At 32.0% G+C, this 52256-nt stretch overlaps 3 protein-coding genes across 3 annotated transcripts; 1 reads left to right on the top strand and 2 right to left on the bottom strand.

Annotated features, from left to right (window-relative positions):
• Nucleotides 1–4361: 4361 nt before the first annotated feature.
• On the top strand, nucleotides 4362–6615 carry LOC103569536 (protein TAPT1 homolog). Its single transcript, XM_008546873.3, has 4 exons — nucleotides 4362–4898; nucleotides 5105–5261; nucleotides 6182–6256; nucleotides 6322–6615. Exons 1-4 carry the CDS (start codon nucleotides 4666–4668, stop codon nucleotides 6529–6531), a joined length of 675 nt encoding a protein of 224 aa, XP_008545095.3. The 5' UTR covers nucleotides 4362–4665; the 3' UTR covers nucleotides 6532–6615.
• An 8344-nt stretch (nucleotides 6616–14959) lies between these two features.
• LOC103569535 (uncharacterized) lies at nucleotides 14960–19352 on the bottom strand. Its single transcript, XM_008546872.2, has 5 exons — nucleotides 19235–19352; nucleotides 18804–18972; nucleotides 18207–18334; nucleotides 17573–17964; nucleotides 14960–15188 (listed from the first exon to the last, which is right to left on the bottom strand). Exons 1-5 carry the CDS (start codon nucleotides 19326–19328, stop codon nucleotides 15024–15026), a joined length of 948 nt encoding a protein of 315 aa, XP_008545094.1. The 5' UTR covers nucleotides 19329–19352; the 3' UTR covers nucleotides 14960–15023.
• Nucleotides 19353–20919: 1567 nt separating this feature from the next.
• On the bottom strand, nucleotides 20920–25795 carry LOC103569533 (uncharacterized). Its single transcript, XM_008546871.2, has 5 exons — nucleotides 25598–25795; nucleotides 24259–24406; nucleotides 24011–24141; nucleotides 21857–22248; nucleotides 20920–21771 (listed from the first exon to the last, which is right to left on the bottom strand). The coding sequence occupies exons 1-5, from the start codon at nucleotides 25686–25688 to the stop codon at nucleotides 21604–21606; spliced, it is 930 nt and encodes a 309-aa protein (XP_008545093.1). The 5' UTR covers nucleotides 25689–25795; the 3' UTR covers nucleotides 20920–21603.
• Nucleotides 25796–52256: the final 26461 nt, after the last annotated feature.

Genomic DNA, 52256 nt, shown 5'->3' with positions numbered 1-52256 from the left:
GTATATTACACATCAAGGGTGAAAAGTATACTGATAGAAGTATTTATTTGATATTAATAAATGAATTTATTTGAAACAGTTTTTCAGCCTTATTTGGCTGAAAGAAGCATTTTTTTTTGCCTCAAATATAGATTTATCAATAGTTCATAAATCTCATATTTGAGTTAACATCGCCGCGATTTTTGACTACAGCCACTTTCTATTTACAATACCTTTCAGTATACTGACTAGTGTAACAAATTCAAAATATAATCAACTAAATATTGTTTTATAAATGAAAAAAAAATGCTGAATATTTTTTAAATTAATTATTGTGCGCAGTATTTTCTTTAAAAAATAAACTTAAATGGTACTTCAAATTATTTGTCATAACCCTACTTAATTAGCATCATGTGTCACTTCCTTATATTCAAATAAGCCATTTATTAACTATTAAGAAATATATTTTTTTTTTTTTGATCGACGGCTTGTATTTTTTGTGGCAAAATATACTCAGAATCTTTAGAGCCATGGATTCAATGTGGCCAATGTAAAAATTGGACCCATGATTCATGTGCCGGTGTTCACAATAAAGTTGTGCGAAGCTACACGTGTGATATTTTCAAATAACTATAAAACAATTGTATTTTATTAATATAAAAAAAATTTTTGATAGTCTGCTGTGACATAACTTTAAAACGTAATTTTATTATCTTTAGCTTTTTTAATAAATTATATTTAATGAACAGTTTTGGTGGTCTATTTTAGCTCTCATTACATTGCTCCAAAATTTTTTGAAGTTTGGAAAATTTTAAGGAGCCCACTTTGCCCCTCCCCCCTCCCTACAATAAAATATTATTTCTATTTAGTTTATTACCGGAAAATTCATAAAATAATTGTCTGGAGTATCCAATTTACTGTAATTTCCGGTAAATTACGGTAACTCCATCACCGTAAATCCTGGCGGATGTACCTATTATATAGTGGTTTTTTCGTAATTTAGTACTTCACAAAAAAACACTGTAAACTGGGTTCGTTAAGGGCAGATTTAATTATTATGTCAATATAAGTATATTGTCAGAAACAATGATTTAAATGTTATCATATAATATTATATTATTACTTATATGGGCGGACTGGATTTGGATATGAATAAATTAAAATTTTAATTATTTTCAGTGGTAAAACTAAAAATTATAATACTGCGTAATTAACATACGTCATATTTTTATGAGTTCGATGTATGATAGCCCATGTAATTAAACTTATTAAAAATAACTCATGGTTTTCTGATCATTAACGTATTTGAAAATATATTTCAAAGTAATCATAATAATCATCGATCCAAAAAAATTTATGATCTACTTAATTAAATCATGAAATACACAGTGATTCACTTGTTAACAAAATATATAAAAATGATGTTAGTACCCAGTATTCACTAGCTCAATAACTCTTTCTCTGTTGTTTAACTTACAGATATGATAAGAAGTGATATAAATAGTAGACGTTTGTACGTTATATTGACGTTGTTTTTATTTTCGTTTCATATTGTCGAGTGTCGTTACAAATCTCACAAGCTTGATCCAGTTTCATATTTTTCATACTATAAATGCAAAGGAAGTTATGATTCCTTCAAAATAAAGAGTCTGTCTTTTAGATGCCTTCAATGTTATGATGGAATTTATGGTGCATATAGATATCGAAGTTATTGTAGGTTCGTATATTTAAATAAATTACTGTTGGATTATGGAGTATAGTATGTTTCAAGAGATAAAATGAGACGAATTAGGTGAGAGTGAGGTTTATTGACATCATACTGATTTTGAAATCATCTTATTTATTACAAAAGTGCTAAAAGTTTGAATTCCTGTCATATGTAGAGCGAAGAAATGATCATTTTTCTAATATGGGAAAAAGGATTAAATTAAAATGACCATGCGCTAACCCGAGTCAAAATATTAAACGTAAATTGAACGTTTTTAACGTAATGAACGTAAATTGAACGTTGTGGACGATGATCGGCCTATGAAGAAAGAAAGATATCGGGAAAAGAACGCACCAAGCTTTATCGCAAAGTTCTCCAGACTAATTCACAAAAAGATACGTATCCTTAAGGTCTTCCTCGAGAACACAATCTATGGTGCTGTCACCTAAACGAAGAACATTAAATTTAAGACTGACACTGCCATGAGGTTCCCCGATCAAAAATTATTTTATCTATAGATAATTAAAGAATCTATCTTAAATACTACGTATCTTTCTGCAAATCAGTCTGGAGAACTTAGCGATGAAGTTTGGTGCGTTCTTTTCCCGATTTCTTTCCTTCCTCAAAGGCCGGGCATCGTCCAGAATGTTCAATTTACGTTCATTACGTTAAAAACGTTCAATTCACGTTTAAAACGTTGAAAACGTTTAATTTACATTTAATATTTTGACTCGGGAATCTTCTCTTAAATCAATGGCGGGAATTCAAATTTTCCATTGCAGATGTAGTGACGAATAGAATACAATCTTTCATTGTAAAAAATTTTTGGTGTGAAAATGGCCCCCGAGAACTTTACACGGTGTTCTGAGTGTTGTTTTTTCAGTGTGAAACATCATACTTTTAAAATGCTCTGAGTGTTATCTTTCTCACTGTTCGGTAGCATATGGTCTGTAGTTAAAAAAGACCTAAAACTGTTTTTAATATTAAAATTAATTAACAATTAAAACTTAAAATAGAAATTTCTATGAAAGCATTTTTTTTTATTCGTTATAATTCACATGGTCAAAAATTTGACACCGTGCGTCATGTAACTTAATTTCACACCGACGGTTTTGAAAATTTTCACACCAAATCATTGTTATCACACCGCGGACTCAGAGTTTTTTTAATGGTGTAAAGAAGATTCTAGGCTATCTCAATCGGTGTGTTTGCCACTCTCACCTACTATTAACATCTGGGTATTCGCTATGAGTGTGACTGCAGCGCCAGCCAAAATATGAACTACGGGAGGCTGTCAGAGTATGTTTTTATACGTATGTCAATAGCAAGAAACATAAAAATAAATAAATATTATAAATAATAGTAAAAAAAAAAGTTGTAAAAAATATGTGACAGTTTTATAGTAATTGCAGTTTTGTTTTTTAGCTAAACGAATCAACAATAAGTAAGTATGATGATAAAAAATAAAAAAGAATGCAGTAAGCATTTAGGTTAAGTTGTTTGAAATTCATATCAAAGTCAAAATATGATATTGAGGAAAAAATCAAAATGAAAAATAAATAATTAAATGATAACAAAATAAATACTTTCACGTGTGCTTGCTTACAATTTCAGTAATCATAGCCTCCCGTAACTCCGAAAGTAACCACTGCAAACGTTTCAGTCAATTTGATTTCCCCTACCACGGCTTCACTCAGAGCGAATACTACTTTTGTCCGTAGATATGCAATATACTATTTCTTTGATAAATTTGAATATTTATAATCATTATTAGAGCTAAAATTACAGTAATATGATTTTTCTTTTTCAGTCGAGATTGCTTTAAAACCTACACTTATGAGGAATGCCTACAAAAATTAAAATTATCTAAAGCATCTATGGAAAATATAAGAAAAGACATTGAATTTATAACAACTAAAATAAATTCTACACACAACTGCACATTCTCTACTTAACATTCTCACTTTTACAGCGGAATTATCCGAACGACAACCCGAATAAGAACGAACAATGAAATTTTTCATCCATTGATACTTTCGCCATGAGAAAAAATCTCGGTCTTTTGAAAAAAATTTTTTTTTTATTTATAATGAAAATAAGTAATTTTTTAATAAACAGTTGCAAAGAACATAAAATTGTTTGAAAGGTAAAAAAAATTTCAAGTGGTCTTTCCATTTGAATTTAAAAAAATAATTAACATGGAAACCTACCGTGAGTAAAATTCTCATAACGTGGGTACTGAAGGATTTGAATTATGATGTAGGTTATATTCTTTACTATTCAACATCGTAAATTTTAGTGGAATTTTCTTTCCGTGTAGCAGCACACTTTATAAAAATTAATTAATTAATAAATAATAATAAATTAAAGAAATTAAACGGTTATGGTTACTGAAATTCGAATATTATGGGTATTCTGACACAGTGTAACCATTTTAAAATTTTGTTAATTAATTGAAAAATAATTACAACGCCCACTTTTGTAGATCCTTAGTGAGTCTCATTTGAACTAATCCAGTAGGTGCGATGGTAATTCATTGCCGTCATGCAGTGCTGCCAGACGTGCAATATTTTTACCCCCTCTTGAGGTGAAATAGCATTGACTGTAATGGCAGGAGGGGGTAAAAATATCGCACGTTCTGGCAGCACTGCCGTCATGACTATGGCATTCTTACAATTATTAGGTAATCGCTTATATACGTCACGTGTGTAAAGATATGAAAAATGACGACATTCAAATGTCATTGTTCTTTTGGGATCACTGTGTTAAAAATAAGTATCGTTTTTTCTATTACTTACGTGTTCGAATGTACGTATTAACTTATTATTAATCATCAAGCCATTAAGATTAGAAATAGTTATTAAAAAAACAAAATGTACAGTGATTATTTAAAAAAAAAATTTATTGAACTAACGTCAGTGCTTGAGTGTTCAGTACAAGCTCAGTAACTCTAACAACGTGTTCGTTAATTTGCAGAAATGATAAAAAGTGCTATAAACAGTACGTTTTTATGTCTTACAATAACATTTTTTTTTTCGTTTCATGCTGTTGAGTGTCGTAAAAAATTTCATAAGTTTGATCCAGTTTCATATTTTTCGTTCTATAAATGTGGAGGAAATTTTGATTCCGTCAAAATAAAGACTCTAGCTTTTCGATGTCTTCAATGTTATGATGGAAATTACGGTCCATATAAATATCGATCTTATTGCAGGTTTGTATATTCAAATAAATTAATTATTGAGTCTCTTATAATATAAAGTACATACTTTCTTGAAAAAAATTATATGTTAAAAGATATTCAACATAAGTACATATCATAATTTTAGTATAGATAAGCAATGTGCTTTTTTATGATAAATCTGAATAATTTAAGTTATTTGTACAGAAAATATCATTAATAATTAATTTATTCTTCAGTCGTGATTGCTTTCGGTCTTTCACATACGAAGAATGTCTGCAAAAATTGCAGTTACCTGAAGCAGATATGGAAGTTATCAGAAAAGATATTGAGTTTATAACAACTAAAACGAATTTCGCAAGCAATGACAATTCACTTAAAAATAAAAAAAATCAGGTATAGTAACTTAGCCAATATTTACTGCATATCGTCGTTCTCAGCAGAAAGCAGCTTTACTCGGCTATTTAAAAAATAGTATATTGTGTGACAAGCAACGAAACAATATGATTTTACACCAGGGTATTGGCTGACATCACCTGCAGTCTGAAATTGTCTTTTATCATGAGTTACAGAGTTATAAGAAAACTGATACAAAATTTACTATGGGACACTTGTAAATTTTGAATCAGTTTTCTTATAGTTCAGTGTTACGATGCGCTCATAGTAAAATTTGTTGGGAATTTTTCATAGTGTAGTATTTATTACTGACGCTAATTTTTATAAAACAGTTAATCACAAATTCAGAAAATGTTTCTTAATGAAATTCCTTCAAGTCAGCAGTATCCTATTTAACTATTTTAGTGTTCAATAAACAATGTGGAACAAATTTAACATTAGCCCATACTGTAAGTTGTACTGGTGCAAGAAATGCGTCAGACAATTTTTCATTGCACCGTGTTCAAGATATCTTTAATATTCTTGCGTATGATGCCATGAGCAAGACATACACAAATCTTGACATAGATTTCTTGATACACGATCTTGCGAAAGACACATTCGTAGAAAAAGACAACAGCAGTTAGGGGTCTTGCTCAAGATACTTACTACAGAATCTTACCGAAACACGTGTTACTAGGGATCAAATACCTAACTGACACAGCATCGGCGTTCTTGGCGTGCAAAATGATTTTGTTGAATTTTCTAGATGCTCCAACATATCTTGGATACTTTGCTTTATCTCGAAAAATATAAGTAATTGACAAAAACGAAAGAACTTTAGATAAAATATTTTTTTTTTTAATTTAATTAATTTTTGAGGTGCCCCCGTTTATTTCTCTAACAAAATCGAAAAAAAAATATTTTTTTATGATTACCAGGTTAAGGTGCCTAACAATTCCACTAATAGAACAGGGAAGAACGATAAACTCTCACTTGTGGATGAAGACAAAAAGGTTGGTTGTTATTGAATTCAAATAGCTCACCTTATTACAAATATTAATATGTTTTTTTGTGCCAGAAAAACAATCGTGCTATTAAGTTGCCGCAATCAACAACAAAAAAACCAACAACAACAACAACATCAGCAACAACAACAACAACAACATCAGCAACAACAACAACAACAACATCAGCAGCAACAACAACAACAACAACAACAACAACAGGATCTACTCGTAAGAAGATTAAGCCTGTTTCACCTGCATTTATATCACTAATTGTAGGATAACAGTATATCCTTCTTACATTGGAATAAGATAGCATTGAATTTTGTCTTGTAAAAACAAACATCATTAAAAGTATTTCAATATTAGATATAATTATATTCAATCATATTTATTTTTTAAAGAACAACTAGAAATCTTGTACAATTACATATAGAGTAATATTATGTTGTTTTAAAGGTACGGCTATTATTCTTCTACTATAATTTACATTTCTTTCCGCTTATAAGTATTTAGTTGTGCTATTTCTTGGACTTTAATGCTAGACATCTTCCTCTTCGGTGAGATTATTTATTTCTTTTCTTTAATTTTCAATTTTCTTCGCGGAAGAAAGCTAAAAGGAAATTAAAAATAAGGTAAAACAAGCATTACCATCAGAAGTCATAAAAAATTCTACCCTGATAGCCGGTGTTGCTCAGCAAAAATATCCTTAAATTTGATGACAAATTGCTACCAACTTAAAACTGAATTACAAGTTGGCGTCAGTCTATTGTCGCAATCGGAAGGCAAGTTGACACCCTGATAGCCAAAATTTCTTGTCAAAAAAATGGTGTCAATTAGGCTACGAACAATTTGACGACAACTTGATGACACTTTCATATTTAGTTAGTTGGTTATGATTTTTCACAGAAAGTCATAGTTAATCAATTACTGCAACTTGAGCACAATTTGACACAGCAACTTACTGCATTCAACTCGGTAACAAATTACAGCAGTACATTGATGCCAAGTTATCGTCAGCTTGGCTACTAAGGCAAATCAGCCATCAAGTTGTTTGCAAGAAAATTTGAGAGCAAGTTGATGCCATTTAATTTGCATGTTAAAGTTTTGAAGTCAGATTTTGGTAGCAGACATACGTCAACTCACTGTTAACAACGGTTATCTGAAAGAAAAATCTAAATTATCATACCTACATAACCATTCTTGAATAAATCGACATAAAAAGCATTAACCCTGATAGCCAAGTTGGCGAGAAACCGACGAGAAACTTGCAGCCGCAACTGGACACCAAGTTGGCCGCCAACAGTTGGTACCTCTAATAGTTGATAGACATTTTCTGAGAAAGTTGGCGGTAACTTGTAGCCAAAAGTTGTAAAAGCTGAAGTTGTCGATAACTTGTCGTCAAGTTGGTCAGAAACTAATGAATGACCAACTTTTTCACGATCAACTCGTGTTATCAGGGAAGTTACCCTAGATAGCTAGACTTTCTGGTCAGAAAGTTGGTGTCAATTAGATGCGAGCAAGTAACGACAACTTTCAGCTTTTGTAACTGTTGACTACAAGTTATTATCAATTTCCCCAGAAAGTTGAGGGCAATCTACTGCTGCAAACTGTTGTCAACTTTCTGAGAAAAGTGATAGCAACTTTCCAGCCCCTCAATTTTTCCCAAGTCTGTCTAAACTTGGAAATCAGCAGATTTTCGTGAATTCCTGCCGTTAATAGGTATTGAAAATTAATTTATTCATTGAGTTATACACAAAATGAGTTTTTTATTTTTAATTGACAATAATTAATTAAATTTTAATTTTATGACTGGAGCAATTGTGGATTCTGAAAGAGCATTTTGAGAGCAATTTTTTAGTATATTGTTAATTAAAATCTATTAAATTTCCGCGCCAACCTCATAGTGGTCTATCAGAGGGTCTTTGCCTTTAGTATTGAGTTGTAAGTTATCGACCCAACTCTAGCGTTAAGAGTTTGAATATCTTGTTATTCTTTCCGCCACTAGATGTCTCGTAAGTAGTCAAAATAGCCATAGTGGTTTACCTTCTTCCAAAAATTGAATAAATACTCACAATTCATTAATATAAAGACTATTAACTCAGTTGTAAGTAGTAATAACAACATTTTTATACCATCTCATTTACTTTATTAAATTATCCTAAAGAAAATATGATCATCATACAGATCGGGAAATGATCTAAATAATTATAATTTACATATATTTTTCTATGCATATTAAGGTGGTCATTAAAAATTGAATTTTCTCAGGCGCCCCATAAAAAGCTTCTTTTTAGTGAAAAAATACCTGGGGAATTTGGTTTTTGCTTTATAAGTAAACAGAATACGTGTCAGGACAATCAAAGTTCATTTTTCGATACAATCGTGTTTTTTTTAAATATCTTCTAAAATATGCAGATTAGAGGAAAAAACCATAGGAGTAATTTTGTGGGAAATGAAATTCTTGACAAAAAAGGTTGTAATCATTTTTTTCATAAAATGTGTATTTACGAAGATATTTAAGAAAAACTATTTTAGATCTTATCAATTTAGCACTTAAAGAATTACGAATGTTAAAAGTAACGTTTTTTATTAACTATAGACTACTTCGTAACTCGTAACATCAATCATTAATACTTTTTGTAGTTTCTATTTACTTAGAAAAATGTTATTTTCAAAATTTGTAATCCTTAAAACGCTCAATTCATAAGATTTAAAATAGTTTTTTTAAAATATCTCCATAAATACACATTTTATAAAAAAAATGAATATGACCTTTTTTGTCAAGAATTTAATTTCCTACAAAATTGTTCCTATGATTTTTTCCTCTAATCTGCATATTTCGGAAGATATTTAAAGAAAACACGATTGTATCGAAAAATGTACTTTGATTGTCCTGACACGTGTTCTTTTTACTTACAAAGAAAAAACCAAATTCCCCATGTATTTTTTCACTTAAAAAAGTTTTTTATGGGGCGCCTGAGAAAATTTAATTTTTAACGACCATCCTAATATACATTCATATATAATATTGATCACATTGTATAGTAAAATTAGTGGATGTAGTTAATATAAGTTGAGCAGTGTATTTATATAAATCTTGAGTAAATATATTATTTATACGTATTAGGTATAATTTTGAAAATTAATATCGTTGCATTGAAGAAAAGTAGTTGATGTAAATGGGGAATAATGAAGGAGGACAGGTGGTAAGCGGTAATCGAAGGTTGTTAGACCGGGGTATCGTAAACAGGGAACAGTTGGACAGGTGAATGTGTGTAGTTTGTAGGGTGGAGTTGAGTTGAGTAAAACGAGAGATAATCGCGGGAATATATACATACAGTTTACTATTGAGTATATAGTTGAAGCGGTGACGGGGCAAGCGAATATCAGGAAGAGTGACGTTGGACGTGAGACCGATGGATATACAGAGAGTAGAACTGAGCGTATATAGAATCTCTTGACGCGTGCATCGATGTCCTCTACTCTCAAGGGAAATCCACTTCATGATGGGAATCCCATTATTTCTCTAACGATATATAAAAGTAGGTATAGTGTATAGGTCCAGTCGTCCTCGTACTGTCCAGTTGAGGCTATTTCACCGGCCATCCTGACTCTGGTCCAGAGTATATCCATATACATACATATATATACATAAAGTAGGATCAGTAATATCTTCTCTTTCTCTATACCACTACCATTATCCGGTTCTCTTCATTCTGTATCTCCACAACCCTCGAGAGCTCATCCCGCCCGCACCACTTATCCCTCTTTACCCCTCAGCTAGCTGCTAGCAGTTTCTCTAGCTCGGTGTGTGTCTCCATGCTATTGTCTCGACTCGTTTAGCCCCGGGCGTCGGGATGGTTCATCCGTCTATTGCCGTCCATTCGCTTCAATGCTCTCCGACATTCGGACACGCTTCAGTTTGACCATTTTTATTTCTCTTCTATACAGTATCACCTGAAGGCTACTCTATCGGCGTCTCATATATATTTTATTCCATACAATCTACATTTCACTGTTTTATACAACTACGATGCTTGCGCACTTTTTCCAAAAGAAGAGAACATGGAAACTCTATAGCCATGTTCATTTCTGTCAAGAGGGACCTAGTTGCTCTACACTGCATTATCTGGAGACTTATCATCTGAAACATATCTAGTCTTATATTTTTTAGAATTAGAAAAAATTTAAATTGCTATGGATTTGTTTGTTGTTTATTATGAATGGTTTTATTTGATGCAACAAGTAAATACATATATATATGTATATGAATGTGAATGTGAATTTATATCAAAGGCAAACGTATGCACAAAGATGTAAAAGAATAGCCGATGAGAGTGACAATAGCGTAAAGAGCCTTTGTTGGAATCGTTGTAGACACAAAGTGAAACGCGGACTTTGGGCTGCAAGGTGGGTAGTTTGCGGTAGTTGTACGGTGTGGTGAAAGCGTTACGCGTGAGAGGAACCAACCACTATACATAGAGATAGGCAACAATGATGAGATAAAGATAGAGATGGAGGAGGTGTTGGCATGGTAGTAGAGGAACCCAAATGGGGTTAGTTTAGTCGTTACGACACCGATGAGCTTCAGAGCATAGTACCGAATTGCGGTCTTAGAATAGCACACTAGTGCCAAAAAACCACCAGCAGCAGTAGCAGATATATCGATTGTCCTGTGAATGTTATGATGCTACTCTGACAATTCATGAGTACATGCGTACCGTGGAAATTCGACTGTTGTTGTATGTAAGCTGATACTGTGGTTATCTGCAGTACCAATAAGTTACGGGAAGTGATGGTGGATGATGATGATTATGAGGATGAAGGTGTCTAAGAAAAATGATCCGAAAGTATTAGCGTCGGCGCTAGTTTTCTTGCTCTCCTTTTCCCCGTGTATTGATCCTCATAATTTGGGGAGAGGGAAAATACTCTCACGGCCCCACCTCTGTCTCGCTCGGGACCTGAATGTATATAGAGAGAAGCAGAAGCGTATGCGTCGAGGAGGCACCGAGAGAACGGCCGCTGAGGGCCGTTGAGAAACGAGTAGAGTTACGATAAGGAGAAGAGGCAGAGCAGGAGAAGTTGGGTAGGGTGGAAACCGACCAATAATAACGCGAGCGCGATATGATAATATTATATAATATAGAAAGGTTATATCTTGAGGCTTTATGATTGGCGGATTATATCCTCCAATAGGACATACGATTCCGGGACTACGCGGTCGCGGTAATATTCATATATAATATATATATGCATCTGCGTGATGTACTTGGGTTTATAGCTATTTGCACTTATGCAATGTAGATATGAAATTCAGGCACGCCTACGTATTATAAATAATCGAGATTGCAGTCACGATGATAATTACGGTGATGGTCATCATTGCGAGTTATTTGCATAAAGAGGATATTACATGCTGGCTATTTATTCCGACTTTAACGGAAGCAGTATAAATTTAATGTGATAATGATTTCTAGGGACAAGATTTTTGCCGTATTTTGAAACGAATGCTTCAAATGATAATATTACGGCGAAAATATTGGTCCTATAGAAAAAGTTTTCGAACAAAAGTTGGAGGAAATTTAATTTTTTAGAAAAAATGTCTCTTATGATATTTTTATACGACCAATATTTTCACCGTAATTCCAAAATTAAGATTCATAATGAATGATTCAAATTTTTGGTAATTATGAAAATCTTAATTTTGAAATTACGGTGAAAATATTGGTTGTATAGAAAAATCATAAGAGACATTTTCTCTGGAAAATTAAATTTCCTACAATTTTTGTTTCAAAAATTTTTTTATACGATCAATAATTTTACCGTAATTTTGAAATTAACATTCATAATGAATGATTCAAATTTTTGGTAATTATGGAAATCTTAATTTTGAAATTACGGTGAAAGTATTGGTTGTATAGAAAAATCATAAGAAACATTTTCTCTGGAAAATTAAATTTCCTACAATTTTTGTTTCAAAAATTTTTTTATACGATCAATAATTTTACCGTAATTTTGAAATTAACATTCATAATGAATGATTCAAATTTTTGGTAATTATGAAAATCTTAATTTTGAAGTTACGTAGAAAATATTGGTCGTATAAAAAAATCATAAGAGACATTTTCCCTGGAAAATTAAATTTCCTACAACTTTTGTTTGAAAAATTTTTTTATACGATTATTATTTCCGCCGTATTATAAAAAATTTGACACCTTTATTTTATTAATTGTTATTTTTAAATCAAAGCTAAAATCCTGATCCTATTGATAACTAAGCTGACTTAGATCAGCAAAATACGAAGTAAGTGATGTTATTGGACAACTTTAAAGATGCTCTCGGTCTGTAAGACTTTGTTCGCTTCAGCACTAAAACTCGAGTTACTGTCGGCAATCGTCACGCATTCTCAAGTCTCTTGTTACAAAGTTATCGAAACATTATTTACCAGACATTCAGAATTCGAACGATCTGGGACTACTCGCTTATGTTGAATTATTTCTGAATATACTATTCTGTCGATACAGTAGTAGCGGCTCTTTGTTGTAGTACAGCTATAACTAGACTGCCCATACCAAAGTGAAGTACGAGTTCACGCGTACTTTTAAAACTTGCATTGTGTATTGTCGATACATACCAGGTTTGCTACACACCAATACCAAAAACCAACTACAATCGGAGATAGAAAACTACTCGATACTTTTTTATTTATTTATTTATATACTTTTTTTTTATCTTTTTTCACTTCTGCTACCCGATTCTCCTCCGTTGCTTTTTACATCGATATTTCTCTGCTCGCGATAAAATTCAACCTTTCAACCGGCCAGTGTTTTACGGCCAATAGAAAACCAAGAGGGGGGAAAAAGAATCGCCGTATATAGTACAATACACATAGGTATGGCATTTTATTGGCGGTGGGAATGGGTGTTGAGGGATGGGAAGGAGGGGAAGGAGAAATATATATAGCATTTCCACTGGGGAAGTATGGTATTGGAGGATATTGATCCTCGCGTCCGTCAAGTACCCGATGGTCCCTTCTCTTCATCTAATGCTTTTTTCTTCTCTTTCCTTCTTCTTCTTGTTTTTTTTTCCTTAATCTATAAACCATTGTTTTGTTTTATCTTCACCGAAAACAAAATAATTCTTACGTTTCTTTTTCCGTTATTTATGGGTCTTAAGGCAAAACTTAAGTTAATTAATATTGAATAGAACAACATCAAATCTATGACGCAACTTAAGAGATTAAAATGACCAAAACACTCGAGACAGACAGACAGACAGTTATGTGTTTAAGTAAAAACAGCCAAAGTGTATATTGTTGCGCGCGCACACTTGCTAACGTGGCATCGCGTCACTTCTACTATACTAGTACTTCGGTTTCACTAGTAGTGATACTTTGGTCTTGACTTCTTCAACTAGATACCTACGCAACTCAAGTTTTTTGGCTTTTTATACTTGGCGGTTGTACTTAACTGCTCTTTCATTGTCATAACACAACAAGAACTACTGCTATCACTACCCTACGATTATAAACCAGTCACAGCTTTGGGTTAGAGCATTTGTTGTTTGCTTTAAAAAGAAACGGTGATAATTAAATATTAATATGATAGGCGGAGATAAGAAAAGTCCGCAATGCAGGGCCGAAATGGTTCAAGCATTGGCGGTATCCTTGGAACCAGTGATAGAATGAGATAGAACAAGTTATCTGATGTGTACCAACCCCTTTTGTCCATTACCTTGACGTTGTCATTGCGCTTTAACGGCGTCCGTTTTTATTCCAGGAGAGGTAGTTTCACCTACATACAGATAGTAATATAAGAGGGTGCAAGTTCGGACCAATGAGTGAGTTTCGCAGGGGTTGCTCGAGATGGATATGATGGATTTATGGATCTAATAATGTCTCGGCGTGGGATTGGCCCTCACGGAATATGACGGGCGGGGCCGTTAGTAGGGGGTGCTGCTACGAAAACCCCGTTCGGCTCTTCGCCACAACGATCGTCCACCCTCTGGTACCACCAACGACGCCACCGTCGTTGTCAACGTTTTCGTCGTCGTCGTCAACGTTGTCGGGCCTCCTCCCCACAGTACGCGAGGAGAAACGTCGCGCGCTTTATTCTAAAGTAGGGATGCAATCCTTCCGCATTTTACCTTCTCCATCCGTTCTTGTCATTCCCATGATTTTATACTCACCTTTATACTTACCTTTATACTCTGTCACATTTATTTTGTCAATTTTGTTTTATCTTTAGACAATTCGTTGCCTTGATCACCATTTTATGGAATTTTTCTTCTTGAGTGTTAATAAATAAATTTGAGATGAAAGAAATTATAAAATAAATTCAACTACGGAAACTTTTTTCTTTTGATGTCTTTCTGCAGTGGACAGCCTTTTTTTATGATTTCGTCTGCTTGATTTTATTTTCATCCCTCGTCTGTACTTTTCTCTTTGACCGCGCTGGAGGCGTAAGAATGGAGAGGAAGAGCATGAAGGGAAAAGGAAGAGGTTCTAAGTGGGGAAGTAGGGGAATTAGAAGTCTGAGGCGAGACAAACTTTTTTTCTTTATCCTTTTCTTTGAATTTGATTGTTGCCGCGAGCTGATAACTACTCAAGATTCTTTCTTCTGACTTTTTATTCTTTGGAAATTAAACTTATTTTTAATTAGAAAACAAACAATTATTATTTTTAGTTTTATTTTACCCATTGGCGTACAGATATTTTTAATTTAAACTAATTCTTCTTGAGCCAAGTTCATTTTTTTTCTACATACCGATTAATTTATAGAGTTTTCAAAACTTGATTGAGGTTCTCTATGATCCATGAATTATTATTTATTGTGGAATATTGGAATAATCCATTAATTGTATCCGTTAGAATTCCCGCCAGAGAATAGCTATAAGTTTTATTGATGGATTGACATAAGATTGGAGATCCTACTAAAGGCTGAGTAAAAAATTGAAAAAATTTTTTCAACTGTATTATTTAATTATGAATAGATTAACGGAGAAGTACTGCAATTGTAAGAGAAGGCAGTTATACCACCGAGTTTAAAAATTTTTCGATACATTCCTGTTAATTTTTTAAAAAATGTTTTTATCAGAATCTATTTGATTTCAGGCCTTTTGAGCCGTTACTAGAAATTAGGTTTCAAGTCAATAACAAATTATTTTTAAATTAGTTAATGATTTTTTTAATGATCCAATTAGACGTCCCGTCTTAATGTACATGAAAAAGCAATAATTTGAAGAATATGTTTGTAATACCAACTGCAGGGGAAGGGTACGAAATTATATATTTTTAATTGTCCGCTAGACAAGATAAAGACCTATGAACAAAAACTTTTAAATACAACATCTGTATTTAAATGTATTTTAAATGACTTTCAACATACTACAAATTTCATAGTTTACTGTACGTTAATAAAATATCCGTATTAATGCAACTACCCATATAACAATCTTTTTCAATTCTTGAGCAAGTCTGCACTCAAGATCAATAAGTGCTAGTGTCTTTTCCTACGTATGTATCTTGCTGCAGATACTCGTGACCAGATTTAAATTGCAAGTTTATAGTGCAAGCCTTACACAAGAAATTCGTGCCAGATTATAACTCAATTCTGGAGGAAGACTATAGTTGAAAATAGTTGCGCATGGCTTACTCAAGATCTGCACAAGGCTAAAAATTCACCTTGATTCTTGAGCAAGCCATGTGTAAATACCTACTGTAAGTTATACTGGTGCAAGAAATGCGTCAGACAATTTTTCATTGCACCGTGTTCAAGATATCTTTAATATTCTTGCGTACGATACCATGAACAAGACATACACAAATCTTGACATAGTTTTCTTCATACACGATCTTGCGAAAGACACATTCGTAGAAAAAGACAATAGCAGCTAGGGTTCTTGCTTAAGTAGGGTCTGTAGCAATTTTTGTCCAAGCTTTTCTCTCAAACAAAACTTCTAAACGCAAAAAAAAGAATGAGGCTCGATGCATTGTTCTATAATCTAGCAACATACGTTTTCATTTTTTAAAAATATGCTTTTGATTAAGAGAAAAACGTGGACAAAGTTTCCATTTACTGCGCAAGTGCAACAGAGATAGTACCGTTTGTTCACTTGAGTGTGACAGAGAAAAAAATTCAGACTCCTCTTAAGATACAAACTACAGAAACTTGCTCAAACACGTGTTACTAGGGTATAACCTACAATTTCTTTTATGTAATTTCTGCCCCAGAAGTTCAATCTAAGCGCGTTAGATGGGGGTAAAGAAACGCCGAATTCCTGATGCCTACACTATATCACTTTATTATTTCATCTAACACTACAATGGAAATCATTATTGCATGATCTATACTCTTATCCCACTAACTTACAAATATTATGGTTAGTTTTGGTTACATACATACTTTAAAGAATGAGATTTCTTTTACCGACTGACGTAATGATGTATATCTATATCTCGAGGTTACTAGTAGGGACTCGTGGAGACTTGCGCGTTCTGTTTATCGCACATTAACCTCTGCTAATGTTGTCAACAATGCAATGTATATGTCATATTAGTTATAACATAATTTTCTCTTTAAATTGAACTTTTGAATCATGGATTGCATGGAATATTGTACGATATTTGTTTGATAAGAGACAAATCTGGCATGGGTCCTTTCCAGAATTTGCTTCTAATTGTGATACAACGCAACCTGTCGGCATTCTGGAACCGAAAGATGCCATAATCTGTTACTCATCCGACTTATATCGTAAATAGTTATTATTTTTGTTGCCGGGTCCGAAAATAAAAAAAACTAGCACAACTCAACCATCATTATTTGCATTCTGCGGTTGCTTTGAGCCTGCGCGAAAATTGATAAAAACTTTTTGTCACTGTGGTTCTAGATTTGTACCACATTAGTGATACTATTTAAATATCAGTAATGATATTATTTCAGCATTACAGTTTTTTTTCCATGTATTACAAAAAATATTTTTCGATACGTTGAGTTCAAAGGTGGAAATTCGGGTAGACAGAGTGAAGTTATCTGAGATTATGACACATTATCAACTATACGTACTCGGCAGTGCTGCCAGAACGTGCGATATTTTTACCCCCTCTTGCTATTACACTCAATGCTATTTCACCTCAGGAGGGGGTAAAAATATCGCACGTTTTGGCAGCACTGGTACTCGGTCTCGTGAAGAATACAACATAACCTCAGACTTGGGACGTCACTTCAAGCCTGTTCGAATCCCCACCCTCGCACACATGTGTCTGAAATATCTATTTCGTGGTACAATTACAGTACTTCTTTTCAATAAAATTAATATACATACGTCTGTGTTTAATCTCCAACTATTTATTGAGAAAAATGTTTGTGAATTATTGCTAGCATCAGAATGATTCACCATATTGAAATATGTTGGAAACCAATCTGGCATCAAAATTTCTTTCACATTATTTAATGTCGTAAGATTGGTAATTAGATACTCAGTTGATACCATTCGTTCAAAAATAGTAGATTTCGACATTGGACTATAATACTCTGGGCCAACTTTCTCCAGAATTCTAATGTGTAAACAAGGTTTTGACGTGTTTTTTCTAAGAATATCATTAATTGTTAGAGATTTCTCAATATTTAGTGGGTTCACGGAATTTATTGGACTTGTAAGGACGAGTATAGCAATTCGATTTAAGTTTTTGCGTGATGAATCAGACTCTATGAATTCTATAAATAAAATCATTATTGTAAGAATTTTTTAGTTTAATTTATCATAATAAATAGTATTCTGTCTATGATAATACACAGAAAAAAAGTTTTCGAGTCAAAATGTTAAGAAAATATTTTGGAAGACAAAAGTTTTCGGAAACCAAACCAAGATTTTCTTGAATCAAAAATATTCGCTTTCAGTCGAGAATTTATTTTTCTGTGTAGTACATTGTCAATAACAAAAAAATATATATATTTACCATATTTAGATTGGAGATCTCGTCTTATATGAGTTATGTTGAACAGATGGTCTAGATCGATTTGAGCGAGTCTACTATTAGTTTTATTCCAATTATAAATACCAACGGCATAGAGAGAAGGAAAATTTCTGTTACAGGAAAGAAAAATCATTTTTGCCCCGGAAGATCCGAATTGCGGTAAGTATCGTAATTTACAGTATTTGGAAGAATTGCGGTATTTTAAGATAAATTACGGTACTTTATGGTGAAATACGGTATTCAACGGTGAACGTGGGCATTTTTTGTCAAAATTACGGTACTTTACCGTAAATTTGCGGCAATCCTGCGGTATTTTACTGTAAAGTAAATAATTACACTATAAAAGCTGCAAATTACGGTAAATTGCTGTATTAACCATAATTTTCCATAAATTACCGCACGACACTGTAACGCCGCAAATTTACCACAGAAACTGCATTTTACGGTAAATTACCGCCGCAATATATTGCGGTAATTTACCGTAATTCGGGTCGCCGAGGTGAACATCATTTTACTGAGTTATTTTAAAAAAATTTATCATTTCAATGCATCATAAATATTAATGAAAAAATTACTCACTCGTCAAAAGGTTGATCAGCTGACAAAACTACTCGAGGGTGAACTAATGCACCATAACATAAATAATTCCAATCTTTAAAATTAATAGCATGTAAAATCGGCACCATCCACTCGACATAATTTTTTTTAAAAAGTAGTACTGGTTTTTTAAGTTTTGGGCTCGATAATCCTGAAAATATGTCCATTTAGTAGTTATATATTCGATAAATATGTATTTAATAAAGTTTTAGAAAATAAGAGACTATTTCTGTTGTTTTTTTGAAATAAAATTAATATGTTTGAAGAATTTTTTTTTAGTCAGCCTAAGACCGAAAAAGTTTTTTCAAATTTTCTATACATTCATTGAATGTACAGAAAATTTATGTATTTCGATAAAATAAATTCATTATTTTTTAAACATTTAATATTGATCTTGACACAAAAAAATTTACTTATTGGAGATTCAATTGGAGTTTTTTCCGTATTATAAAGAGTCTGTGACATCACAGCCATGTAGTAAAGAAATTTTAATGAATTCATGATCATAACTTATCTTAAAATTTTTATTTTTCAATGATAAATATTTCTGTGTATACGATTTAAAAAATTTTTTCATTACTAAATTTTTTTTTATTTTTATCACTTGGATGGTTTTTATAATCTATAAAAAATGGTATAAGATTATCATTAAGAGCTTAAAATAGACATTATCGAAATTGCGCAATCGGTGTAAAGTAAATTAATTTTATTGTCGATGATAGCTTACTATGAGAATTTTAAAAAAATATATATATTATCAAAATTTATATTAGGAAATTCCCAAAGATTTTATATAAAAGTGTCATGATACTGTAGTTAAAATTATAAATAAATAAAAATTTTAACATTTGATTGTAAATCAAAGTTTAAAAAAAAAATTCATTTTAAAAACAATAATTAAATTCTAAAGTGATTATAAAAATACGTATTTTTATTAGTAATGTTTATAATATTATAACAGTAAAATGAAGCACAAAGTAGAATTAAATCTTATCCCTACTTATTTTTTTGGTAAAAATTTCCATTACCAAAACGACCCGAACGAAAAATGGCCACGTCTAATAATTATTATTTACCCTTAACGAACGAAACGATTTGATAGATTAGAAAAACAGAATTTTTAATGCTTTTGAATACTTTTGAATCACCCTTCTCTTGGTCATTTAACATTTCGAATCGTTTATTTTAGTCAGGGTTATTAATCCCAAGCACAAAATCAAATGTCATCATAAAAATTATCATGGAAAGTTGTGAAGCGGGATGTTATAGAAGTTTCGCTTTAGGAAAATATCGTCTGAAAAAATAAGATCGGTAACTTAAAGAAATTGAGAATGAGAATGATTGTAAGCTTGAGCGAGCGAACGTGATTCGTTTTTTGGAATTTAGTACAGGATAAGTGTAATACGTCAAGGGAATGATTGATTGATATGGATGAATCATTCAAAGGATAAAAAGTTAATAGTTCATTACCGACCGCGAGGTGGCCAACGCAAGCTCAGTTGGCTCGCGTGAGAAGACTGGAGTCGGACTAGTTAACAATTGGATTCATCATCCACTCTGTTGTTATTTGTTGGATTCTCTATACAAAATTTGATCTTTATTCTAATATATATTGCATTTAATATTTCTTTTTTCTAAATATTATTTCGAACAAGATTACATTCAAGTTGTAGTGTATATCATATTATTCAAACCAAGTTCGAAATATGTATATATTTACTTGAGAAAAAAAAAATTAGTATGGATCAAATTTTATGACCTTCAGTACTTTGGTTGACAAGAGATTGAGGCACATGTTCCAAGTAAATGTAAGCTAATATGTGTTTCTCTACATGGCACTCATATCGGGGATAGGGAAGGGCTGAGGGGGGCGAACGGAGAACTTAAGGAAATAGCAAGTTTTCGAGGACTCAAATACGTTAAATCTGTTTTTTCAATGAGATTTAAAGTAAATAGAAAAAGTCTTCTGTTGCCATTAGATAAAAAATATTTCGTTTTTGCGGGCGAAACGGGGTACCTTCTAAAAAAGGTGAATAGAATAATTTCTGGGTATTAACTCACTTTTTTAGGATATGAAAGGTTAAAAAAAAAGATTGCACCAGATTCTAAAAATTTTATTGAAATATAGGGTAGAGATACTATTTTTGGCCACTTCAGGGCCAGTTTTGGATACTTTAAAAATTTAAATTAAATAACTCGTAACAAACACAATAATATAAATAATTTTTAAAATACAGTTAAGGATACTTTTATCCCACTGTTAAAATGATTATTTTATTTTACACTTCTTCATTAATTTAAAATTCTGATTTTTTTATTTTAATTTAAAATGAAGTATCGAATGTCAAAAAATGGGACAGTGCCCACAAATGGCACCTCTACCCTAGTTATTGGTAAAATAAAAATTATACATTAATAAATTAGAATTGTAAGAGAATAGCGACGACCAAATTTCTCATTATTCCTGAGTTGATCGCCCGGGTCAAAAAGAAAATTTGGTTTAGACGTGATCGTCTAAAATTGTGACTAAGTAGGACCAGTTAAGCCAAAACCAAGGCGAATTTGCGTGAGTTTGCCTTGTTCGACTCAACTGGTCTTACTTAGTCACGAATAAAGACGACCAAATCTAAACCAATTTTTATTTTTGACCAGGGAATATTATCAAAGTGAACTATTATCAACAAATGAGAATAATTATCATTAAAATTTAACTTTGTAATTGAAAAAAATGTATATATTATAGATAAAAGAATTAGAAAAGACATGTATAAAGTGTGAGTGTTCAAAGAGTTTTTAAAAATTGCAATTTTTGCTTCAGCCAATTTCCGTTAACAACAAAATACATCGGTAAGTCGTTTAGGATATCAATCAAAATTCCTGTAAATGAAAACTGATCACCTTTTCCAGGGGCATAGCAAATCAATGGAGATCCCGCCAATCCGGAAATTTCCTGAAATGATCAATTATAAAATTATTTAGTTTTTAATTTTTTGAAAAACGTTGAAGAAAAAAATAGTTGATGTTTGCATTCTTACCCTATCGGAAATTTTACTGGAGTTATATACAAATACAGAATCATTATTTATATAATGGATTGAAGTATTATTGTTGAAGTTGTATTTCTCATGAATAGAATTATTGTATATCCTTATTAAGTCTGAAGAACTCAAAATATTTCTTTCATGTATCATTTCATAACTGAATACAAATTCATTTTTTATCAAATAAGTTCCTACATTCGATTGAACAATTTTAATGCGAAAACATGTTTTTTCGAAATTCTCATTATAAATATCGGTTGATGTTAATGACTTCGAAATATCTGTTGGTAAAATCGAATTTATCGATTTTTCCATAACTAATATTATTGGCTCATAAACAGTAACAAAGTCATATTCATCAATTTTTCGTTTTAGGATTGGTTTATCTGAAAATATAAAAAACGCAAATTCTTAAGTATTATTAAATTTTTTTTTTTATCTTCTTATAGCCAATTTAAAAGTAATATATATTTCTTTGATTTTTGATACATTTGGACAGACATGATTTGTAGATACTCATTTGAAAAAATTAAAGGACAAATTTATCATTTCTGTAAAAGTCAACCCTGATTTAACAACTGAATTCGATCGAATTAAACAGAATTAAATTTTTAATTCTATTTAATTCAGATAAATTCGATTAATTCGGTACTTAACTTAAAAATGAATTCTGTCCAATTCGGCAAGAAAACCAGAATTTGTACAAATTAAAACGAATTTAAATAATTCTATTTGGTTTAATTCTGATTAATTCGAAAATAATTCTCCAATTTCTGGTTCTGAATCCGAATTAAACTGAATTAAAAAGAATTTGAAATTTTTAAATCGGTTCTATTCCGTTTCATTCAAATTCAAATTTTCAATTCAGTTGAATTCTGTTTTGCAGAATTCGACAGAATATAACAGAACTAAAATTTTGAATTCGGTTGAATTCAGTTGTTTAATCAGGGAATACACAGAAAATTTATTTTTGTTTGAAATGCTATAGCATTGAGAGAACAATTTATCTGAGCCAAATAAAATTTGTTTCAGGTAAATAAATCCAATATTTGAATGGATCCAATCAACATTTATTTGAGACAAATTCATTTTTTTGAGATAGATATGGTTCATTTTAATGAAATGAAGATTTGTTCATAATTAACAAATCTGTATTTGAATGGCGACGACTGCAGCGCCACCAGCCGTAGTGTAATTTTTTTTAACCAAGATTTGTTAACTGTAAACAAATATATATATTTGAATAGAACAAATAGTTTTGTTCAGTTAAATTTACTCCTGATTAAGAAGAATGATTTGAAATGATTCAAAACAAACTGAAATGATCTAAAACAATTTAAATTAACTAATATATAGATATACATTAGGGTGGCTCAAAAAAACCGACTATTTTTTTTTTCGAGTCTCTTATGAAAATTTGTTGGCTTACGATGTTTTAAGAAGCCTCTCCAAAAATCAGCTCGATAGAAAATTTTCAAGAGGTCGTCCACGAATTTTGACAAATGTAAACTATTGCTGCCACGAAAAAGAAAAAAATTTGATATAAAAAATTCAAATTTCAGTCATTTTTGATATTTTGAAATTCATGCGACCTCTTGAAAATTTTTTATCAAGCTGATTTTTGGAGGGGCTTCTTAAAACATCGTAAGCCAACAAATTTTCATAAGAGATTCGAAAAAAAAAATGGTCGGTTTTTTTGGGCCACCCTAATATACATACTGGCCACCTGGTGGAAAATGAAATAAACACACACAAAAATTACTACGACCATAGTTAAATTTACAATAGCTACAGTTACTTGTGATGTAATTCTTGTCAATTTTACAATGGCCGTATTTATTTTTGTGTTTATTTTGATTTTCGTCAGGTGGCCAAAATGGCCCGGGTTTACTATGACACCACAGCATTTCAAACAAGAATAATTTCCCCATGTACAAAAATTTTTCTAATAATTTATCATTATGATTGTACACCCTGAAGGCAACAGGTTCTGAGTGTATTTTAAACTCGTATAAGAATTTTGAATTTGTATAAAATTTCATTCTACTAAAATTGCATCCAAAAGAAAAAAATATATTTTTGTTTTCCTCTCCCATCTATTTTTATCACAATATTTAAACAAAAAAGTTAACAGGCCATTTTATTTACCGGTATGTAAATATCCAAAAATCATGAAGCTATTCAAAAAATATTTAACGTGATAAAGTTTAGCTGGGTTTATAGTTGCCTCTTTCTGATGCCAATTAAAAATTCCAATTGCATAAGATTGAGCACTAAAACTAAAAAAAAAAAGATTATGATAGCAAATAATAATAATAACATTGATATGTTTATTAATAATCAAATTAACTGTTCCCATTATTGATTTATAAAAAATAAAATTACAGAATACTCACTCTTGAATACACGCTTTAGATGATAGGACAGCTTTTGGATGGATTAATACCCCATTACATAAATATATTCCTTCGTTGTATTTATAAATTTTAAAAATGGGTACAATGGTTTGAACGATTTCTTTTACCGACTTCATGCCATTCAAAACTGAAAAAAGTTTACGTATGTTAAATATGTTTTGATTTTTAATATGTCATATGTGATGTTACTGAGACATCTGATCTCAACACCTACGTTCCTTTCTTAGGAAAACATGCAAACGCGTATCATTCAACACAGTAACCCTGCTTACTATGTCGTATCCCGGTCCAAAATAAAACTTCATTCAGACTCGCTTTACCTTATTTAGATACTTGATAAGATCTCGACTTTTTCGTCTTAAATTCAATTTTTGTAAGCTTCTAGAGTTTTTTTCATTTTAGTTTCAACTTATTCGTCTTCACTTCGAGCCCGAAAGCATTCGCCTCACTTTTGATTTGCTCGTAAAAAAGTCGAGTAGTCTATCTTGTGAAAAATGGCTCTAAATTTCGAGTTAATAAACCAAGTTCAAATCTAGATTTATTCCCGCGTCAAAATATCTAGCCTCATCGAACTCAAATAAACCTCAATTTAGCCTCACTTTGTAACAAAAGCATTTTGAGCCTCAAATGATGCTTAATGGTCCTCAATAAGAACCTAGTCTCGACTCAATGAATTTGAATTCGATTAGTATTATTTGAGGCTTTTTGAGCATTATTTGAGGCTCAAAATGCGTTGTTAGCTCAGTAAGCTTGATTGAGACTTACTTGGGTTCGATAAGAACTGAATGAGGCTAGATATTTTGATTTGGGTTTGAAAAAACTTGCCTTGTCTTTTTTAAGACATCTCAAAGTTCTCTCTATGCAACTTGGGTAGGTACAATCTTTTTTGAACTTCCCGCTAAGGAAATTGAAAATTTTCAAAAAAAAAGGGAATTATTGGTTTTGGTCATGTTCTCGAAAACCGGGTTTCGATAAGATCTCAACGTTCCTAGATCCTAAGAAGCTATCCAGACTATATTTAGGAGGATGTCCAAGTGTATGTATATACTTTAATTCATCAAAAATGTATGATATCAAAAAAATTCTGATTACTTATCCAACAGATTATTAAATTTTTTATAAAAGAATATGTATTCATCAGTATTAAAATTTTTGTGAACATATATACGTATATTTTTTCTCTTACTTAGATAAATCAAATTTAAACATCAATTTGAGAGTTAAATATAAGGAAAAGAAAAAAGTTAAAAAAATATGAAACATGAAATTCGAATTGTGAAATAATGATTGACATTAAAAAAATCTAAAATTAAATTACCTTTTAAATTCGAAACACTTGCTGCTGTATTAACGTTAAATAATTGGAAAAAAAGTGCGAAATAATACAGATTTTTGAAAAAATTCGTCATTTTAAATTATTTTATTATTAATTATTTACTGTGTTTAAGATTATTAGAAGTAATTTTTTTATAATGTCCACAGTATAGAAATTTTTATTTTACTAATATTAAAAAAATGATCGAGACAATTAATTGTACTGGTATTATCTTTATTATTAATATCATAAAAAAACAATTAACATTTATCCTTGGTATTTCGATAACGTTTATTACTGAAGTGAGTCACGTATGTATTCCGTAATCGGTAAAAATAAAAATTTATTGAATGATACGTCAATTTCGACTCGAATATATGTCATTAGGCTGATATTAATAACTGATAAATTGTACTTTTGCTGATTATGGTATTGTGTTAAATAACCAAAATTATCAATTATCAAATATATATACATTTATTTTACCAAATTTTTTTTTACAATAAATTATTTCTGTATGGTCGTTACTGATTTATGAGAAAATCCATCATAAATAAAAATATGAGAAGCCTCTTGCCAACAAAAAATGCGTTTATACGTTTTTGAAGTATTGTTTACAGATGAAAATTTTTTTAAGCTATTGTCAGTGATAGTATCCAAATACAATTTTTCTTTTTTTACTGGAATATTTCATTGTCGTTTGAAATTTATGGATGAAAAATTTATAAAATAATTTTTCAATTGAATAGCAGGCATTTCCAAATGTAAGTAATAGTGATAATAAACTGAAAATTTTATTATTTAATAATAAGAGACATAATAATGGTAGAATTTGGTAAGTTACTCTAAAAGATTTATGTTTGCTGATTTACTGGAGAGTAATATTTCAAGTTTTTGAGGCTTAAGTAACATAAAAATGTGATTTCAAAAGAGAACAATAGGAATTTAACCTCGGCGTTGATAATGCTTTGATTTTTAAAAAATTTAATTACAAAAAAATAGAAAGTAGTTAAAAGAATTAATAACAAAATTACCTTAAGGTAGTATCGTTGGTTTTAGAGCTACCGTTCTGAATAAAATGTAATTTAACATATTAGTGAATAATGATGAGAAAAAGATCCAATTTAATTTTTGAAAAGCTATAGAGAAAAGATAAAATCTGTGATTTTTATGCCGCTCAAAATTAAATGTATGAAAATGAAAATTTTACTGGTTTCTCTGTAGAGCTCTTCAAAAATTAAATTGGATGTTTTCCTTATTATTCTCGAATATGAATGTCAAATTTTATAAAATTCCGAATGGAAATTCCAAAACCAGCAGTATTGACTCAAGATTGCCCTGCTACAATATTGTCAAAAACTTAAGAACCATATGCGCAGTAAGAGTATCCGTGAAAAATTTACCTACACACTAGTCAAATATACGTATACGCACTGTTGAAAATTTTCTTAAATTATAACTTGACAACGTCGCATATGCTCTACCAGCTACTGTATACACGGAGAGAAAAGTATGGTAAAAGTTACAATATATTATGGGAATGGTTCCCATTGTGCATGGTAACCGGTGTTTTTGAAATGTTGATTATAGGAACGGCACCCATATACATTATGGTAATCATTCCTATAATAATGGGTATAATTCCCATATGGTATCGGAATAGTTCCTATGGAATTATGGTAATCGTTACTATGTACCTATGGTAATGGTTACTATAATATTATGGGAATGGTTACCATAATATTATGGTAACCATTACAATATACGCTTAGGAACCGTTACAATGTGGCTATAGGATTGGTTCCTATTTGCTTATGGGAACTATTCCTATGAGTATGGTAATCATTACCATGATTCTTTCACATGCGATATGGGAACTGTTACCATAATGATAGGAATTGTTCCCATACTTATGGAAACTTTCCCAGAAAGTATGGGTCTATATCCCATAATCCCAAGTAATCATTACCATAGCAGTATGGGATGATATTTCATAAACGTACTAGGAACAGTTACTATAATTTTTTTTCCGTGTAATGTACTGAGTATCTGTTTAAATTCCCCGCTCAAATAGTACTATGCTTACTCGCGTACAGCGTTGTCAGATTTTTTTTTTTCCAATTCACCGACACGTATATTTTTTCATTTATTGTTGAACTTTGGGTTACTATATCTCAACAATGAGATAGTTAAAAACTTTTTTTTTTTAATTCAGGACAAATTTATTAATTTTCTGTTAGTTTTTCAAAAGTTTCTGACGGTTAGTTTTTTTTTAGTAGAATGACGAACTCAACTTGAAACGCGAATTTTTTATTGTTCACAATGTTAATGATTCGAACTTTGATTATAAATATTTCGAATTAAAGATGGTCAATCGACAACCTATATATGTACTTAATTTTTCTATGTAGTGTAGCAAATTTTACTTTTAAAGTCAGAAGCTTTCCAGGGTAGAAAATTTGAACAGCTAAACTAAATTTTTAATAAAGATTTGGCTGTCACAAAAATTTCCTTATTTTCTCGATAAATATACAAGAGAGGGGGGGGGGGGGCAAAACGAAGTACTTAAGGAAATACTAAGTTTTCGAGGACTCAAATACGTTAAACCTTTTTTGTTTTAATTATATTCAAAGTAAATAGAAAAAATTTTCAGTTGCCGTGAAAAAAAAAATTTCATTTTTGCGGGCAAAATCGGGTTATCCCTAAAAAAGGTGAAAAAAATCATTTCTAAATATTAAATAAATTCGAATACATTAAATTTTTCCATAAGTAATTTACCTAAAAAAATTACATTTTACATAATTATTGGATACTAAGGAAGAAAAAAAAGTGTTAATAGTTTCTATCAAAAAACAAGTCATTAATATTTTTTGACTGACAATCGATTTTTGAAAAAGTTTAACAAAACAAAATTCAAAGTAATGCTCAATTATATTCACAAAAGAAATTTTTGAATGTTTGAAAAAAATTAAAAAAATAATTTTTTTTTCATTTTGGGTACCCCACTTTGCCCCCCCCCCCCCCCACCCTATATCAGCAGGCTATACCATTTAGCCAGTCTACAATCATCAAAAAAAAAAAAAAAGGAGATTTGTATTTGAAATTAAAAATGGAAAATTTTTGATTGACTATACATAAGATCAAACATCCCTTTGGGCAAAGCTAAGGTGGAATAGACAGGCAGAGGCAGTATCATCAAGAGCAAGTCACCGGAGCGTGGAAATAGAAAGATAGACAAACGATGCCGAGTGAACCGAGTATGAGGGTTCTGTATGGGAGAAAGAGAATAAGAGAAAGACCAAAAACACCATCAACCAAGCGATTTGGGAACTACTCGACGATGCGGCAGGGAGAGAAATCGCTTCGGATAAATAATATGTCCGTCTCAGCTACTCGGGGTGCTCAGCTAATTAATTTGTATAATATGCCGCAGTTAAGCCGGCCATCAGTAAAGTCCATCCTCTCTCCTAAGCAGTACCTTCATACTAACATATTTCTCTTTCAACATTATTTATTACTATCGCTATATTAAAAGCTTACATAAGTAAATTAAAAAATAATTTTTAAATTTATTTGAAAATAGTTTAAAAGTACAAAGATTAAATAAATAATAAGGTTGTAATTTAAACGGTTAAAGTTTCACCCCGTCATTATGAGGATTGGAGGGTTGTGCAGGATCTTAGGCATTGCTTAGCCTTAGCCGTTTATTCTTCACAGCGATTCTTGTAGAGTATACATACAAATGGGGAATTGAAGCAAGGGGTAAGATCAAGATATAACCGCGGAGAGAATTACTCTTAGCTAGCAACGTCTTTGCTATCCACCAGTTGTCAGTGGGGTAAAAACTGAATGTATCCGTATATAAAGGGAGTATACAGTAATAATATAAGGGATGTAACGCTCAGAAGAATAAGAAGAATAATGAGCAAAGGATAGTGTATGAAGAGAACAGAATAAGAAACGATGATGAAGAAGAAGAAGAAGAAGAAGAAATGGGGATGGAGAGTCAAAAGGAGTAGAGTATAGCCAAGGCTCTTTAATGGCCGGATCTCGGAAATTGTGCGCACATATATCTGCTGGCAGATTTATGAAAGTGCTTTTCTTCTGAAGTGGGGAAAGCTGGTATTGGTGTGCTCGCATCTATGTATATATATGTATATATAGATGGTATTGCTGCTGCTACTGCTGTTGGTGCTTCGAACTGACGGTGGTGCTTTCCACCGCTCTTGAAGTTGCCACCGAATGCGCTGGGAAATGGTGGGCGCGAGAAGGATGGTAAGGGGGTTAAGAGGGGTAGCAACAACCAAAGACTGTATGGAGGGAGGAAATATATACGCGGGTGGTACAGTCACCCTCCGAACGATTCCCTCTTCTCTTCTCTGGTTTTCTCTTCTCCTTCTCGCAACAGCAGTAGCAGTAGCAGTAGCAGCATCACCACCCTCACCAGCTTTTGCCTCATCGTCGATCCGTCGTGAGAGCGACCCCTTCATACCCCGCGACCAACCCCAGTAGTATGTTCACCCTCGAGTTCAGAGCACAACCTCAACTACTCCTTCTATTCCTTCGTACTCTCTACTAATTCTTTCTCTCTTCAATTTCGCTGGCGTTGCTACTGCCACTGTGCTGCTTCTGTTACTATTCTGCTATCGCTGCTGCTACCACTACCACAATCAGGCTATATTTCGCATTCGTGTAATTTTACAGTGGAAGATTTATACGACATTAAGGTGCGTTGTGTATACCTTGGCAGACGCCCTGTTGTATATATAGCAGTGGCTTGCCTCGTTTATCTTTATATTAGTCTTCATGTTTTCCGTCAATCTATGATGATGAGTCTGCTGTTGCTGTTCTTGATATAAGATGATAAAGAGGGTGAGGTTAACGATGAAAAAGGTAAAATCTTATGGAATAAATTCCGTGGGTTTACGCTTTATATATTTGTACATATAACTTTAACTTGAGAAAGTGTAAGAACAGCGTGTGAGTAAGCGAGAGAGAAGTTTTTACATTCAAACGAAAACTTTTCGGGGTTACGCCGTTATTTTCAGGGGTTGATTTTATACTTTATTGAGGATTAAAATCCAGTTGCTTGAAATGAGATGCGATTGACTGTAAGGATTAAATAATATATAATATTATTTGCGTTTCATGTTATTTTAAATTATTAGTAGATTTTTTTTTTTTTTATGTTTAATAATTTTTATTGGTATAGAATATTTTTGTAGTTTGAAATGTAAGTGAACTGTGATTTTAGATAAGACTTAAAATATGTCGACATTTGTAGAACACAAAGCTGTTATTAAATTCTGTGACAAAGAAACTATTTATTAATTACATTTTATTACCTAATGACGTTGTTCTATCAACGATTGTTAATATTAGATATAAAAACATTCATTAAGTTATACATGATAGATAGTAGGATATATTTATTTTTTAATGATTAGTATATATCAAATTGTATATATTTTCATTTTGTTTTCAATAAACTATTACATGCAGCGAAATTCTTAGTAAAAATTACCCAAAAAATTATATGGTACCGTGAGGACATGTGGAAAATATATAAATTTTTTCCAGCACATTGTAAAATATAGAGAAGAGAGGGGCAAAACGGGGCACTTAAGGGAACACCAAATTTTCGAGGACTCAAATACACTGAATCTTTTTTTTTTTTTAATGATATTCAAAGTAAATAGAAAAATTTTCAGTTGCCGTTAAAAAAAAAAATTTTCATTTTTGCGGGCAAAATGGATTCCCCGTAAAAAAGGTTAAAAAAAATTCTGGATTTTAAATGAATTTGATTAAGTTGAACTTTTTTTGTAAGTAATTTACATGAGGAAAAATTATATTTTATATGATTATCGGATACGAAAGAAGAAAAACAAATTTTTAAGAGTTTTTATCAAAAAACAAGTAATTAATATTTTTTAACTAACAAATGATTTTTGTAAAAGTTTAACAAAGAAACTTCAAAATAACGCACAATTATATTTACAAAAGTGATTTTTGGATGTTTAAAAACCACTTAAAATATAAATTTTTTTTTTACTAAATTTGGGGGTCTCCGTTTTGCCTACTCTCCCCCCCCCCCCTACTACTCGATACTATGTAAATAAAGTTCAATTTTTACTGACATCATGATAAAAATTTAGTTACTGGCTAGATATCCTTATACTTCATTATTAAACTTCGTGAGTAATTTTTACTTAAAAATTATCTGCGTATAGTTGCCCCATCCTTCACCTTTTATTATACTATTAGTACAATAATTCTACCAAATTAGTTTAAAATAAATCGTTTATTATTTTGATCGAGTTTAATATAAAAAGTACTAATTTTTTTTTTTATGCTTATAAAATATGAAAAATTTATAACACAGCTTATTTCAAAAATAGAGGGAATTCAAAATTATTTTTAATCGTCATTTACAACTTTTATCATCAATTTTTAGTCCTAGAATTTTCTTTCAAATTTTTTTTTTTTAAATTTTTCAATGGACTCAATACATTTTTGGCCCCAAAAAATACAAACCGGAAATTAATTTCTAAAAAAAAATTGGCAGAAATAATTTTCTAGAATTTCAAATTTCGACATCAGTCAATACAGTAAATTTTTAAAACCGGATTTAAATCAATGAATTTTTATTTTTTGAAACTTTTTAATTTTTTTTTAACAGTGACTTAAAAATAGTGTTTCAAATAAATTAATGAAGTCCATAGAGAGACTAATTTTGAATATTTAAGACACCATATACAACATTTTTTTTTTTTTTTTTCAAGTATAATTTTATCCGAATAGCTCAAGAATTTCAAAGTTCCCACTTTGTTCTTTATTTTACTTGAGCCTCTCTCATGTCGTGTATAAGAGGGTGAAATGAAAATTATAAAATTTCTAGTTGGAAAATTATTGGAACATTAAAATTTTTGAAGGAAAATTTTCACATATGAATATAAGAAACGTTAATGAAGTAGTGTAATGTTTATTAAGTCGGAAAGTTATAAGTGAAAGTTCTGTCTCGGACGAGCGATTTTCCTCTGCCCTCAGTATAAAAGTTTGAGACTTTTCTTATTTCTATGTATGGTGGATGTAGATAAATATATAAAACAAAATTCCCCGCGTAAACAGAAAACGATGAACGAAAATAACGAAAGGGGAGACGAAAAAGTTTTGTAGTCTGGTCTGTTATTTGATTTTCAATGTTGGACCATATAAACAGATATCCTCAGTGAAACGGCATCCTGAATAATTCATGTCTGAAAAAAATTTATAGAAAATCCTTGAAGGGTACCTTTGAGAAAAAAAAATATAATTTAATATAAAAAAATAAAAGTAAAGTAAAAAAATAAATCGGTAAAAATAAAATAAAAAATCTAAAGTAAGAACATCGTCTCTGAGATTTAAGTTAAAAAAAATTTTCTCTGAGATTTGACATAAAAATACGTGGTACGTAGTCAGGTAGATGACTAGACAAGGCAAGATCATCCAACGAGAGCGAGTACAGAAGTTGGCGGAGCAGAAGTAACGGGCTCGCGTGCTTGTGACAGTTACCCATCTCTCTTTTGCTCTCATTTACTTTCTCGCTCATAGATCGAGCTATCTCTCTCTCTGTTTTATCTGTCTCTTTTTTACTCGTTTCTCCCTTTTTGCACATGGCACAGAGAGTATATACGCGCAACGTTTTCACCGCAATCCGACTCGAACGACGAGCTGCTTTTACCTCCGTCTTCCTTTCATTCTCTTTTTCCACCCTCTCTACTGTTTAAAAGTGAGTAGAACAGAGTAAAGTAGAGTTGAGTAGAGTAGAGTAGAGCAGAGCAGAACAGAGTCAAGCTACGATTGTCTTAAGCGACATCGGCTGTGTCTGACGTCTCCCAATTTGCTGCGCGGTTCACGGAAAATTATTATTTTATTTGGTAATTTATCTCAAGTCACTGTAAGTCTTAGTCAGGGATGCCGTCTTACTCAAAATCCAATAAGACACCAGACTATTAAATATATTAAATAAATTATTTTATTTTATTTTTATTTTTCCAAAAGTTAATTTATAACCCGCGGTAATCTTTTCAAGGACACGCGGGCTATAAATTTTTATCCGATAGTAGTTTTATAAAAAAAAAAAATAGCATCGGACACTAGTGTACATTTGGATCTATTGTGAGTTAAGTAATTTAAAGAATATTTAAAAATTTAGGTAGAACGTGTAAACTATTGATTTCTTTTGTCTGGTGATAGAAGCCCACAACTACTTGCGACTATTCGCGATTATCATGTTACGTTATGGATGGTTATACTGAGGGTAAGCGTTCGTCCCATTGGCTCTCGCGATCCATTGGGCGCACCCCATGGATATCATATCTTTCTCAATGGTCCGCCCTCGACTCGCGGCTATGCTCCACCCCGGACAACAATAATTCAGAGAGAGAAAAGAGAGAGAGAGAGAACGAGGGAGAACAAGCAAAGAGAGCCAGGGGTACATATCACGCCATTTTTTCATCCCCTAAAAAATCACAAGACATTTAATAAAACGGTGTTCCAACATGAGTATCCAAGATTCCAGGGAACATTCTCATCATTTCATGGATCATTATAATTATTAAATTGTACAGGCATATATATATATGAATGTAAGCTTAGCTGGGAAGCCGAGATTCTATAAAGCTCGAGGACCGGGATGAGAAGCTCGAGATTACGTCACACGGTGTGAAGAGGAATCTTTGGACGAGTCTTACGGACCGCTTAGGAATGCCAACCCTCCGGTCTCATTAACATCTTGCGTTTCCAAGAACCCCTTTCTACTACCCCTACAATTCGACCAAGAAAGCTCACCACCACTCGGGGCAACTCCATCTTGTACTTTATTTCTACAGTATACAAGCCTTCATTTCCTTCCTTCTCTAAAGTACCAAAAGAAGCCACAGATTAGTATAGTAAAAGGGCCAAGGACAACGAACCCTCACTCAAAGCTCATTATCTTTTTTCTTACCCTCCTTTTTTTTTATTTTTTCTTTATACCACTTTTTCCTCCTTCACGATGTAACTCAATGTCATCGTATTATATCTTTTAATCTAAATTCATTCATGAATAATCTACATTTTAAATTTTTATATTTTTTTTTTTTCATTTTAAATTGTCTACTCCAGGTTTTTAATTTTAATTTTTTTTATCGTGCGAAAAAAATCTAAACGGATTTTTATAATGGCGTAAAAATGTTTTTGTTAGTTTCTTTTTTTTTTTTTTTGACTGGCATGTCACTGGGGATAAGAGTTGACCTGAGAAGGTAAGTAAAGTGGTGAGGACTTATTCTTTTTCTTATGCTACAGAGTTTGGACCAAGAAAAATAAAAGGAGAAATAATCTTGCGGGTGAAATTGTACTGCTACTGGTTACTGGTACTGTTGAGAAATGCTGTGGGACTGTTTACGTTGGGGAAATCTTACAAAGTGAAGAGGACAGCTGAAGAACAACCGCTCGCATCTCATAACGAAAGAGAGATTGTATAAAAAATAACATAGTTAAAAGCTGTATGGTTTTCCTTTTGGTTTTATATCAGGTCTGTGCCCGAAGAAGATGTACAAGGATGAGATGAGAAAAAGTCTGCAGGGGTGCAGGTAATTATGCCACCGCTGTGTTCGTGGATAATATAAAATGGTAACGCTATATAGCAATCACCACTCTCTTTTTCCTCGTGTTAGTTATTTCATTTTATTTTTTTAAACTTTTTTTTCTTGCTGTACGAGCGTTCAAGCGCGCCCTCACCTTTGTAATCTTGCATAATTTATTTCTCGCTATTGTTCACCCTCCATGGAATTATGCATTATTCTGGAAGAAGGGACAGCGGACCTTAATTCGTCAAAGAAAATTCGTTTTCTCTTCTTTTTAAATTCCTTTTTATTTTATTCTTATTACTCTGTCTTCATTTTACATCTTTTCTTACTCCCCGTTCATTGTTGGACTCTGAAAACCTCGACAACGATGTAGAAATTCACGAATAATATAAAAGAAAACCCTCGACAATTGTCTCATCGACTCATTGATTATACGATTAATTGATTTCATTTCCGGTGAAATTATGAGATTCCATTGTTTCACAATATTTTTTTTACTACTTTTATTTCCAGGTAATTAATTTAAATTGTAAAGAATAAAATCGCTTTTATTAATTCAATCAATTTTAAAAAATCGAATCGTTAATAGTATTGATAAATTTATAAAGAGACGGGACAAGACGATCCTTATTTAATTTTTTATAAATTAAAAGTATAGAGCAAAATGGGACGTATGAATATTATAGAAATTTTTTTTTAAAGATTGCTTCTTTCCAATACAAATTAGGAGGGGGGAGGGGGTGACAACAACGAGCTGTTAAGTATTTTGTAAAAAAAATTTTTTTCATTATTGAATTTTTCCAAAATTTACAGATGCAAGTTTGGGAGTGTCCGGGGTAAAATAGGCCATCTAAAAATTTTTTTTCGTTCAGAAAAAAACACTAAAAAATCAAGAGTGAACTTGGAGTGATCTTGATTTTATTTGAATCCGTAGGGGAGACCGGGGCACAACGGCCTCTTTAAGCCGGTAATTATTTTTTGTGACTTTGAATCTATAGGTCAACTTAATTTGATTCTTTCCCTTCAAAGACAAGCTTAAATTTTTTTTTTTTTTTTAATTGAAAAAAAAAATATTTTAAGCACAGATATACTATTTCCGTACCGTTATAATTCCATGAACTTCAAATTTATTAAAAGACAATTTTAATCACAATATAATCTATTGGCCTAAAAAAGCTTTAATCAATAAATTTTTCAAATTCATTTTAGTTTAGAAAAAAAAATAATTTTTCTGTAGCAAATTTTTTTTCAGGTGGTCCATTGTGCCCCAAATATCACTGATCAGTCAAAAATATCTTTAAAACATCAGAGGTATCATGATTTGACCGGAAATGAAAAAAAAAATTTTACCAAATTTTTGAAGGGGCCGTAGCACCCCGTCTCCCGTATTCACTCCGATTCGGAATTTTAATATTCAAATAAACTCCCCTTCGGAGTGAATTTCACTCCGAGAGGAATAAATGAATAATCAGCCACTCCGGAGTCAATACGCGTTCACGCCTCGAATTTTTTACTACTAATAAATCATCAAAAATTCATCTAATATGAGTAAGTTACAAGAATATACAGTAATTAAAATCAGCAAAAAATTTATAAGGAAAAAAAAAATTATGAAATGATAAAAAATTTATTCGAAATAGATAAAAACTAATTGTATTTGACGCTGAAAAGCCACAAGAATTGATTGCTCCTACATAGATATCTCGTCGTATTCCAGTCTTCTCTTTATATTTTTTATATGTATATTTGTATGCATAGATTGTATATAGAGGAATATTTAGATTTTGATCGAATTTGATAGGAAAGATCAACTGTCGAGGTTTTTCTATTCACGATGAGTTTGGTGATACACACTTGATTTTCTCGAATGCAACATAACATGTAACGTCACCAGCCAGTTCCGGTCTCGTTTGTCGTGGTCGGTTGCCGCGAGATATACCGGGTGGAAAATGTCGAAAGTGGGAGCTGGGAGTTTATAGAGAGCAGCCAAGCAGACAATACACATACGAACCGTATAGCTCGCCGTTCGCTATCCGCCTATTTGATGTTGGTACAACAGCGGCGCCGTGTTTGCGTTGAGGCCCATATTGATTGCCACCCCTGTCGCTGGCAACCCCATTCGTGGCACAGCAGCCACTCTATATCCTATACGATACCAGCAACCGTGATATCGCTACTATACCTACTCATTTTATACCTATGTCACGGATTTCGACTGCAAAGGGGCCAAACACCCCTGTAAACACATATCTATCTATAGATTATATATTTACGTATATCCATACATATATACATACACATTTATACATATATATTATACATGTATATATCGTACGTTCAAATACGTGTACACTTAACCCCCCTGGATTAACCCAAGCGTCAAAAGCAGCTTCGTATCTTTTAATTATTTAGACGGTACGTGCGCGGGTTACCTTCGCTATAAATGTCCTTCGCATGATCAAGGAAAGGTTTATTGTCCGACTTACGGTCCTCTGAACTCGTTTAAATTATCCACTATGATACTACATATAATTTATTGTCTCGTGTAAAAAAAAAAAAAAAAAAAAAAAGAAAAACTTTTATTTTTATTTTATTTTTTAAAATTTATTTATGGGATTAAAAAAAGGTTAGATGTGAACAGTAAATTTAAACAATAAAATATAGTTAAAAAAATAGGAAAAGAAATAGAGAGATGATATTTTAAAAATAAAGTCAAATAACAATGAGATTAAAAAATTCCAGTGACAATGAAATAAATTCATAAAATATTTGCACGAGTCCAAGTCAAATTCACATTGAAGACCAGAGAAGAAATAAAAAAATAAAAAAAAGGAATCTGACCCGCATGTCGAGGCGGACTGTGCAGCGACCCCTAGCTTAGAAAATGACGCGTGGGTGACAAATCAGTCGATTGAGCTGGCGGCTTGCGATAGCTTTCCCGTTGGATCGTAATGTTGCGTGTGTTAGAACGTGAGTACAGGCATAGCACAGACAGGAGCTAGTGTACTGTAGTGTAGTGTAGTGTAGAGTGTGGGATATGTATGGAGTATATAGTAGCGAGAGAAGAGTAGACACAGACATATTGGGATTTAGTGTGTTCGAGTAAGCAACGAAGATAAATATACGGCGAGTAAGATAGAGATAGAGAAAGAGGGTTTGTCCAGAGGGGTTGGCCGGTCAAAGAGGGACTAAGCGAGGGAGTAAGCGGGGGGCATACTCTCTCTACGAAGGGGTGGCTAGCATCGGATTCTATCTTCACGTATTGATCAACGCCTCGCCACTCTCCTCTCGACGTGGGCTTTCGGGTAAAGGGGGATATATATATCTATATATCTATGTATGAGTACTCGGGGTGACTGTGAAAGGAGGTGAAAAGGGGGTAGTAGTAGCAGCGAAAGAGGATCAGGGGCTCGAGGAGACAAGAGTGTGGCTCCAAAGGGAGAGGCTCGATCGGCCACCCCCGCAGCTGCTGGCCACAGCTACGACCACTGGACCGACCGCCAGTCTTGCTTGCGCGTGTGCGTTCCCATATAAATACGATTCATCTCTGGCGTATTCTTGATTGTAACGAGCGTTATTCGTCCACACAAAGGTACTCACACACTACTACACATCAATTCTCTCCTTTTCTCTTACTCTCTCTCTCTCTCGCTTGCTCTCTACTAGAATAGATACGTGTTCAGATTGTAAAGTTGTCATTGTCTGTATACGTTATTTCGGTATAAAATTGTAGACATTTATTTCATTTTTTTTTTTTTTCTGTAACGCGAGTAATTTTTTAAGAGAAAAGAATTTCGAGTTAAGGATACTTAAAAAAAGAAAAAGATAAACTAAGATAAAATAAATAAATAAATAAATGGAAATAAATAAAGAGTAAATGGAAAACGTACAAGAAAGATGGAAACGATAAAGTAAAGTTGCAGATGCTATTATTTTACTTTCTCATATATATGTGGTGTACAGCCGTTTCTTCATCAGGGATTTTCGTTGGTATAAATTTGAAAACTAATTTAATTTACGACGTGTAAAATAGCCACTGCTCTGGAAATTGAACCTTCTTTACTGCTTTGTTTTATTTATAACTTAGTATTTTTAAGTCTTTTTTTTTTTTTTTAATTAAATTTTAATATTGTTTTCATACAAAAAAAAAAAGAATTTCTTGGCGCAAAAATTCTTGATACCTTAAGAAATTTTTTGAATTATAAATTGAAAAAAAAAATTTTTCTTAGGGTGCGAAAAAATTTTCTTGGAGCAAAAAAATATTTTTTGCGCCAAGAAAAAATTTTTTTCTGTACAAATAAAAAAATTAATTTAAAAAAAAAAACAGACATTTTTTTTTTTTTAAAGAGAAACTAATTTCAACAGAACAAACAAAATTTTATTTTATACAATAAAAAAAAGTACAATATTGTGTTTAAAAGTACATAAAAGAGTCCATGGATCGTAGTTGTAAGAAACTCTTAATTCTTATACTATACGTCCCCTCGATAACTTGGCTCTCGAAGTCGTGGTACAGCGTCGAACTAAAAAAAAAAAAAACAACTAAATAAAATAAAATATATAATAAAACGAGAAAACAGTAGCACAAGTATACGAAACGAGAAAGAAAGTAGAATGAGTAAGACATAGTTATATAAAGAAGAGGATAAGAAAGTCTGAGGACACTGAGGGTGAAAGAAAGGCCAGTGGCCGGTGTGGCTTATTGGATGGCCGCCTCGCACTTGTCTCGAGCGTGTGGCCGTTGTGGGAACTTTCAACTTCTCCTTTTCTTTTTACTACCCTATAAACATATATATATATATATATATATATATATATATATATATATATATATTGGTTGATTTTAAAGAAGGAACTAAAAGAGGATTCGGTAGATAGTTGACGGAAGAAAGTTGGATGGTATAGCATGCATCTATATATTTATTGTAGATGTTTCCAAGGGATTTCCAAGGAAGACATCATAGACATTCCATAAGACATCGAGCTTTGTCTATAATGTGTGCAGGAGTTGCTGGCTCCTGCCGTTGCTGCTTCCGCTGGTCAGTGAGGAGGCTTCCAGTGACCACCACGTCAATACATATGGGGTGGGTGGATAAAGGGGTTGCGCAGGCGCATGATGTACATTCTCATGTTCACTTGTCTGTACAATACTCTTAACAATTATATCCAACTTTACGTAGTTATTCATTGATAATGTTTCAATTGTCTCGCAACCAATGGTGGGCAGAAAAAGTAATTCGAAATGTATTAAAATGACGGCACAAAAATAATAATTTTAAAGTTTTAGGAAAATAGCTTGAGGGTATAATGCGGCGCTGTATGAAATGTTTGAGTTTGGGGTGGGTTGAATGAGGTGAGAAAACGATTAGACTTGAGGCATGAGTCGATCGATGAGTAGTTGTGTATATAAAGTGTACAGAGGGTGGATTGAGGGTTGGAGAATGAACGAGGGAGCAATATCGTACCAGTAATGTTTCTTCATTAGTGTAAGGCAATCTTCTTTATGGCGAGAAATCTCGCGCTGTCTGCTCTCTTGGATGTCTCCACGACGGCCATCTTGCGTCCACGATGGATTCGATTCATTTAATAATATTTTTTTTTATTTTTTTTCATTATTTTAGTTTTATTGGTTCTCTCAACTTATTGGCAGTAATAAAAATTTATTGTTTTTTTTTTCTTAATATTAATAGACGTACACAGAGGGGTAGGGAGGCGAAAAATGTATACGAATTTTTATTATGCTGTCAACCAAACTTGAAACAGGAAGTTGTCAAAAAATTATTATACTACACTATAATTATTTTCGAGTCTTCAATTAAATTAAATGTATTTTAAATATTTAATGCTAAAAATACAATTTAATAAACATAATATATTTCATATGAATGATAATGTTACTAAATTGCAGGAATGAAATAAAAATTTAAATTATTTTTTTATATTCTAAGGTAAAAGCCCCTATAGCCGCTCACTTTTCATTCGTGTGAGATTGAATCACTCAATATAAATTAATAAATAAAATTAAAAACCATATTTTTTTTTTATAGTTATTTTTTGAAGTTTCAAGTATTAGAATAAAATTTTAGTTTTAAGAATAATCTTGATAATTAATTATTATTAATTTTTGAAATAAGCTCCTTGAGTGTACCCATAGTCGCTCACTAAAAGTTGTCATGTACCATTACTCGATCAACACATGGCCCTATAGTCGCTCAAAGACAATATCAATTAAACTATCATAAGTTTATTGATTTGGACAAATAATTTATAAGTTATATTACTTTATTCTCTCATAATATTAAATTTCATGAATTTTAAAAATATATTTAATAAGATATAGTTATAACAATTATTAAAAAATTTGACGTAACCTAAATTTAATCTAACGAACGAACGTTAAAGTAAAAAATGCCCGGCTATGCGCGATTTTGAAAACAGCCACTTAATTTAAATTTATAATCCATTATAAAATAATTTGATACATGATATTTTAATATATTTAGATTCACAAATAATTATTTATCAATAACAATATTTTTAGTTGGAATTTTTTTTTATAGAAATTATAAAAAACGCATTAAATAGTTAAAGTGAGCGACTAATGGTACTGAGAGGGTATACGGGCTTTTTACTTTACAGAATATAATTTTAGACTAAGAATTTAAAATTTAATCATGAATTACAATTAAGAAAAGGTTAAGAATAACTTTCTTTACGATTTTACAAACGCGATTGTGAGTATACTTCGTTTATTGTAGAAATTAGAAGGGTTCTCGAGACTCAGATCTTATTGGATTTCAAAACCAGCCAGACCTGTGGTCGATGAGTAATTGAAAAAAAAGTGTATTTTTTTAAAACTTTCATTTACGACATGGCTTGAATGAATGAATAAATCAATTGGAATTATTTTTACAACCATAAAAAGGTCGTTTCAAATCCAGCTGATTAAATCTTAACATTGATTTATTGAATATTTTTAAGTGAAATTTTAATTTTAACTTTGGTATTTATTAATCAGACAATAGTATTAAGACTTATTTTTGTTAATTATCTACTTTTCTAAATTAGCCTTCTTATACACTGTGAAAAATTCCCATTAAATTTTACTATGGGTGCATTGTAACCCCGGACCATAAGAAAACTGGTACAAAATTTACAAATGTCCCATAGTAAACGTATGCGCATAAGTCCCAACCGTGTCTTCTGCGCATACGTTTACTATGGGACACTTGTAAATTTTGTACCAGTTTTCTTATGGTCCGGTGTTACAATGCACCCATAATAAAATTTGTTGGAAATTTTTCACAGTGTAGAGTAATTATAGTATCATATATTAACCTAAACAAAAAAAAAAATTATTTGGCTCATTATAAAAAATTGACCGAATAATTTTTGATATCAGTTGACAAACAATGGAATTCTCAGTCAATTTTGCGTGACCTGACTGTACATAAAAATGACAGTAATTTCGTATTACCAACTGGCAGACATTATTTGTAATAAATTTTTGTCGATTAATTGTAACTTTTTTTTCCAATAAATTTTTTCAGTACTTGAATTATAAAAATTCAATATTAAATAACGTTTTTTCATCACACTCGAACAAATACTCTTTTCAATAGGTTTTGATGTTTTTCATCCACTAAAAAAAACAATCACAAATAAAATTAAAAAAAACGAATGAAAAAAAAAAAAAAAAAAAAAAAAGCATACGAATAGTATTGGAATTTGAAGCTTTCAATCTGCGGCGCGATTAATTAAACTCAGAGTAGAATTTCAATTATAGATTGGTGGTTTAGACAATTCGTAGCACGTCTGACATGACCCTCTAGTCATCTTACGTCTATTAAACTCGTTCAATTTACCAGCGAAAACGGTTGGGTCAGTTACCACCAACGCTAATGCTAAACGAGCCAGTAGCTACGGCAAGATAATGAAGGTTCATGGTACTCTGAGTTTTCTCCTTAGGGATTTCATTCTCAGATCCCTGTAACATCTGACCAGTCTTTTATTTTATTTTTCTTACACTCGCTAGCCGTACAGCCAACATATAACCGAATTATATGTACCAGATCACATCTGACCCCTTAATTATATCAGCTACCGTTAAATAACCTTTCATATTAGTATCTTACTGTACATAATCACCTTTTATGTCTTTATCTTTTATTTTATTTTATTATAGTCTTTTTATGGTTATTATTTTTTATTTTGGATTCAATTTATATGACCAGTAGATATAAAATTATATTTACACTGGCTTCAATATAAACACTCCCAATTTTTTGCAGTATGATAATATTAATAGTATATTCCGATAAAATATCACAATGAATTTATATGAAAATTGCTGGCCTTTAATAGACCAGATTATCAATTAGAATAAAATAATAATAATTATTATTAATTTCCTGACTTGTACCTGTAACGCATGCATCATTCAAGGACATGGATCATAGAGTGAATTTTAGCCGGTGTAATAAGCGTGAAGAGACAGATGTCAGTGTACTGAGCAATGAGTTTCGATTGCAGTATAAGGGGGTGGCTGGTGACACGCACAGAAAAGTACAGTAAGGGGAGAGTTAAAAGAAGCCCCAAATAGAATCCCTCCACCTCATATATCCAATATTAACTACATTTATTCGCGTTGTCTCAAATTAACCCCTGACTCTCTGGCTATTGTGTTCACCGTATGTCCATCGTTTCTTTTTTTTCACCCTCTTCACTCTCACTCAATAATATAAACTCCTACGATATTACCATCATAATACTCACTGAAATACCAGGGTGATTTAGGTTTGTGGAAATTAGAGAACGGATCATTTTCCAGTTTCATTATTTATCATTTTTTTTTTTCATTAATAAATCTTACTTATCGATATTCTGAGATTTTCATTTCAAATAAATATTTATGGCTGTTTGTTTATTTCGATTTATAAATAACTTGTCAATTTTATTTTCGTTAAGTTACAAATTAATTGATTGTATTTATTATCGATATTTGGAATTTGAAAAAAAATTATTAAGGGTTAGACAAAGGTTTAAAAATTAATACCATCAATTGGAAATAAAAAGGATGGAATGGAATATTTTTATCGTAAATTAAATTATTAGGGTAATTTTGATTAATGACTTTGCTTACTGATGCGAAATGACTGTCATTTTTATGTTGAGTCAGCTAACAATAAATTGGCTGACAATCACTCGTCAATTGAAGTCAAGAATCTTTTGATTAATTTTTTATAAAATAATTTTCTGGGCAATATCAAATTAGCGGGAGAAAATTAAAAATTTGACTGGTTGTCAATTTTTTTCTATTGAATTAACGTCAATTGTCTGACAATTGTCTCGATAACTCTGCTTTACATCACTAATTTTAATAAATAATTATTGTCATTTTATTATGAATTCATCTATCAAATGACAATTTGTATCTGTAAAACGGATGTCTGCAAACTGTGAGTTACAAAATCTTAAGAAAGTTGTTTTTGAATATCAAAGCCTTATCGAAAAAATCCATGTGGGATTGCACGGGAAACTGTAGGAATTCATGTAGAAAAGTATGGATTTATGTAAGAATCCATAGGAATTAATGTAGAGGTGTATGAATTTATAAAGGAATCCATGGAGGATACCATGGGCATCTGGATTTCTGTGTGCGAAATCTACATAAGACACTGGGTACTTTGATTCCTATGTAGGAATTTCATATAGGAAACCCGGATTCCCATGTAGGAAACCAACTAAGGAAACTGTGGGTATCTGGATTCCCATAGGAACTTCATATAGGAAATTGGGTTCCAAGATTCCCATATAGGAAACCGTGGATATCTGGATTCCCATAGGAACTTCATATAGGAAACTGGGTTCTGGGATTCCCATGTAAGAAACCTAGACAGAACACTGTAGGTATCTGGATTCCCATAGGAACTTCATATAGGAAACTGGGTTCTGGGATTCCCATGTAAGAAACCTAGACAGAACACTGTAGGTATCTGGATTCCCATAGGAACTTCATATAGGAAATTGGGTTCCAAGATTCCCATATAGGAAACCGTGGATATCTGGATTCCCATAGGAACTTCATATAGGAAACTGGGTTCTGGGATTCCCATGTAAGAAACCTAGACAGAACACTGTAGGTATCTGGATTCCCATAGGAACTTCATATAGGAAACTGGGTTCTGGGATTCCCATGTAAGAAACCTAGACAGAACACTGTAGGTATCTGGATTCCCATAGGAACTTCATATAGGAAACTGGGTATATCTGGTCCCATGAAGGAAACCGATATAGGAAAATGTGGATACCTGGATTCCCATATAGAAACTTCACATGGGAATTTGGATATATGGATTTCATATTCATATAGGAACCTGGATTTGTTTATAAGTAATTTCTATAGAATTCGGGGTATCTGAATTTCTATGTTTATCGTCTATTGATACGCTTATTTGAATAAAAATATCAATATTCCCATAGGAAACCATATTGGAACCCATCCGAAAACGCTATGTGAAAACCCACATAGGAACCTAGGCTGCATTTCTGTATGAATTTTTTTGACAGGAAGAGTTCAATTTTTTTTATTATTTATTCCATTACAGGGAAACTTGAGTTCAAATGAGACAAAAGTTTGGAAAAAAAATTTTATTCACGGAATATGAAAGAACGTAGGCAAATTGACTCCAGTTCCAAGTTTTGACGTTGACTTTCAAATTTTCTCAATTTAAAAAAAAAAAATTTATTTTTTGCTAAAAATTTGAGCCACTATTTGAGGTGTCCAATTTACCTCATCATCCCTTACGCTGTAAATGAATATTTTTGGACAAAAAAATATTTTTTTTTATCACAAAATTGTCTCATGTTGTTTTGGATTGTCAAATTTAGTAAACAGTTAAACTAATTACAGAAAATGTTCAGCGATTGATATTATTAATGTAAACTGATTAATGATTACAATCAATAAACCAGTTAAATTGTATGTAATTGGTTGGTAAATTTTATTTAAGTTAATAACTTTTTAATTTAAAAAGTTTTTATTTTATTTACCAGTATAATAAAACTAAAAAAAAAAAGTTGGGGTAAAAATTTTTATCAATCATTAAATTTAAAATTATCTTGTAAATCCTAAAATTAATTTAATAAAAAAATGCGGGTGTAAAAAAAATAAAAAAAAAAAAAACGTTTCTAAAGGTTCCATAAAAATAAGACTTTGATAGGGTATTTATTTAAAAATGAAATTCTATTAACCACTAATTTTATTTATCAAAAAAATAAAAAAATAAAATAAATGATATAAATCTAAAATAACACTAGTAGCTCGTAAGTAGTATGATTCAATGTATTCAAATGATAAACCTCTACCCCCCAGAGCGTCAATTTATTAAATGGAAAGATTGCAAATTTCATGACATAAAGTGCCTGGCAGAAGACTAATGGTGCAGTAGAGTAGAGTTTGTAGGGTCGGAAGTACGAAGAGTCGGGGGAAAAAAATAAGGGTGAGAAAAAGTTGTATGTGGGGTGGGGGTGCATAAAAAGAAGCCACGTGAATGATTAGACGGGACGTACTCATATATCTATATATATTTATACATATATACACACATATTTACACATATATAATGTACAGCATAGTGTTATATAGTAGACTGTATATTATAGTATGATGGGCAACAGTCTTTCTGGCTATATGGGGTCAATCTGAGGCTAATCAAATCATACGGAATCTACTGACTCCGCGGGGTTCCCCGTACGCCATCCCAGTCACCGCCACTTCCGTAACACGCATCTATAGATATATACATATATATATGTATATATTTGCGCGCTTTATTAATTCCATCACCGAGGGGGTGCTATATGACATAACACTTACCCTCATATATTACATACATATATACAGCAGCATATCACAAATCTGGCTCATCATCAGTCGTCCACGTAATTGGATAATATGGGTAATTGTTTTTTATATATAAATTGACAGACGGATATTAAATTTTTATTTTTATTTATTACGTTACATATAATTATGAAATTAACTCATTTATAGAAATTTTATTTTTTTTTTTACTGTAAGAATTTAATAGAGGAAGAGGGAAGGGGTAAGACGGACTCCTTAAATTTTTTTTCGAAATTAAAAGAGGTGAAATGAGATCAATATTTTTTTTTCGGACTTCTTAAACCTATTCTTCCCTATTCCCTATAAATGGGGAAAGATGGGCCATGTAAAAATTTTTCAAATTTTAAAAAATTATTTTATTTTCTTTCTCGTAATTTTTTTGGTAACTTCTGAATCTTTAGATGTGCCGTTTTACCCCAGTCTTCCCTTTTTCCTGTAAGCGGGGAAAGATAGGCCATGTAGAAATTTAAAAAATTATTTTATTTTCTTTCTCGTAATTTTTTTGGTAACTTCTGAATCTTTAGATGCGCCGTTTTACCCCAGTCTTCCCTTTTTCCTGTAAGCGGGGAAAGATAGGCCATGTAGAAATTTAAAAAATTATTTTATTTTCTTTCTCGTAATTTTTTTGGTAACTTCTGAATCTTTAGATGCGCCGTTTTACCCCAGTCTTCCCTTTTTCCTGTAAGCGGGGAAAGATAGGCCATGTAGAAATTTAAAAAATTATTTTATTTTCTTTCTCGTAATTTTTTTGGTAACTTCTGAATCTTTAGATGTGCCGTTTTACCCCAGTCTTCCCTTTTTCCTGTAAGCGGGGAAAGATAGGCCATGTAGAAATTTAAAAAATTATTTTATTTTCTTTCTCGTAATTTTTTTGGTAACTTCTGAATCTTTAGATGCGCCGTTTTACCCCAGTCTTCCCTTTTTCCTGTAAGCGGGGAAAGATAGGCCATGTAGAAATTTAAAAAATTATTTTATTTTCTTTCTCGTAATTTTTTTGGTAACTTCTGAATCTTTAGATGCGCCGTTTTACCCCAGTCTTCCCTTTTTCCTGTAAGCGGGGAAAGATAGGCCATGTAGAAATTTAAAAAATTATTTTATTTTCTTTTTCGAAGTAATTTTTTTTTTGGTAACTTCTAAATCTATAGATGGGCCGTTCTATCCCAGTATTTGCTACTACTGAAACATAAGTTGTATCTATAAATACTAGAGAACAATATATTTTTTATACTGATTCTATTTATTTAAATGTAATTTTTGTTTCTTAAACTAAAAGAACAAAGTTTACCAAGACTTGGCGTTGAATCGGTAAGATAAGCAAAGCGTGGCGTTGCATATTGATTGACGGGCCGTTGTCTTGTGCGAATGAGGAGATGAAGAGAAGAAGTAAAGCTCGATGGGTTGGTTCTATATATACATCTATACAGAGGAAGATAAAATTTATAGATATATAAGACAGAGGAGACGGCATGCACCGTAGGTGGTAAAGCAAGAAGAGAAGAAGGATGAGAGCGATGAAGAGGTGAAGAGGTGACTGAAGGAGGGTAGTGTAATGAAGCACTGCGCAGACACACCGCCATGAATATTCATAATCTAATACCTGAGCTGTAGCTCGCGGAGGCGGGCCACAGTCTTCTCATCATCCCGTAGACTTGCCATATTATACCTACACCCACCTATAAGATATAGACCAAGCGGTGATGAAGAAAGATAGGATGAGTCCATTTGCAGTGAACCCCTTTCGTCGTCACCCGATATTCATCCTTACTCGCCCCTTTCACAACTTGATGTCTCTTGAACCCTCTCAACTTATTCCCACCACCTTCACTCACCTCCACCATACCACCGTCACTATCACACCCGATCCCAATGGAAATGTCTCATGACGGTTTAGCAGATATCGATCTTTGACTTAAATTATTCTCTCCTCTCTCTCTCTCTCTCCTTTTCTCTTTTGCGCTCATCTTTAGTGATAAGAAGAATTTTTATTTCCATATGAAAGCCATTGCCACGATACTCGCGTTATTGCTCTTTTATGATAATGTTATCGGCAATGGAGATTGAGATGAGCTGGTATACGACACACAACTGATGCTACTATGTGTATATATATAAATAGATAGATAGATAAATATATGTGTGTGCAAACGGTAACATCTAGTCGTAAAGATCGCTATGGCAAGTGGTAGTTGTATATATATATATATGTATGTATGTATGTATGTATATATGTACAGATGTATATGAATGCATTGCGACCCAGCTAGCTCCATCAAACCCTGGGATTTAGTAATCTGCTGAGATTTATGAACGTCGCTTCATCCCTTAGCTGACTCGATCTCTTCTCTCATTCTCTGTCAGGATATAGCATGCTACGCAATCGTTGATTGTACTACCTTCTCTATATTCCCTTTGTCTGTATATATACATATCAAATATATGTATGTATGTATACATGGCAATTTCTACAGGCAAGACGCTCATCATGACTAAATCTCAATTGATAAGATGTTTATTGTTGGTATTATTATAATAATTAATTTTAAAATAAACTTTACATAAAGAGCATTTTATAGCGATAGTAAAAGTTATCATCTATATAGTTAAATTTTAAAACTGAATTCAATGATAGTGAATGTCATTTGAATTATTGAATGAATAATTTGAATTGTAGTGTTTACGAACTTTATAGTAATGTACAATAATCGATGATGATTAGAAATTGTAACTTTTAATATTTTAATTTATTATAACTTATGACTATTATCGCTATCGTAATTCTTAATAACCTTATGGTAATGGTTACCATCAAACCAAATAATAATTTTCATTTAAGCAAATAACCCTGGTAAATATTAATTACGGTAAATTATGGTGATTACCCTAATTTGCCGTAATTTACGGTTAAATACAGCGATTTACGGTAAAATACGGTATTCTACGGTAATAGTACGATATTTTACGGTAAACTATGGTAGTTTATGGCAATAGTAGGGTATTTCATAGCTAAAGTACAGTTTTTACCGCAAAATTGCAGCAAGCCTAGAGTATTCAACCGTCCAGTGAAGTTTTGCGCTGTACAACCTGCAAAAATAAAAAACATTCGGTGCTTACGGTAAAAATGCCGCAAATTACTGTAAATTCGCCACCGAGATACTGATTTAACGGTAAATTACGGCAAGTTAACGTAATTCGAATCCATTAGAGAAAGAATTTAAATATCGGCATTGTAGAACAATGGTGGTCCCCCTAGTAGATCTGGGTTATGGTAATTATCGTAATTTACGGTATCCCTAATAATAATTGCCGAAATTTACGGCAACTTACGGTAAATTACGGCAATTTATTACACTCTACGGTAAACTACGGTGCCGTAATTTACAGCAAATTTCGGTAATATACTGCAACGGACGATAAAATATGGTGATTTGCCGTAAATTACCATAGTTACCATAAATTACCGTAATTAGGATCTGCTAGGGCCATTATCTTATGTTGTAAAAAATACCGATGATTGATGATGATAAAGCTTTTTTTATCACTCAATACTTGGATGGTTCTTATTTTGATGATCATACTCAATCATTTAAAGTTATCAATAACAGCTCCAATATTTGCAAATTTTCATTATATTCGGACTTAAACGATTGTAGTGTTACTCATTTTAATTATTTAAAAGACAAAGCGTACATACCCTGGTGGACCCAAATTACGGTAAATTACCGCAATCGACCGCATTGTTCCATAATTTTCCGTAAAATACAATAGTTCGACGGCAACTTTGCCACATTTTACGGTAAATTACCGAAAATTATGGTAATTTACAGTAATTCGGATCCGCCAGGGTATTTAAAATATTGTCAAAAATAAAGGATTTAAATTCATATAAATTCATTCTATTTATTGTTTCCGAATTTTCACAACCTTGAATGGTAACAGTTACCATAATCGATTATAGCCATTATTATCATTAATAGTTCGATTAGCATTTCATCAGTAATCCTCACCACCATCAATTTAAAAGTAATTATTTTGCCACTGAAAAAATTCGCTACCATTTAAAATAGTTGAAATAAGGAATTTAGTATCGTAGATAGTATAATAAAATTTTCTCCTTATTGTATATTAAAAAGATGTGAAATTGACTTATGATAAATAATTAATGGAATGAAAAATAAATTATTATAAATAAGTAAAAAGTAGGAAGGGTTAATGTCCTGATTGTCTTATAAAGTATTCGTAAAGACAGCAAAGGAAATAAGGAATGACTTAGTATCTTAGCGATAGGGTTAAATTCAAGGTGCTTGAATCGCGGGAAAACGTAGTAATGGTTTTTGGCGGTGGGTTACAGTACACACTTTTGTTCAGTATATATACTATATACTAATGCAACATTGGGGATAACGTTTCACTGGCGGGCGATAACGGACGACGGGAAACGAGTGAACAAGAGTTAGATACTTTTAAGTTGCAAAGTGAGACGATAGAGAAAGAGAAAGAGTGAGATAGAAGTGTACGAAAGGGGATTTTAGTTTGTTCAAGTAAATTATATTCAGGATGGTGGCTCTGACATCGGTCGTAACGCAAATTACAGCCTTATGCTGCTGCTACTGGTGCTATATAGTCTAGGCAACAGGATTCGCTCTTCATCCTTCTCATCGTCTCCGTTTCAATCCGCTCTCGCTCCACCCACCTGGCAAATTCTACTTGCCTATCATGAATTATTAATTAATTGTTTCAACTAACGGGGTAATTTATTATTCAACCCTCGCAGAGTTTAACATCCGACCATTCTCAAACTATCTCTTCCATATATCCCTTAAAATAAATAAGACATTGGTGAATAAATTATTTATTTTTATTCATTACACACATATACATATATTTATATAAATAAATAAGACGATAATTAAAAAAAAATTAAAAATATCATGCAGGTGAATACTTGTTAAATATATATATATTTATCAATTAATGATAAATTTATAGTAGCGCACACCTGTGCGAGGGTATATTCGTATATATATTCAAATATATGTGAGCGAGTATTTATGCTTGGATTTGAACGCGCCTTCAACTCGTGAATAAGGTAGTTGGTGCCGACAGCCCGAGCAAATTAATATTTACCCAATTCACCAACCCTCCGTACTCA

The sequence above is a fragment of the Microplitis demolitor genome, chromosome 7 (genome assembly GCF_026212275.2).
Source record: "Microplitis demolitor isolate Queensland-Clemson2020A chromosome 7, iyMicDemo2.1a, whole genome shotgun sequence".
In the NCBI taxonomy this organism is placed as follows: Eukaryota; Metazoa; Arthropoda; class Insecta; order Hymenoptera; family Braconidae; genus Microplitis; species Microplitis demolitor.
Note: the sequence above shows the minus strand (reverse complement) of the source record. Positions and strands in the feature narration are given on the sequence as shown.

What these genes read in the sequence shown, in the direction of transcription:
- LOC103569536 (XM_008546873.3), top strand. Translation starts at nt 4,666, where the DNA reads ATGATAAAAAGTGCTATAAACAGTACGTTTTTATGTCTTACAATAACA. An exon ending in AAATATCGATCTTATTGCAG is followed by an intron (nt 4,899 to 5,104) that starts GTTTGTATATTC and finishes TTTATTCTTCAG; the next exon opens with TCGTGATTGCTTTCGGTCTT. An exon ending in TTGTGGATGAAGACAAAAAG is followed by an intron (nt 6,257 to 6,321) that starts GTTGGTTGTTAT and finishes TTTTTGTGCCAG; the next exon opens with AAAAACAATCGTGCTATTAA.
- LOC103569535 (XM_008546872.2), bottom strand. Translation starts at nt 19,328, where the DNA reads ATGATCATGAATTCATTAAAATTTCTTTACTACATGGCTGTGATGTCA. An exon ending in GCTGATCAACCTTTTGACGA is followed by an intron (nt 18,335 to 18,803) that starts GTGAGTAATTTT and finishes TTCCTGTAACAG; the next exon opens with AAATTTTCCTTCTCTCTATG. An exon ending in AGATCTCCAATCTAAATATG is followed by an intron (nt 17,965 to 18,206) that starts GTAAATATATAT and finishes TTTTATTTATAG; the next exon opens with AATTCATAGAGTCTGATTCA.
- LOC103569533 (XM_008546871.2), bottom strand. Translation starts at nt 25,688, where the DNA reads ATGACGAATTTTTTCAAAAATCTGTATTATTTCGCACTTTTTTTCCAA. An exon ending in TCTAAAGCGTGTATTCAAGA is followed by an intron (nt 24,142 to 24,258) that starts GTGAGTATTCTG and finishes TTTTTTTTTTAG; the next exon opens with TTTTAGTGCTCAATCTTATG. An exon ending in TTTTGGATATTTACATACCG is followed by an intron (nt 22,249 to 24,010) that starts GTAAATAAAATG and finishes TTATATTTTCAG; the next exon opens with ATAAACCAATCCTAAAACGA.